We start from the raw sequence: 72,089 nt of genomic DNA, 5'->3' as shown, positions 1-72,089 counted from the left end.
GGACAAGAAACAAGCATCCTGGGACCGGTTTCGGGTTCATAACCCTCATCAGCCAGGCTATCTTGAATTCAGTGGCAAAGTGAGCAAGGGAGCCACGTCCGGGCATACCCTGCCAACTTAGGGCGAACAAGGCAAAGCCAAAGGGGATGATGGACGGAGTGTTGAACATTGCAAGCACTCACCCCCAGTCAACCGATCCGGGTTTAATCCATCATAATTCTTTAGCTCACTCCGCCACCCTAGTTCAAACATAGCCATATGCAAATCAGTCTGACCCTGTGCCTCTTGGGAGCATTCCAGGCTGAACTGCCAAGCCATGTCTTCCCTGGACAAGAAACAAGCATCCTGGGACCGGTTTCGGGTTCATAACCCTCATCAGCCAGGCTATCTTAAATTCAGTGGCAAAGTGAGCAAGGGACCCACATCTGGGCATACCCTGCCAACTTAGGGCAAATAAAGCAAAACCAAAGGGGATGATGGACGGAGTGTTGAACATCGCAAGCACTCACCCCCAGTCAGCCGATCTGGGTGTAACCCATCAACATTCTTTAGCTCACTCCACCACCCCGGTTCAGACATGGCCATATGCAGATTAGTCTGCCCTTGTGCCTCTTGGAAACAGTCCAGCGCAACTGCCAACCCATGTCTTCCCTGGACCGGAAACAAGCATCCTAAGACCGGTTTTGGGTTCATAACCCTCATCAGCCAGGCTATCTTAAATTCAGTCGCAAAGTGAACAAGGGACCCACATCTGGGTATACCCTACCAACTTAGGGCAAACAAAGAAAAACCAAAGGGGATGATGGACGGAGTTTTGAACATTGCAAGCACTCACCCCCAGTCAGCCGATCTGGGTTTAATCCATCATCATTCTCCAGTTCACTCCGCCACCCCAGTTCAAACATGGACATATACAAATCAAGCTGACCCTGTGCCTCTTGGGAACAGTTCAGCCCGAACTGCCAAGCCATGTCTTCCCTTGGCCGGAAACAAGCATCCTGGGACCGGTTTCAGGTTCATAACCCTCATCAGCCAGGCTATCTTGAATTCATTGGCAAAGTGAGCAAGGGACCCACATCTGGGCATACACTGCCAACTTAGGGCAAACAAAGCAAAACCAAAGGGGATGATGGACGGAGTGTTGAACGTTGCAAGCACTCACCCCCAGTCAACCGATCTGGGTTTAATCCATCAACATTCTTTAGCTCACTCCACCATCCCGGTTCAGACATGGCCATATGCAGATTAGTCTGACCTTGTGCCTCTTGGGAGCAGTCCAGTGCGAACTGCCAACCCATGTCTTTCCTGGACCAGAAACAAGCATCCTGGGACCGGTTTCGGGCTCATAACCCTCATCAACCAGGCTATCTTAAATTCAGTGGCAAAGTGAACAAGGGACCCACGTCTGGGCGTACCGTGCCAACTTAGGGCGAAGAAAGCAAAACCAAAGGGGATGATGGACGGAGTGTTGAACATTGCAAGCACTCACCCCCAGTCAACCGATCTGGGTTTAATCCATCATCATTCTTTAGCTCACTCCTTTACCCAAGTTCAGACATGGCCCTATGCAAGTCATTCTGACCCTGTGCCTCTTGGGAACAGTCCAGCCCGAACTGCCAAGCCATGTCTTCCCTTGACCGGAAACAAGCATCCTGGGACCGGTTTCGGGTTCATAACCCTCATCAGCCAGGCTATCTTGAATTCAGTGGCAAAGTGAGCAAGGGACCCACGTCTGGGCATACGCTGCCAACTTAGGGCAAACAAAGCAAGACCAAAGGGGATGATGGACGGAGTGTTGAACATTGCAAGCACTCACCCCCAGTCAACAGATCTGGGTTTAATCCATCATCATTCTTTAGCTCACTCCGCCACCCCAGTTCAGACATGGCCACATGCAAATTAGTCTGACACTGTGCCCCTTGGGAACAGTCCAGCCCAAACTGCCTTGCCATGTGTTCCCTGGACTGGAAACAAGCATCCTGGGACCAGTTTCAGGTTCATAACCCTCATCAGCCAGGCTATCTTGAATTCAGTGGCAAAGTGAGCAAGGGAGCCCCGTCTAGGCATACCCTGCCAAAGTAGGGCGAGCAAATCAAAACCAAAGGGGATGATGGACGGAGTGTTGAGCATTGCAAGCACTCATCCACAGTCAACCAATCTGGGTTTAATCCATCATAATTCTTTAGCTCACTCCGCCACCCCAGTTCAAACATAGCCATATGTAAATCAGTCTGACCATGTGCCTCTTGGGAACTGTCCAGCCTGAACTTCCAAGCCATGTCTTCCCTGGACCGGAAACAAGCATCCTGGGACTGGTTTCGTGTTCATAACCCTCATCAACCAGGCTATCTTGACTTCAGTGGCAAAGTGAGCAAGGGACCCACGTCTGAGCATACCCTGCCAACTTAGGGCAAACAAAGCAAAACCAAAGGGGATGATGGACGGAGTGTTGAACATTGCAAGCACTCACCCCCAGTCAACCGATCTGGGTTTAATTCATCATCATTCTTTATCTCACTCCTCCACCCCAGTTCAGAAATTGCCATATGCAAATCAGTCTGACCATGTGCCTCTTGGGAACTGTCCAGCCTGAACTGCCAAGCCATGTCTTCCCTGGACCGGAAACAAGCATCCTGGGACTGGTTTTGTGTTCATAACCCTCATCAACCAGGCTATCTTGACTTCAGTGGCAAAGTGAGCAAGGGAGCCACGTCTAGGCATACCCTGCCAAAATGGGGCAAACAAAGCAAAACCAAAGGGGATGATGGACGGAGTGTTTAACATTGTAAGCACTCACCCCCAGTCAGCCGATCTGGGTTTAATCCATCATCATTCTTTAGTTCACTCCGCCACCCCAGTTAAAACATGGACATAGGCAAATCAATCTGACCCTGTGCCTCTTGGGAGCATTCCAGACCGAGCTGCCAAGCCATGTCTTCCCTGGACCAGAAACAAGCATCCTGGGACCGGTTTTGGGTTCATAACCCTCATCAGCCAGGCTATCTTGAATTCAGTGGCAAAGTGAGCAAGGGAGCCACGTCTGGGCATACCCTGCCAAATTAGGGCGAACAAAGCAAAACCAAAGGGGATGATGGACAAAGTGTTCAGCATTGCAAGCACTCACCCACAGTTAACCAATCCGGGTTTAATCCATCATCATTCTTTAGCTCACTCCGCCACCCCAGTTCAAACATAGCCATATGCAAATCAGTCTGACCCTGTGCCTCTTGGGAGCATTCCAGGCTGAACTGCCAAGCCATGTCTTCCCTGGACAAGAAACAAGCATCCTGGGACCGGTTTCGGGTTCATGACCCTCATAAGCCAGGCTATCTTAAATTCAGTGGCAAAGTGAGCAAGGGACCCACGTCTGGGCATACCCTGCCAAATTAGGGCGAACAAAGCAAAGCCAAAGGGGATGATGGACGGAGTTTTGAACATTGCAAGCACTCACCCCCAGTCAGCCGATCTGGGTTTAATCCATCATCATTCTCCAGTTCACTCCGCCACCCCAGTTCAAACATGGACATATACAAATCAAGCTGACCCTGTGCCTCTTGGGAACAGTTCAGCCCGAACTGCCAAGCCATGTCTTCCCTTGGCCGGAAACAAGCATCCTGGGACCGGTTTCAGGTTCATAACCCTCATCAGCCAGGCTATCTTGAATTCATTGGCAAAGTGAGCAAGGGACCCACATCTGGGCATACACTGCCAACTTAGGGCAAACAAAGCAAAACCAAAGGGGATGATGGACGGAGTGTTGAACGTTGCAAGCACTCACCCCCAGTCAACCGATCTGGGTTTAATCCATCAACATTCTTTAGCTCACTCCACCATCCCGGTTCAGACATGGCCATATGCAGATTAGTCTGACCTTGTGCCTCTTGGGAGCAGTCCAGTGCGAACTGCCAACCCATGTCTTTCCTGGACCGGAAACAAGCATCCTAAGACCGGTTTCGGATTCATAACCCTCATCAGCCAGACTATCTTAAATTCAGTCGCAAAGTGAACAAGGGACCCACATCTGGGCATACCCTACCAACTTAGGGCAAACAAAGAAAAACCAAAGGGGATGATGGACGGAGTGTTGAACATTGCAAGCACTCACCCCCAGTCAACCGATCTGGGTTTAATCCATCATCATTCTTTATCTCACTCCGCCACCCCAGTTCAGAAATTGCAATATGCAAATCAGTCTGAGCATGTGCCTCTTGGGAACTGTCCAGCCCGAACTGCCAAGCCATGTCTTCCTTGGACCAGAAACAAGCATCCTGGGACCGGTTTCGGGCTCATATCCCTCATCAACCAGGCTATCTTAAATTCAGTGGCAAAGTGAGCAAGGGACCCACGTCTGGGCGTACCGTGCCAACTTAGGGCGAAGAAAGCAAAACCAAAGGGGATGATGGACGGAGTGTTGAACATTGCAAGCACTCACCCCCAGTCAACCTATCTGGGTTTAATCCATCATCATTCTTTAGCTCACTCCTTTACCCCAGTTCAGACATGGCCCTATGCAAGTCATTCTGACCCTGTGCCTCTTGGGAACAGTCCAGTCCGAACTGCCAAGCCATGTCTTCCCTTGACCGGAAACAAGCATCCTGGGACCGGTTTTGGGTTCATAACCCTCATCAGCCAAGCTATCTTGAATTCAGTGGCAAAGTAAGCAAGGGACCCACGTCTGGGCATACACTGCCAACTTAGGGCAAACAAAGCAAAACCAAAGGGGATGATGGACGGAGTGTTGAACATTGCAAGAACTCACCCCCAGTCAACCGATCTGGGTTTAATCCATCATCATTCTTTAGCTCACTCCGCCACCCCAGTTCAGACATGGCCACATGCAAATTAGTCTGACACTGTGCCCCTTGGGAACAGTCCAGTCCAAACTGCCTTGCCATGTGTTCCTGGACCGGAAACAAGCATCCTGGGACCAGTTTCAGGTTCATAACCCTCATCAGCCAGGCTATCTTGAATTCAGTTGGAAAGTGAGCAAGGGAGCCACGTCTGGGCATACCCTGCCAACTTAGGGCGAACAAAGCAAAGCCAAAGGGGATGATGGACGGAGTGTTGAACATTGCAAGCACTCACCCCCAGTCAACCGATCCGGGTTTAATCCATCATCATTCTTTAGCTCACTCTGCCACCCCAGTTCAAACATAGCCATATGCAAATCAGTCTGACCCTGTGCCTCTTGGGAGCATTCCAGGCTGAACTGCCAAGCCATGTCTTCCCTGGACAAGAAACAAGCATCCTGGGACCGGTTTCGGGTTCATAACCCTCATCAGCCAGGCTATCTTGAATTCAGTGGCAAAGTGAGCAAGGGAGCCACGTCCGGGCATACCCTGCCAACTTAGGGCGAACAAGGCAAAGCCAAAGGGGATGATGGACGGAGTGTTGAACATTGCAAGCACTCACCCCCAGTCAACCGATCCGGGTTTAATCCATCATAATTCTTTAGCTCACTCCGCCACCCTAGTTCAAACATAGCCATATGCAAATCAGTCTGACCCTGTGCCTCTTGGGAGCATTCCAGGCTGAACTGCCAAGCCATGTCTTCCCTGGACAAGAAACAAGCATCCTGGGACCGGTTTCGGGTTCATAACCCTCATCAGCCAGGCTATCTTAAATTCAGTGGCAAAGTGAGCAAGGGACCCACATCTGGGCATACCCTGCCAACTTAGGGCAAATAAAGCAAAACCAAAGGGGATGATGGACGGAGTGTTGAACATCGCAAGCACTCACCCCCAGTCAGCCGATCTGGGTGTAACCCATCAACATTCTTTAGCTCACTCCACCACCCCGGTTCAGACATGGCCATATGCAGATTAGTCTGCCCTTGTGCCTCTTGGAAACAGTCCAGCGCAACTGCCAACCCATGTCTTCCCTGGACCGGAAACAAGCATCCTAAGACCGGTTTTGGGTTCATAACCCTCATCAGCCAGGCTATCTTAAATTCAGTCGCAAAGTGAACAAGGGACCCACATCTGGGTATACCCTACCAACTTAGGGCAAACAAAGAAAAACCAAAGGGGATGATGGACGGAGTTTTGAACATTGCAAGCACTCACCCCCAGTCAGCCGATCTGGGTTTAATCCATCATCATTCTCCAGTTCACTCCGCCACCCCAGTTCAAACATGGACATATACAAATCAAGCTGACCCTGTGCCTCTTGGGAACAGTTCAGCCCGAACTGCCAAGCCATGTCTTCCCTTGGCCGGAAACAAGCATCCTGGGACCGGTTTCAGGTTCATAACCCTCATCAGCCAGGCTATCTTGAATTCATTGGCAAAGTGAGCAAGGGACCCACATCTGGGCATACACTGCCAACTTAGGGCAAACAAAGCAAAACCAAAGGGGATGATGGACGGAGTGTTGAACGTTGCAAGCACTCACCCCCAGTCAACCGATCTGGGTTTAATCCATCAACATTCTTTAGCTCACTCCACCATCCCGGTTCAGACATGGCCATATGCAGATTAGTCTGACCTTGTGCCTCTTGGGAGCAGTCCAGTGCGAACTGCCAACCCATGTCTTTCCGGGACCGGAAACAAGCATCCTAAGACCGGTTTCGGATTCATAACCCTCATCAGCCAGACTATCTTAAATTCAGTGGCAAAGTGAACAAGGGACCCACATCTGGGCATACCCTACCAACTTAGGGCAAACAAAGCAAAACCAAAGGGGATGATGGACGGAGTGTTGAACATTGCAAGCACTCACCCCCAGTCAACCGATGTGGGTTTAATCCATCATCATTCTTTATCTCACTCCGCCACCCGAGTTCAGAAATTGGCATATGCAAAACAGTCTGACCATGTGCCTCTTGGGAACTGTCCAGCCCGAACTGCCAAGCCATGTCGTCCCTGGACCGGAAACAAGCATCCTGGGACCGGTTTCGGGTTCATAACCCTCATCAGCCAGGCTATCTTAAATTCAGTGGCAAAGTGAACAAGGGAACCACATCTGGGCATACCCTACCAATTTAGGGCAAACAAAGCAAAACCAAAGGGGATGATGGACGTAGTGTTGAACATTGCAAGCACTCACCCCCAGTCAACCGATCTGGGTTTATTCCATCATCATTCTTTAGCTCACTCCTTTACCCCAGTTCAGACATAGCCCTATGCAAGTCATTCTGACCCTGTGCCTCTTGGGAACAGTCCAGCCCGAACTGCCTTGCCATGTCTTCCCTTGACCGGAAACAAGCATCCTGGGACCGGTTTCGGGTTCATAACACTCATCAGCCAGGCTATCTTGAATTCAGTGGCAAAGTGAGCAAGGGACCCACGTCTGGGCATACACTGCCAACTTAGGGCAAACAAAGAAAAACCAAAGGGGATGATGGACGGAATGTTGAACATTGCAAGCACTCACCCCCAGTCAACCGATCTGGGTTTAATCCATCATCATTCTTTAGCTCTCTCCGCCACCCCAGTTCAGACATGGCCATATGCAAATTAGTCTGTCCCTGTGCCCCTTGGGAACAGTCCAGCCCAAACTGCCTTGCCATGTGTTCCCTGGACCGGAAACAAGCATCCTGGGACCAGTTTCAGGTTCATAACCCTCATCAGCCAGGCTATCTTGAATTCAGTGGCAAAGTGAGCAAGGGAGCCACGTCTAGGCATACCCTGCCAAAGTAGGGCGAGCAAAGCAAAACCAAAGGGGATGATGGACGGAGTGTTGAGCATTGCAAGCACTCACCGACAGTCAACCAATCCGGGTTTAATCCATCATCATTCTTTAGCTCACTCCGCCACCCCAGTTCAAACATAGCCATATGCAAATCAGTCTGACCCTGTGCCTCTTGGGAGCATTCCAGCCCGAACTGCCAAGCCATGTCTTCCCTGGACAAGAAACAAGCATCCTGGGACCGGTTTCGGGTTCATAACCCTCATCAGCCAGGCTATCTTAGATTCAGTGGCAAAGTGAGCAAGGGACCCACATCTGGGCATACCCTGCCAACTTAGGGCAAACAAAGCAAAACCAAAGGGGATGATGGATGAAGTATTGAACATTGCAAGCACTCACCCCCAGTCAACCGATCTGGGTTTAATCCATCATCATTCTTTATCTCACTCCTCCACCCCAGTTCAGAAATTGCCATATGCAAATCAGTCTGACCATGTGCCTCTTGGGAACTGTCTAGCCTGAACTGCCAAGCCATGTCTTCCCTGGACCAGAAACAAGCATCCTGGGACTGGTTTCGTGTTCATAACCCTCATCAACCATGCTATCTTGACTTCAGTGGCAAAGTGAGCAAGGGAGCCACGTCTAGGCATACCCTGCCAAAGTAGGGCAAACAAAGCAAAACCAAAGGGGATGATGGACGGAGTGTTGAACGTTGCAAGCACTCACCCCCAGTCAACCGATCTGGGTTTAATCCATCAACATTCTTTAGCTCACTCCACCACCCCGGTTCAGACATGGCCATATGCAGATTAGTCTGACCTTGTGCCTCTTGGGAACAGTCCAGTGCGAACTGCCAACCCATGTCTTTCCTGGACCGGAAACAAGCATCCTAAGACCGGTTTCGGGTTCATAACCCTCATCAGCCAGGCTATCTTAAATTCAGTGGCAAAGTGAACAAGGGACCCACATCTGGGCATACCCTACCAATTTAGGGCAAACAAAGAAAAACCAAAGGGTATGATGGACGGAGTGTTGAACATTGCAAGCACTCACCCCCAGTCAACCGATCTGGGTTTAATCCATCATCATTCTTTATCTCACTCCGCCACCCCAGTTCAGAAATTGCCATATGCAATTCAGTCTGACCCTGTGCCTCTTGGGAACTGTCCAGCCCGAACTGCCAAGCCATGTCTTCCCTGGACCAGAAACAAGCATCCTGGGACCGGTTTCGGGCTCATAACCCTCATCAACCAGGCTATCTTAAATTCAGTGGCAAAGTGAACAAGGGACCCACGTCTGGGCGTACCGTGCCAACTTAGGGCGAAGAAAGCAAAACCAAAGGGGATGATGGACGGAGTGTTGAACATTGCAAGCACTCACCCCCAGTCAACCGATCTGGGTTTAATCCATCATCATTCTTTAGCTCACTCCTTTACCCCAGTTCAGACATGGCCCTATGCAAGTCATTCTGACCCTGTGCCTCTTGGGAACAGTCCAGCCCGAACTGCCAAGCCATGTCTTCCCTTGACCGGAAACAAGCATCCTGGGACCGGTTTCGGGTTCATAACCCTCATCAGCCAGGCTATCTTGAATTCAGTGGCAAAGTGAGCAAGGGACCCACGTCTGGGCATACGCTGCCAACTTAGGGCAAACAAAGCAAGACCAAAGGGGATGATGGACGGAGTGTTGAACATTGCAAGCACTCACCCCCAGTCAACAGATCTGGGTTTAATCCATCATCATTCTTTAGCTCACTCCGCCACCCCAGTTCAGACATGGCCACATGCAAATTAGTCTGACACTGTGCCCCTTGGGAACAGTCCAGCCCAAACTGCCTTGCCATGTGTTCCCTGGACTGGAAACAAGCATCCTGGGACCAGTTTCAGGTTCATAACCCTCATCAGCCAGGCTATCTTGAATTCAGTGGCAAAGTGAGCAAGGGAGCCCCGTCTAGGCATACCCTGCCAAAGTAGGGCGAGCAAATCAAAACCAAAGGGGATGATGGACGGAGTGTTGAGCATTGCAAGCACTCATCCACAGTCAACCAATCTGGGTTTAATCCATCATAATTCTTTAGCTCACTCCGCCACCCCAGTTCAAACATAGCCATATGCAAATCAGTCTGACCATGTGCCTCTTGGGAACTGTCCAGCCTGAACTTCCAAGCCATGTCTTCCCTGGACCGGAAACAAGCATCCTGGGACTGGTTTCGTGTTCATAACCCTCATCAACCAGGCTATCTTGACTTCAGTGGCAAAGTGAGCAAGGGACCCACGTCTGAGCATACCCTGCCAACTTAGGGCAAACAAAGCAAAACCAAAGGGGATGATGGACGGAGTGTTGAACATTGCAAGCACTCACCCCCAGTCAACCGATCTGGGTTTAATTCATCATCATTCTTTATCTCACTCCTCCACCCCAGTTCAGAAATTGCCATATGCAAATCAGTCTGACCATGTGCCTCTTGGGAACTGTCCAGCCTGAACTGCCAAGCCATGTCTTCCCTGGACCGGAAACAAGCATCCTGGGACTGGTTTTGTGTTCATAACCCTCATCAACCAGGCTATCTTGACTTCAGTGGCAAAGTGAGCAAGGGAGCCACGTCTAGGCATACCCTGCCAAAATGGGGCAAACAAAGCAAAACCAAAGGGGATGATGGACGGAGTGTTGAACATTGTAAGCACTCACCCCCAGTCAGCCGATCTGGGTTTAATCCATCATCATTCTTTAGTTCACTCCGCCACCCCAGTTAAAACATGGACATAGGCAAATCAATCTGACCCTGTGCCTCTTGGGAGCATTCCAGACCGAGCTGCCAAGCCATGTCTTCCCTGGACCAGAAACAAGCATCCTGGGACCGGTTTTGGGTTCATAACCCTCATCAGCCAGGCTATCTTGAATTCAGTGGCAAAGTGAGCAAGGGAGCCACGTCTGGGCATACCCTGCCAAATTAGGGCGAACAAAGCAAAACCAAAGGGGATGATGGACAAAGTGTTCAGCATTGCAAGCACTCACCCACAGTTAACCAATCCGGGTTTAATCCATCATCATTCTTTAGCTCACTCCGCCACCCCAGTTCAAACATAGCCATATGCAAATCAGTCTGACCCTGTGCCTCTTGGGAGCATTCCAGGCTGAACTGCCAAGCCATGTCTTCCCTGGACAAGAAACAAGCATCCTGGGACCGGTTTCGGGTTCATGACCCTCATAAGCCAGGCTATCTTAAATTCAGTGGCAAAGTGAGCAAGGGACCCACGTCTGGGCATACCCTGCCAAATTAGGGCGAACAAAGCAAAGCCAAAGGGGATGATGGACGGAGTGTTGAACATTGTAAGCACTCACCCCTAGTCAGCCGATCTGGGTTTAATCCATCATCATTCTTTAGTTCACTCCGCCACCCCAGTTAAAACATGGACATAGGCAAATCAATCTGACCCTGTGCCTCTTGGGAGCATTCCAGCCCGAGCTGCCAAGCCATGTCTTCCCTGGACCAAAAACAAGCATCCTGGGACCGGTTTCGGGTTCATAACCCTCATCAGCCAGGCTATCTTGAATTCAGTGGCAAAGTGAGCAAGGGACCCACGTCTGGGCATACGCTGCCAACTTAGGGCAAACAAAGCAAGACCAAAGGGGATGATGGACGGAGTGTTGAACATTGCAAGCACTCACCCCCAGTCAACAGATCTGGGTTTAATCCATCATCATTCTTTAGCACACTCCGCCATCCCAGTTCAGACATGGCCACATGCAAATTAGTCTGACACTGTGCCCCTTGGGAACAGTCCAGCCCAAGCTGCCTTGCCATGTGTTCCCTGGACTGGAAACAAGCATCCTGGGACCAGTTTCAGGTTCATAACCTTCATCAGCCAGGCTATCTTGAATTCAGTGGCAAAGTGAGCAAGGGAGCCCCGTCTAGGCATACCCTGCCAAAGTAGGGCGAGCAAAGCAAAACCAAAGGGGATGATGGACGGAGTGTTGAGCATTGCAAGCACTCATCCACAGTCAACCAATCTGGGTTTAATCCATCATAATTCTTTAGCTCACTCCGCCACCCCAGTTCAAACATAGCCATATGCAAATCAGTCTGACCATGTGCCTCTTGGGAACTGTCCAGCCTGAACTTCCAAGCCATGTCTTCCCTGGACCGGAAACAAGCATCCTGGGACTGGTTTCGTGTTCATAACCCTCATCAACCAGGCTATCTTGACTTCAGTGGCAAAGTGAGCAAGGGACCCACGTCTGAGCATACCCTGCCAACTTAGGGCAAACAAAGCAAAACCAAAGGGGATGATGGACGGAGTGTTGAACATTGCAAGCACTCACCCCCAGTCAACCGATCTGGGTTTAATTCATCATCATTCTTTATCTCACTCCTCCACCCCAGTTCAGAAATTGCCATATGCAAATCAGTCTGACCATGTGCCTCTTGGGAGCATTCCACCCCGAGCTGCCAAGCCATGTCTTCCCTGGACAGGAAACAAGCATCCTGGGACCGGTTTCGGGTTCATAACCCTCATCAGCCAGGCTATCTTGAATTCAGTGGCAAAGTGAGCAAGGGAGCCACGTCTGGGCATACCCTGCCAACTTAGGGTGAACAAAGCAAAGCCAAAGGGGATGATGGACGGAGTGTTGAACATTGCAAGCACTCACCCCCAGTCAACCGATCTGGGTTTAATCCATCATCATTCTTTAGCTCACTCCGCCACCCCAGTTCAGACATGGCCATATGCAAATCAGTCTGACCCTGTGCCCCTTGGGAACAGTCCAGCCCAAACTGCCTTGCCATGTGTTCCCTGGACCGGAAACAAGCATCCTGGGACCGGTTTCAGATTCATAACCCTCATCAGCCAGGCTATCTTGAATTCAGTGGCAAAGTGAGCAAGGGAGCAACGTCTAGGCATACCCTGCCAAAGTAGGGCGAACAAAGGAAAACCAAAGGGGATGATGGACGGAGTGTTGCGCATTGCAAGCACTCACCCCCAGTCAACCAATCTGGGTTTAATCCATCATCATTCTTTAGCTCACTCCGCCACCCCAGTTCAAACATAGCCATATGCAAATCAGTCTGACCCTGTGCCTCTTGGGAGCATTCCAGCCTGAACTGCCAAGCCATGTCTTCCCTGGACCGGAAACAAGCATCCTAAGACCGGTTTCGGGTTCATAACCCTCATCAGCCAGGCTATCTTAAATTCAGTGGCAAAGTGAACAAGGGACCCACATCTGGGCATACCCTACCAACTTAGGGCAAACAAAGCAAAACCAAAGGGGATGATGGACGGAGTGTTGAACATTGCAAGCACTCACCCCCAGTCAACCGATCTGGGTTTAATCCATCATCATTCTTTATCTCACTCCGCCACCCCAGTTCAGAAATTGCCATATGCAAATCAGTCTGACCATCTGCCTCTTGGGAACTGTCCAACCCGAACTGCCAAGCCATGTCTTCCCTGGAACGGAAACAAGCATCCTGGGACCGGTTTCGGGTTCATAACCCTCATCAACCAGGCTATATTGATTTCAGTGGCAAAGTGAGCAAGAGAGCCCCGTCTAGGCATACCCTGCCAAAGTAGGGCGAGCAAAGCAAAACCAAAGGGGATGATGGACGGAGTGTTGAGCATTGCAAGCACTCACCCACAGTCAACCAATCTGGGTTTAATCCATCATCATTCTTTAGCTCACTCCGCCACCCCAGTTCAAACATAGCCATATGCAAATCAGTCTGACCATATGCCTCTTAGGAACTGTCCAGCCTGAACTTCCAAGCCATGTCTTCCCTGGACCGGAAACAAGCATCCTGGGACTGGTTTCGTGTTCATAACCCTCATCAACCAGGCTATCTTGACTTCAGTGGCAAAGTGAGCAAGGGACCCACGTCTGGGCATACCCTGCCAACTTAGGGCAAACAAAGCAAAACCAAAGGGGATGATGGACGAAGTGTTGAACATTGCAAGCACTCACCCCCAGTCAACCGATCTGGGTTTAATTCATCATCATTCTTCATCTCACTCCTCCACCCCAGTTCAGAAATTGCCATATGCAAATCAGTCTGACCATGTGCCTCTTGGGAACTGTCCAGCCTGAACTGCCAAGCCATGTCTTCCCTGGACCGGAAACAAGCATCCTGGGACTGGTTTTGTGTTCATAACCCTCATCAACCAGGCTATCTTGACTTCAGTGGCAAAGTGAGCAAGGGATCCACGTCTAGGCATACCCTGCCAAAGTGGGGCAAAAAAAGCAAAACCAAAGGGGATGATGGACGGAGTGTTGAACATTGTAAGCACTCACCCCCAGTCAGCCGATCTGGGTTTAATCCATCATCATTCTTTAGTTCACTCTGCCACCCCAGTTAAAACATGGACATAGGCAAATCAATCTGACCCTGTGCCTCTTGGGAGCATTCCAGACCGAGCTGACAAGCAATGTCTTCCCTGGACCAGAAACAAGCATCCTGGGACCGGTTTCGGGCTCATAACCCTCATCAGCCAGGCTATCTTGAATTCAGTGGCAAAGTGAGCAAGGGAGCCACGTCTGGGCATACCCTGCCAAATTAGGGCGAACAAAGCAAAGCCAAAGGGGATGATGGACGGAGTGTTGAACATTGCAAGCACTCACCCCCAGTCAACCGATCCGGGTTTAATCCATTATCATTCTTTAGCTCACTCCGCCACCCCAGTTCAAACATAGCCATATGCAAATCAGTCTGACCCTGTGCCTCTTGGGAGCATTCCAGGCTGAACTGCCAAGCCATGTCTTCCCTGGACAAGAAACAAGCATCCTGGGACCGGTTTCGGGTTCATAACCCTCATCCGCCACGCTATCTTAAATTCAGTGGCAAAGTGAGCAAGGGAGCAACGTCTAGGCATACCCTGCCAAAGTAGGGCGAACAAAGGAAAACCAAAGGGGATGATGGACGGAGTGTTGCGCATTGCAAGCACTCACCCCCAGTCAACCAATCTGGGTTTAATCCATCATCATTCTTTAGCTCACTCCGCCACCCCAGTTCAAACATAGCCATATGCAAATCAGTCTGACCCTGTGCCTCTTGGGAGCATTCCAGCCTGAACTGCCAAGCCATGTCTTCCCTGGACCGGAAACAAGCATCCTAAGACCGGTTTCGGGTTCATAACCCTCATCAGCCAGGCTATCTTAAATTCAGTGGCAAAGTGAACAAGGGACCCACATCTGGGCATACCCTACCAACTTAGGGCAAACACAGCAAAACCAAAGGGGATGATGGACGGAGTGTTGAACATTGCAAGCACTCACCCCCAGTCAACCGATCTGGGTTTAATCCATCATCATTCTTTATCTCACTCCGCCACCCCAGTTCAGAAATTGCCATATGCAAATCAGTCTGACCATGTGCCTCTTGGGCACTGTCCAGCCCGAACTGCCAAGCCATGTCTTCCCTGGACCGGAAACAAGCATCCTGGGACCGGTTTCGGGTTCATAACCCTCATCAGCCAGGCTATCTTAAATTCAGTGGCAAAGTGAGCAAGGGACCCACGTCTGGGCATACCCTGCCAACTTAGGGCGAAGAAAGCAAAACCAAAGGGGATGATGGACGGAGTGTTGAACATTGCAAGCACTCACCCCCAGTCAACCGAACTGGTTTTAATCCATCATCATTCTTTAGCTCACTCCTTTACCCCAGTTCAGACATGGCCCTATGCAAGTCATTCTGACCCTGTGCCTCTTGGGAACAGTCCAGCCCGAACTGCCAAGCCATGTCTTCCCTTGACCGGAAAAAAGCATCCTGGGACCGATTTCGGGTTCATAACCCTCATCAGCCAGGCTATCTTGAATTCAGTGGCAAAGTGAGCAAGGGACCCACGTCTGGGCATACACTGCCAAAGTAGGGCGAGCAAAGCAAAACCAAAGGGGATGATGGACGGAGTGTTCAGCATTGCAAGCACTCACCCACAGTCAACCAATCTGGGTTTAATCCATTATCATTCTTTAGCTCACTCCGCCACCCCAGTTCAAACATAGCCATATGCAAATCAGTCTGACCCTGTGCCTCTTGGGAGCATTCCAGCCCGAACTGCCAAGCCATGTCTTCCCTGGACAAGAAACAAGCATCCTGGGACCGGTTTCGGGTTCATAACCCTCATCAGCCAGGCTATCTTAAATTCAGTTGCAAAGTGAGCAAGGGACCCACATCTGGGCATACCCTGCCAACTTAGGCAAATAAAGCAAAACCAAAGGGGATGATGGACAAGGTGTTGAACATTGCAAGCACTCACCTCCAGTCAACCGATCTGGGTTTAATCCATCATCATTCTTTATCTCACTCCTCCACCCCAGTTCAGAAATTGCCATATGCAAATCAGTCTGACCATGTGCCTCTTGGGAAATGTCCAGCCCGAACTGCCAAGCCATGTCTTCCCTGGACCGGAAACAAGCATCCTGGGACTGGTTTTGTGTTCATAACCCTCATCAACCGGGCTATCTTGACTTCAGTGGCAAAGTGAGCAAGGGAGCCACGTCTAGGCATACCCTGCCAAAGTAGGGCAAACAAAGCAAAACCAAAGGGGATGATGGACAGAGTGTTGAACATTGCAAGCACTCACCCCCAGTCAGCCGATCTGGGTTTAATCCATCATCATTATTTAGTTCACTCCGCCACCCCAGTTAAAACATGGACATAGGCAAATCAGTCTGTCCCTGTGCCTCTTGGGAGCATTCCAGCCCGAGCTGCCAAGCCATGTCTTCCCTGGACCAAAAACAAGCATCCTGGGACCGGTTTCGGGTTCATAACCCTCATCAGCCAGGCTATCTTGAATTCAGTGGCAAAGTGAGCAAGGGAGCCACGTCTGGGCATACCCTGCCAACTTAGGGCGAACAAAGCAAAGCCAAAGGGGATAAAGGACGGAGTGTTGAACATTGCAAGCACTCACCCCCAGTCAACCGATCTGGGTTTAATCCATCATCATTCTTTAGCTCACTCCGCCACCCCAGTTCAGACAAGGCCATATGCAAATCAGTCTGACCCTGTGCCCCTTGGGAACAGTCCAGCCCAAACTGCCTTGCCATGTGTTCCCTGGACCGGAAACAAGCATCCTGGGACCGGTTTTTGATTCATAACCCTCATCAGCCAGGCTATCTTGACTTCAGTGGCAAAGTGAGCAAGGGAGCAACGTCTAGGCATACCCTGCCAAAGTAGGGCGAACAAAGCAAAATCAAAGGGGATGATGGACGGAGTGTTGCGCATTGCAAGCAATCACCCCCAGTCAACCAATCTGGGTTTAATCCATCATCATTCTTTAGCTCACTCCGCCACCCCAGTTCAAACATAGCCATATGCAAATCAGTCTGACCCTGTGCCTCTTGGGAGCATTCCAGCCTGAACTGCCAAGCCATGTCTTTCCTGGACCGGAAACAAGCATCCTAAGACCGGTTTTGGGTTCATAACCCTCATCAGCCAGGCTATCTTAAATTCAGTGGCAAAGTGAACAAGGGACCCACATCTGGGCATACCCTACAAACTTAGGGCAAACAAAGCAAAACCAAAGGGGATGATGGACGGAGTGTTGAACATTGCAAGCACTCACCCCCAGTCAACCGATCTGGGTTTAATCCATCATCATTCTTTATCTCACTCCGCCACCCCAGTTCAGAAATTGCCATATGCAAATCAGTCTGACCATGTGCCTCTTGGGAACTGTCCAGCCCGATCTGCCAAGCCATGTCTTCCCTGGACCGGAAACAAGCATCCTGGGACCGGTTTCGGGTTCATAACCCTCATCAGCCAGGCTATCTTAAATTCAGTGGCAAAGTGAGCAAGGGACCCACGTGTGGGCGTACCGTGCCAACTTAGGGCAAACAAAGCAAAACCAAAGGGGATGATGGACGGAGTGTTGAACATTGCAAGCACTCACCCCCAGTCAACCGATCTGGGTTTAATCCATCATCATTTTTTAGCTCACTCCGCCACCCCAGTTCAGACATGGCCATATGCAAATTAGTCTGTCCCTGTGCCCCTTGGGAACAGTCCAGCCCAAACTGCCTTGCCATGTGTTCCCTGGACCAGAAACAAGCATCCTGGGACCAGTTTCAGGTTCATAACCCTCATCAGCCAGGCTATCTTGAATTCAGTGGCAAAGTGAGCAAGGGAGCCCCGTCTAGGCATACCCTGCCAAAGTAGGGCGAGCGAAGAAAACCAAAGGGGATGATGGACGGAGTGTTGAACATTGCAAGCACTCACCCACAGTCAACCAATCCGGGTTTAATCCATCATCATTCTTTAGCTCACTCCGCCACCCCAGTTCAAACATAGCCATATGCAAATCAGTCTGACCCTGTGCCTCTTGGGAGCATTCCAGCCCGAACTGCCAAACCATGTCTTCCCTGGACTAGAAACAAGCATCCTGGGACCGGTTTCGGGTTCATAACCCTCATCAGCCAGGCTATCTTAAATTCAGTGGCAAAGTGAGCAAGGGACCCACATCTGGGCATACCCTGCCAACTTAGGGCAAACAAAGCAAAACCAAAGGGGATGATGGACGAAGTATTGAACATTGCAAGCACTCACCCCCAGTCAACCGATATGGGTTTAATCCATCATCATTCTTTATCTCACTTCTCCACCCCAGTTCAGAAATTGCCATATGCAAATCAGTCTGACCATGTGCCTCTTGGGAGCATTCCAGCCCGAGCTGCCAAGCCATGTCTTCCCTGGACCGGAAACAAGCATCCTGGGACCGGTTTCGGGTTCATAACCCTCATCAGCCAGACTATCTTGAATTCAGTGGCAAAGTGAGCAAGGGAGCCACGTCTAGGCATACCCTGCCGAAGTAGGGCAAACAAAGCAAAACCAAAGGGGATGATGGACGGAGTGTTGAACATTGCAAGCACTCACCCCCAGTCAGCCGATCTGGGTTTAATCCATCATCATTCTCCAGTTCACTCCGCCACCCCAGTTCAAACATGGACATATGCAAATCAAGCTGACCCTGTGCCTCTTGGGAGAATTCCAGCCCGAGCTGCCAAGCCATGTCTTCCCTTGACTGGAAACAAGCATCCTGGGACCGGTTTCGGGTTCATAACCCTCATCAGCCAGGCTATCTTAAATTCAGTGGCAAAGTGAGCAAGGGACCCACGTCTGGGCATACCCTGCCAACTTAGGGCGAACAAAGCAAAACCAAAGGGGATGATGGACGGAGTGTTGAACATTGCAAGCACTCACCCCCAGTCAACCGATCTGGGTTTAATCCATCATCATTCTTTAGCTCTCTCCTTTACCCCAGTTCAGACATGGCCATATGCAAGTCATTCTGACCCTGTGCCTCTTGGGAACAGTTCAGCCCGAACTGCCAAGCCATGTCTTCCCCTGGCCGGAAACAAGCATCCTGGGACCGGTTTCAGGTTCATAACCCTCATCAGCCAGGCTATCTTGAATTCATTGGCAAAGTGAGCAAGGTACCCACATCTGGGCATACACTGCCAACTTAGAGCAAACAAAGCAAAACCAAAGGGGATGATGGACGGAGTGTTGAACGTTGCAAGCACTCACCCCCAGTCAACCGATCTGGGTTTAATCCATCAACATTCTTTAGCTCACTCCACCACCCCGGTTCAGACATGGCCATATGCAGATTAGTCTGACCTTGTGCCTCTTGGGAACAGTCCAGTGCGAACTGCCAATCCATGTCTTTCCTGGACCGGAAACAAGCATCCTAAGACCGGTTTCGGGGTCTTCACCCTCATCAGCCAGGCTATCTTAAATTCAGTGGCAAAGTGAACAAGGGACCCACATCTGGGCATACCCTACCAATTTAGGGCAAACAAAGAAAAACCAAAGGGGATGATGGACGGAGTGTTGAACATTGCAAGCACTCACCCCCAGTCAACCGATCTGGGTTTAATCCATCATCATTCTTTATCTCAATCCGCCACCCCAGTTCAGAAATTGCTATATGCAAATCAGTCTGACCATGTGCCTCTTGGGAACTGTCCAGCCCGAACTGCCAAGCCATGTCTTCCCTGGACCAGAAACAAGCATCCTGGGACCGGTTTCGGGCTCATAACCCTCATCAACCAGGATATCTTAAATTCAGTGGCAAAGTGAACAAGGGACCCACGTCTGGGCGTACCGTGCCAACTTAGGGCGAAGAAAGCAAAACCAAAGGGGATGATGGACGGAGTGTTGAACATTGCAAGCACTCACCCCAGTCAACCGATCTGGTTTTAATCCATCATCATTCTTTAGCTCACTCCTTTACCCCAGTTCAGACATGGCCCTATGCAAGTCATTCTGACCCTGTGCCTCTTGGGAACAGTCCAGCCCGAACTGCCAAGCCATGTCTTCCCTTAACCGGAAACAAGCATCCTGGGACCGGTTTCGGGTTCATAACCCTCATCAGCCAGGCTATCTTAAATTCAGTGGCAAAGTGAACAAGGGACCCACATCTGGGCATACCCTACCAACTTAGGGCAAACAAAAAAAAAACAAAGGGGATGATGGACGGAGTGTTGAACATTGCAAGCACTCACCCCCAGTCAACCGATCTGGGTTTAATCCATCATCATTCTTTAGCTCACTCCGCCACCCCAGTTCAGACATGGCCACATGCAAATTAGTCTGACACTGTGCCCCTTGGGAACACTCCAGCCCAAACTGCCTTGCCATGTGTTCCCTGGGCCGGAAACAAGCATCCTGGGACCAGTTTCAGGTTCATAACCCTCATCAGCCAGGCTATCTTGAATTCAGTGGCAAAGTGAGCAAGGGACCCACGTCTGGGCATACCCTGCCAACTTAGGGCAAACAAAGCAAAACCAAAGGGGATGATGGACGAAGTGTTGAACATTGCAAGCACTCACCCACAGTCAACCAATCTGGGTTTAATCCATCATCATTCTTTAGCTCACTCCGCCACCCCAGTTCAAACATAGCCATATGCAAATCAGTCTGACCATGTGCCTCTTGGGAACTGTCCAGCCTGAACTTCCAAGCCATGTCTTCCCTGGACCGGAAACAAGCATCCTGGGACTGGTTTCGTGTTCATAACCCTCATCAACCAGGCTATCTTGACTTCAGTGGCAAAGTGAGCAAGGGACCCACGTCTGGGCATACCCTGCCAACTTAGGGCAAACAAAGCAAAACCAAAGGGGATGATGGACGAAGTGTTGAACATTGCAAGCACTCACCGCCAGTCAACCGATCTGGGTTTAATCCATCATCATTCTTTATCTCACTCCTCCACCCCAGTTCAGAAATTGCCATATGCAAATCAGTCTGACCATGTGCCTCTTGGGAACTGTCCAGCCTGAACTGCCAAGCCATGTCTTCCCTGGACCGGAAACAAGCATCCTGGGACTGGTTTTGTGTTCATAACCCTCATCAACCAGGCTATCTTGACTTCAGTGGCAAAGTGAGCAAGGGAGCCACGTCTAGGCATACCCTGCCAAAGTAGGGCAAACAAAGCAAAACCAAAGGGGATGATGGACGGAGTGTTGAACATTGCATGCACTCACCCCCAGTCAGCCGATCTGGGTTTAATCCATCATCATTCTTTAGTTCACTCCGCCACCCCAGTTAAAACATGGACATAGGCAAATCAATCTGACCCTGTGCCTCTTGGGAGCATTCCAGCCCGAGCTGCCAAGCCATGTCTTCCCTGGACCGGAAACAAGCATCCTAAGACCGGTTTCGGGTTCATAACCCTCATCAGCCAGGCTATCTTGAATTCAGTGCCAAAGTGAGCAAGGGAGCCACGTCTAGGCATACCCTGCCAAAGTAGGGCAAACAAAGCAAAACCAAAGGGGATGATGGACGGAGTGTTGAACATTGCAAGCACTCACCCCCAGTCAGCCCATCTGGGTTTAATCCATCATCATTCTCTAGTTCACTCCGCCACCCCAGTTCAAACATGGACATATGCAAATCAGTCTGACCCTGTGCCTCTTGGGAGCATTCCAGCCCGAGCTGCCAAGCCATGTCTTCCCTTGACCGGAGACAAGCATCCTGGGACCGGTTTCGGGTTCATAACCCTCATCAGCCAGGCTATCTTAAAATCAGTGGCAAAGTGAGCAAGGGACCCACCTCTGGGCATACCCTGCCATCTTAGGGTGAACAAAGCAAAACCAAAGGGGATGATGGACGGAGTGTTGAACATTGCAAGCACTCACCCCCAGTCAACCGATCTGGGTTTAATCCATCATCATTCTTTATCTCACTCCGCCACCCCAGTTCAGACATGGCCATATGCAAATCAGTCTGACTATGTGCCTCTTGGGAACAGTCCAACCCGACCTGCCAAGCCATGTCTTCCCTGGACCGGAAACAAGCATCCTGGGACCGGTTTTGGGTTCATAACCCTCATCAGCCAGGCTATCTTAAATTCAGTGGCAAAGTGAGCAAGGGACCCACGTCTGGGCGTACCGTGCCAACTTAGTGCGAAGAAAGCAAAACCAAAGGGGATGATGGACGGAGTGTTGAACATTGCAAGCACTCACCCCCAGTCAACCGAACTGGGTTTAATCCATCATCATTCTTTAGCTCACTCCTTTACCCCAGTTCAGACATGGCCCTATGCAAGTCATTCTGACCCTGTGCCTCTTGGGAACAAACCAGCCCGAACTGCCTTGCCATGTCTTCCCTTGACCGGAAACAAGCATCCTGGGACCGGTTTCGGGTTCATAACCCTCATCAGCCAGGCTATCTTGAATTCAGTGGCAAAGTGAGCAAGGGAGCCACGTCTAGGCATACCCTGCCAAAGTAGGGCAAACAAAGCAAAACCAAAGGGGATGATGGACGGAGTGTTGAACATTGCAAGCACTCACCCCCAGTCAGCCGATCTGGGTTTAATCCATCAACATTCTTTAGCTCACTCCACCACCCCGGTTCAGACATGGCCATATGCAGATTAGTCTGACCATGTGCCTCTTGGGAACAGTCCAGCGCAAACTGCCAACCCATGTCTTTCCTGGACCGGAAACAAGCATCCTAAGGCCGGTTTCGGGTTCATAACCCTCATCAGCCAGGCTATCTTAAATTCAGTGGCAAAGTGAACAAGGGACCCACATCTGGGCATACCCTACCAACTTAGGGCAAACAAAAAAAAAACAAAGGGGATGATGGACGGAGTGTTGAACATTGCAAGCACTCACCCCCAGTCAACCAATCTGGGTTTAATCCATCATCATTCTTTATCTCACTCCGCCATCCCAGTTCAGAAATTGCCATATGCAAATCAGTCTTACCATGTGCCTCTTGGGAACTGTCCAGCCCGAACTGCCAAGCCATGTCTTCCCTGGACCAGAAACAAGCATCCTGGGACCGGTTTCGGGTTCATAACCCTCATCAGCCAGGCTATCTTAAATTCAGTGGCAAAGTGAGCAAGGGACCCACGTCTGGGCGTACCGTGCCAACTTAGGGCGAAGAAAGCAAAACCAAAGGGGATGATGGACGGAGTGTTGAACATTGCAAGCACTCACCCCCAGTCAACCGATCTGGGTTTAATCCATCATCATTCTTTAGCTCACTCCTTTACCCCAGTTCAGACATGGCCCTATGCAAGTCATTCTGACCCTGTGCCTCTTGGGAACAGTCCAGCCCGAACTGCCAAGCCATGTCTTCCCTTGACAGGAAACAAGCATCCTGGGACCGGTTTCGGGTTCATAACCCTCATCAGCCAAGCTATCTTGAATTCAGTGGCAAAGTGAGCAAGGGACCCACGTCTGGGCATACACTGCCTACTTAGGGCAAACAAAGCAAAACCAAAGGGGATGATGGACGGAGTGTTGAACATTGCAAGAACTCACCCCCAGTCAACCGATCTGGGTTTAATCCATCATCATTCTTTAGCTCACTCCGCCAACCCAGTTCAGACATGGCCACATGCAAATTAGTCTGACACTGTGCCCCTTGGGAACAGTCCAGCCCAAACTGCCTTGCCATGTGTTCCCTGGACCGGAAACAAACATCCTGGGACCAGTTTCAGGTTAATAACCCTCATCAGCCAGGCTATCTTGAATTCAGTTGCAAAGTGAGCAAGGGAGCCATGTCTAGGCATACCCTGCCAAAGTAGGGCAAACAAAGCAAAACCAAAGGGGATGATGGACGGAGTGTTGAACATTGCAAGCACTCACCCCCAGTCAGCCGATCTGGGTTTAATCCATCATCATTCTTTAGTTCACTCCGCCACCCCAGTTAAAACATGGACATAGGCAAATCAATCTGACCCTGTGCCTCTTGGGAGCATTCCAGCCCGAGCTGCCAAGCCATGTCTTCCCTGGACCGGAAACAAGCATCCTGGGACCGGTTTCGGGTTCATAACCCTCATCAGCCAGGCTATCTTGAATTCAGTGGCAAAGTGAGCAAGGGAGCCACGTCTAGGCATATCCTGCCAAAGTAGGGCAAACAAAGCAAAACCAAAGGGGATGATGGACGGAGTGTTGAACATTGCATGCACTCACCCCCAGTCAGCCGATCTGGGTTTAATCCATCATCATTCTCTAGTTCACTCCGCCACCCCAGTTCAAACATAGCCATATGCAAATCAGTCTGACCCTGTGCCTCTTGGGAGCATTCCAGCCCGAACTGCCAAGCCATGTCTTCCCTGGACCGGAAACAAGCATCCTAAGACCGGTTTCGGGTTCATAACCCTCATCAGCCAGGCTATCTTGAATTCAGTGCCAAAGTGAGCAAGGGAGCCACGTCTAGGCATACCCTGCCAAAGTAGGGCAAACAAAGCAAAACCAAAGGGGATGATGGACGGAGTGTTGAACATTGCAAGCACTCACCCCCAGTCAGCCGATCTGGGTTTAATCCATCATCATTCTCTAGTTCACTCCGCCACCCCAGTTCAAACATGGACATATGCAAATCAGTCTGACCCTGTGCCTCTTGGGAGCATTCCAGCTCGAGCTGCCAAGCCATGTCTTCCCTTGACCGGAGACAAGCATCCTGGGACCGGTTTCGGGTTCATAACCCTCATCAGCCAGGCTATCTTAAAATCAGTGGCAAAGTGAGCAAGGGACCCACCTCTGGGCATACCCTGCCAACTTAGGGTGAACAAAGCAAAACCAAAGGGGATGATGGACGGAGTGTTGAACATTGCAAGCACTCACCCCCAGTCAACCGATCTGGGTTTAATCCATCATCATTCTTTATCTCACTCCGCCACCCCAGTTCAGACATGGCCATATGCAAATCAGTCTGACTATGTGCCTCTTGGGAACAGTCCAACCCGACCTGCCAAGCCATGTCTTCCCTGGACCGGAAACAAGCATCCTGGGACCGGTTTTGGGTTCATAACCCTCATCAGCCAGGCTATCTTAAATTCAGTGGCAAAGTGAGCAAGGGACCCACGTCTGGGCGTACCGTGCCAACTTAGTGCGAAGAAAGCAAAACCAAACGGGATGATGGACGGAGTGTTGAACATTGCAAGCACTCACCCCCAGTCAACCGAACTGGGTTTAATCCATCATCATTCTTTAGCTCACTCCTTTACCCCAGTTCAGACATGGCCCTATGCAAGTCATTCTGACCCTGTGCCTCTTGGGAACGGTCCAGCCCGAACTGCCAAGCCATGTCTTCCCTTGACAGGAAACAAGCATCCTGGGACCGGTTTCGGGTTCATAACCCTCATCAGCCAAGCTATCTTGAATTCAGTGGCAAAGTGAGCAAGGGACCCACGTCTGGGCATACACTGCCTACTTAGGGCAAACAAAGCAAAACCAAAGGGGATGATGGACGGAGTGTTGAACATTGCAAGAACTCACCCCCAGTCAACCGATCTGGGTTTAATCCATCATCATTCTTTAGCTCACTCCGCCAACCCAGTTCAGACATGGAAACATGCAAATTAGTCTGACACTGTGCCCCTTGGGAACAGTCCAGCCCAAACTGCCTTGCCATGTGTTCCCTGGACCGGAAACAAACATCCTGGGACCAGTTTCAGGTTCATAACCCTCATCAGCCAGGCTATCTTGAATTCAGTTGCAAAGTGAGCAAGGGAGCCATGTCTAGGCATACCCTGCCAAAGTAGGGCAAACAAAGCAAAACCAAAGGGGATGATGGACGGAGTGTTGAACATTGCAAGCACTCACCCCCAGTCAGCCGATCTGGGTTTAATCCATCATCATTCTTTAGTTCACTCCGCCACCCCAGCTAAAACATGGACATAGGCAAATCAATCTGACCCTGTGCCTCTTGGGAGCATTCCAGCCAGAGCTGCCAAGCCATGTCTTCCCTGGACCGGAAACAAGCATCCTGGGACCGGTTTCGGGTTCATAACCCTCATCAGCCAGGCTATCTTGAATTCAGTGGCAAAGTGAGCAAGGGAGCCACGTCTAGGCATATCCTGCCAAAGTAGGGCAAACAAAGCAAAACCAAAGGGGATGATGGACGGAGTGTTGAACATTGCATGCACTCACCCCCAGTCAGCCGATCTGGGTTTAATCCATCATCATTCTCTAGTTCACTCCGCCACCCCAGTTCAAACATAGCCATATGCAAATCAGTCTGACCCTGTGCCTCTTGGGAGCATTCCAGCCCGAACTGCCAAGCCATGTCTTCCCTGGACCGGAAACAAGCATCCTAAGACCGGTTTCGGGTTCATAACCCTCATCAGCCAGGCTATCTTGAATTCAGTGCCAAAGTGAGCAAGGGAGCCACGTCTAGGCATACCCTGCCAAAGTAGGGCAAACATAGCAAAACCAAAGGGGATGATGGACGGAGTGTTGAACATTGCAAGCACTCACCCCCAGTCAGCCGATCTGGGTTTAATCCATCATCATTCTCTAGTTCACTCCGCCACCCCAGTTCAAACATGGACATATGCAAATCAGTCTGACCCTGTGCCTCTTGGGAGCATTCCAGCCCGAGCTGCCAAGCCATGTCTTCCCTTGACCGGAGACAAGCATCCTGGGACCGGTTTCGGGTTCATAACCCTCATCAGCCAGGCTATCTTAAAATCAGTGGCAAAGTGAGCAAGGGACCCACCTCTGGGCATACCCTGCCAACTTAGGGTGAACAAAGCAAAACCAAAGGGGATGATGGACGGAGTGTTGAACATTGCAAGCACTCACCCCCAGTCAACCGATCTGGGTTTAATCCATCATCATTCTTTATCTCACTCCGCCACCCCAGTTCAGACATGGCCATATGCAAATCAGTCTGACTATGTGCCTCTTGGGAACAGTCCAACCCGACCTGCCAAGCCATGTCTTCCCTGGACCGGAAACAAGCATCCTGGGACCGGATTTGGGTTCATAACCCTCATCAGCCAGGCTATCTTAAATTCAGTGGCAAAGTGAGCAAGGGACCCACGTCTGGGCGTACCGTGCCAACTTAGTGCGAAGAAAGCAAAACCAAACGGGATGATGGACGGAGTGTTGAACATTGCAAGCACTCACCCCCAGTCAACCGAACTGGGTTTAATCCATCATCATTCTTTAGCTCACTCCTTTACCCCAGTTCAGACATGGCCCTATGCAAGTCATTCTGACCCTGTGCCTCTTGGGAACGGTCCAGCCCGAACTGCCAAGCCATGTCTTCCCTTGACAGGAAACAAGCATCCTGGGACCGGTTTCGGGTTCATAACCCTCATCAGCCAAGCTATCTTGAATTCAGTGGCAAAGTGAGCAAGGGACCCACGTCTGGGCATACACTGCCTACTTAGGGCAAACAAAGCAAAACCAAAGGGGATGATGGACGGAGTGTTGAACATTGCAAGAACTCACCCCCAGTCAACCGATCTGGGTTTAATCCATCATCATTCTTTAGCTCACTCCGCCAACCCAGTTCAGACATGGCCACATGCAAATTAGTCTGACACTGTGCCCCTTGGGAACAGTCCAGCCCAAACTGCCTTGCCATGTGTTCCCTGGACCGGAAACAAACATCCTGGGACCAGTTTCAGGTTCATAACCCTCATCAGCCAGGCTATCTTGAATTCAGTTGCAAAGTGAGCAGGGGAGCCATGTCTAGGCATACCCTGCCAAAGTAGGGCAAACAAAGCAAAACCAAAGGGGATGATGGACGGAGTGTTGAACATTGCAAGCACTCACCCCCAGTCAGCCGATCTGGGTTTAATCCATCATCATTCTTTAGTTCACTCCGCCACCCCAGCTAAAACATGGACATAGGCAAATCAATCTGACCCTGTGCCTCTTGGGAGCATTCCAGCCAGAGCTGCCAAGCCATGTCTTCCCTGGACCGGAAACAAGCATCCTGGGACCGGTTTCGGGTTCATAACCCTCATCAGCCAGGCTATCTTGAATTCAGTGGTAAAGTGAGCAAGGGAGCCACGTCTAGGCATATCCTGCCAAAGTAGGGCAAACAAAGCAAAACCAAAGGGGATGATGGACGGAGTGTTGAACATTGCATGCACTCACCCCCAGTCAGCCGATCTGGGTTTAATCCATCATCATTCTCTAGTTCACTCCGCCACCCCAGTTCAAACATAGCCATATGCAAATCAGTCTGACCCTGTGCCTCTTGGAAGCATTCCAGCCCGAACTGCCAAGCCATGTCTTCCCTGGACCGGAAACAAGCATCCTAAGACCGGTTTCGGGTTCATAACCCTCATCAGCCAGGCTATCTTGAATTCAGTGCCAAAGTGAGCAAGGGAGCCACGTCTAGGCATACCCTGCCAAAGTAGGGCAAACAAAGCAAAACCAAAGGGGATGATGGACGGAGTGTTGAACATTGCAAGCACTCACCCCCAGTCAGCCGATCTGGGTTTAATCCATCATCATTCTCTAGTTCACTCCGCCACCCCAGTTCAAACATGGACATATGCAAATCAGTCTGACCCTGTGCCTCTTGGGAGCATTCCAGCCCGAGCTGCCAAGCCATGTCTTCCCTTGACCGGAGACAAGCATCCTGGGACCGGTTTCGGGTTCATAACCCTCATCAGCCAGGCTATCTTAAAATCAGTGGCAAAGTGAGCAAGGGACCCACCTCTGGGCATACCCTGCCAACTTAGGGTGAACAAAGCAAAACCAAAGGGGATGATGGACGGAGTGTTGAACATTGCAAGCACTCACCCCCAGTCAACCGATCTGGGTTTAATCCATCATCATTCTTTATCTCACTCCGCCACCCCAGTTCAGACATGGCCATATGCAAATCAGTCTGACTATGTGCCTCTTGGGAACAGTCCAACCCGACCTGCCAAGCCATGTCTTCCCTGGACCGGAAACAAGCATCCTGGGACCGGTTTTGGGTTCATAACCCTCATCAGCCAGGCTATCTTAAATTCAGTGGCAAAGTGAGCAAGGGACCCACGTCTGGGCGTACCGTGCCAACTTAGTGCGAAGAAAGCAAAACCAAAGGGGATGATGGACGGGGTGTTGAACATTGCAAGCACTCACCCCCAGTCAACCGAACTGGGTTTAATCCATCATCATTCTTTAGCTCACTCCTTTACCCCAGTTCAGACATGGCCCTATGCAAGTCATTCTGACCCTGTGCCTCTTGGGAACAAACCAGCCCGAACTGCCTTGCCATGTCTTCCCTTGACTGGAAACAAGCATCCTGGGACCGGTTTCGGGTTCATAACCCTCATCAGCCAAGCTATCTTGAATTCAGTGGCAAAGTGAGCAAGGGACCCACGTCTGGGCATACACTGCCTACTTAGGGCAAACAAAGCAAAACCAAAGGGGATGATGGACGGAGTGTTGAACATTGCAAGAACTCACCCCCAGTCAACCGATCTGGGTTTAATCCATCATCATTCTTTAGCTCACTCCGCCAACCCAGTTCAGACATGGCCACATGCAAATTAGTCTGACACTGTGCCCCTTGGGAACAGTCCAGCCCAAACTGCCTTGCCATGTGTTCCCTGGACCGGAAACAAACATCCTGGGACCAGTTTCAGGTTCATAACCCTCATCAGCCAGGCTATCTTGAATTCAGTTGCAAAGTGAGCAGGGGAGCCATGTCTAGGCATACCCTGCCAAAGTAGGGCAAACAAAGCAAAACCAAAGGGGATGATGGACGGAGTGTTGAACATTGCAAGCACTCACCCCCAGTCAGCCGATCTGGGTTTAATCCATCATCATTCTTTAGTTCACTCCGCCACCCCAGCTAAAACATGGACATAGGCAAATCAATCTGACCCTGTGCCTCTTGGGAGCATTCCAGCCAGAGCTGCCAAGCCATGTCTTCCCTGGACCGGAAACAAGCATCCTGGGACCGGTTTCGGGTTCATAACCCTCATCAGCCAGGCTATCTTGAATTCAGTGGTAAAGTGAGCAAGGGAGCCACGTCTAGGCATATCCTGCCAAAGTAGGGCAAACAAAGCAAAACCAAAGGGGATGATGGACGGAGTGTTGAACATTGCATGCACTCACCCCCAGTCAGCCGATCTGGGTTTAATCCATCATCATTCTCTAGTTCACTCCGCCACCCCAGTTCAAACATAGCCATATGCAAATCAGTCTGACCCTGTGCCTCTTGGAAGCATTCCAGCCCGAACTGCCAAGCCATGTCTTCCCTGGACCGGAAACAAGCATCCTAAGACCGGTTTCGGGTTCATAACCCTCATCAGCCAGGCTATCTTGAATTCAGTGCCAAAGTGAGCAAGGGAGCCACGTCTAGGCATACCCTGCCAAAGTAGGGCAAACAAAGCAAAACCAAAGGGGATGATGGACGGAGTGTTGAACATTGCAAGCACTCACCCCCAGTCAGCCGATCTGGGTTTAATCCATCATCATTCTCTAGTTCACTCCGCCACCCCAGTTCAAACATGGACATATGCAAATCAGTCTGACCCTGTGCCTCTTGGGAGCATTCCAGCCCGAGCTGCCAAGCCATGTCTTCCCTTGACCGGAGACAAGCATCCTGGGACCGGTTTCGGGTTCATAACCCTCATCAGCCAGGCTATCTTAAAATCAGTGGCAAAGTGAGCAAGGGACCCACCTCTGGGCATACCCTGCCAACTTAGGGTGAACAAAGCAAAACCAAAGGGGATGATGGACGGAGTGTTGAACATTGCAAGCACTCACCCCCAGTCAACCGATCTGGGTTTAATCCATCATCATTCTTTATCTCACTCCGCCACCCCAGTTCAGACATGGCCATATGCAAATCAGTCTGACTATGTGCCTCTTGGGAACAGTCCAACCCGACCTGCCAAGCCATGTCTTCCCTGGACCGGAAACAAGCATCCTGGGACCGGTTTTGGGTTCATAACCCTCATCAGCCAGGCTATCTTAAATTCAGTGGCAAAGTGAGCAAGGGACCCACGTCTGGGCGTACCGTGCCAACTTAGTGCGAAGAAAGCAAAACCAAAGGGGATGATGGACGGGGTGTTGAACATTGCAAGCACTCACCCCCAGTCAACCGAACTGGGTTTAATCCATCATCATTCTTTAGCTCACTCCTTTACCCCAGTTCAGACATGGCCCTATGCAAGTCATTCTGACCCTGTGCCTCTTGGGAACAAACCAGCCCGAACTGCCTTGCCATGTCTTCCCTTGACTGGAAACAAGCATCCTGGGACCGGTTTCGGGTTCATAACCCTCATCAGCCAAGCTATCTTGAATTCAGTGGCAAAGTGAGCAAGGGACCCACGTCTGGGCATACACTGCCTACTTAGGGCAAACAAAGCAAAACCAAAGGGGATGATGGACGGAGTGTTGAACATTGCAAGAACTCACCCCCAGTCAACCGATCTGGGTTTAATCCATCATCATTCTTTAGCTCACTCCGCCAACCCAGTTCAGACATGGCCACATGCAAATTAGTCTGACACTGTGCCCCTTGGGAACAGTCCAGCCCAAACTGCCTTGCCATGTGTTCCCTGGACCGGAAACAAACATCCTGGGACCAGTTTCAGGTTCATAACCCTCATCAGCCAGGCTATCTTGAATTCAGTTGCAAAGTGAGCAGGGGAGCCATGTCTAGGCATACCCTGCCAAAGTAGGGCAAACAAAGCAAAACCAAAGGGGATGATGGACGGAGTGTTGAACATTGCAAGCACTCACCCCCAGTCAGCCGATCTGGGTTTAATCCATCATCATTCTTTAGTTCACTCCGCCACCCCAGCTAAAACATGGACATAGGCAAATCAATCTGACCCTGTGCCTCTTGGGAGCATTCCAGCCAGAGCTGCCAAGCCATGTCTTCCCTGGACCGGAAACAAGCATCCTGGGACCGGTTTCGGGTTCATAACCCTCATCAGCCAGGCTATCTTGAATTCAGTGGCAAAGTGAGCAAGGGAGCCACGTCTAGGCATATCCTGCCAAAGTAGGGCAAACAAAGCAAAACCAAAGGGGATGATGGACGGAGTGTTGAACATTGCATGCACTCACCCCCAGTCAGCCGATCTGGGTTTAATCCATCATCATTCTCTAGTTCACTCCGCCACCCCAGTTCAAACATAGCCATATGCAAATCAGTCTGACCCTGTGCCTCTTGGAAGCATTCCAGCCCGAACTGCCAAGCCATGTCTTCCCTGGACCGGAAACAAGCATCCTAAGACCGGTTTCGGGTTCATAACCCTCATCAGCCAGGCTATCTTGAATTCAGTGCCAAAGTGAGCAAGGGAGCCACGTCTAGGCATACCCTGCCAAAGTAGGGCAAACAAAGCAAAACCAAAGGGGATGATGGACGGAGTGTTGAACATTGCAAGCACTCACCCCCAGTCAGCCGATCTGGGTTTAATCCATCATCATTCTCTAGTTCACTCCGCCACCCCAGTTCAAACATGGACATATGCAAATCAGTCTGACCCTGTGCCTCTTGGGAGCATTCCATCCCGAGCTGCCAAGCCATGTCTTCCCTTGACCGGAGACAAGCATCCTGGGACCGGTTTCGGGTTCATAACCCTCATCAGCCAGGCTATCTTAAAATCAGTGGCAAAGTGAGCAAGGGACCCACCTCTGGGCATACCCTGCCAACTTAGGGTGAACAAAGCAAAACCAAAGGGGATGATGGACGGAGTGTTGAACATTGCAAGCACTCACCCCCAGTCAACCGATCTGGGTTTAATCCATCATCATTCTTTATCTCACTCCGCCACCCCAGTTCAGACATGGCCATATGCAAATCAGTCTGACTATGTGCCTCTTGGGAACAGTCCAACCCGACCTGCCAAGCCATGTCTTCCCTGGACCGGAAACAAGCATCCTGGGACCGGTTTTGGGTTCATAACCCTCATCAGCCAGGCTATCTTAAATTCAGTGGCAAAGTGAGCAAGGGACCCACGTCTGGGCGTACCGTGCCAACTTAGTGCGAAGAAAGCAAAACCAAAGGGGATGATGGACGGGGTGTTGAACATTGCAAGCACTCACCCCCAGTCAACCGAACTGGGTTTAATCCATCATCATTCTTTAGCTCACTCCTTTACCCCAGTTCAGACATGGCCCTATGCAAGTCATTCTGACCCTGTGCCTCTTGGGAACAAACCAGCCCGAACTGCCTTGCCATGTCTTCCCTTGACTGGAAACAAGCATCCTGGGACCGGTTTCGGGTTCATAACCCTCATCAGCCAGGCTATCTTGAATTCAGTGGCAAAGTGAGCAAGGGACCCACGTCTGGGCATACACTGCCAACTTAGGGCAAACAAAGCAAAACCAAATGGGATGATGGACGGAGTGTTGAACATTGCAAGCACTCACCCCCAGTCAACCAATCTGGGTTTAATCCATCATCATTCTTTAGCTCACTCCGCCACTCCAGTTCAGACATGGCCATATGCAAATTAGTCTGTCCCTGTGCCCCTTGGGAACAGTCCAGCCCAAACTGCCTTGCCATGTGTTCCCTGGACCGGAAACAAGCATCCTGGGACCAGTTTCAGGTTCATAACCCTCATCAGCCAGGCTATCTTGAATTCAGTGGCAAAGTGAGCAAGGGAGCCCCGTCTAGGCATACCCTGCCAAAGTAGGGCGAGCAAAGCAAAACCAAAGGGGATGATGGACGGAGTGTTGAGCATTGCAAGCACTCACCCACAGTCAACCAATCCGGGTTTAATCCATCATCATTCTTCAGCTCACTCCGCCACCCCAGTTCAAACATAGCCATATGCAAATCAGTCTGACCCTGTGCCTCTTGGGAGCATTCCAGCCCGAACTGCCAAGCCATGTCTTCCCTGGACAAGAAACAAGCATCCTGGGACCGGTTTCGGGTTCATAACCCTCATCAGCCAGGCTATCTTAAATTCAGTGGCAAAGTGAGCAAGGGACCCACATCTGGGCATACCCTGCCAACTTAGGGCAAACAAAGCAAAACCAAAGAGGATGATGGACGAAGTATTGAACATTGCAAGAACTCACCCCCAGTCAACCGATATGGGTTTAATCCATCATCATTCTTTATCTCACTCCTCCACCCCAGTTCAGAAATTGCCATATGCAAATCAGTCTGACCATGTGCCTCTTGGGAACTGTCCAGCCTGAACTGCCAAGCCATGTCTTCCCTGGACCAGAAACAAGCATCCTGGGACTGGTTTCGTGTTCATAACCATGATCAACCAGGCTATCTTGACTTCAGTGGCAAAGTGAGCAAGGGAGCCACATCTAGGCATACCCTGCCAAAGTAGGGCAAACAAAGCATAACCAAAGGGGATGATGGACGGAGTGTTGAACATTGCAAGCACTCACCCCCAGTCAGCCGATCTGGGTTTAATCCATCATCATTCTTTAGTTCACTCCGCCACCCCAGTTAAAACATGGACATAGACAAATCAATCTGACCCTGTGCCTCTTGGGAGCATTCCAGCCCGAGCTGCCAAGCCATGTCTTCCCTGGACCGGAAACAAGCATCCTGGGACCGGTTTCGGGTTCATAACCCGCATCAGCCAGACTATCTTGAATTCAGTGGCAAAGTGAGCAAGGGAGCCACGTCTAGGCATACCCTGCCAAAGTCGGGCAAACAAAGCAAAACCAATGGGGATGATGGACGGAGTGTTGAACATTGCAAGCACTCACCCCCAGTCAGCCGATCTGGGTTTAATCCATCATCATTCTCCAGTTCACTCCGCCACCCCAGTTCAAACATGGACATATGCAAATCAGTCTGACCCTGTGCCTCTTGGGAGCATTCCAGCCCGAGCTGCCAAGCCATGTCTTCCCTTGACTGGAAACAAGCATCCTGGGACCGGTTTCGGGTTCATAACCCTCATCAGCCAGGCTATCTTAAATTCAGTGGCAAAGTGAGCAAGGGACCCACGTCTGGGCATACCCTGCCAACTTAGGGCGAACAAAGCAAAACCAAAGGGGATGATGGGCGGAGTGTTGAACATTGCAAGCACTCACCCCCAGTCAACCGATCTGGGTTTAATCCATCATCATTCTTTAGTTAACTCCGCCACCCCAGTTAAAACATGGACATAGACAAATCAATCTGACCCTGTGCCTCTTGGGAGCATTCCAGCCCGAGCTGCCAAGCCATGTCTTCCCTGGACCGGAAACAAGCATCCTGGGACCGGTTTCGGGTTCATAACCCTCATCAGCCAGACTATCTTGAATTCAGTGGCAAAGTGAGCAAGGGAGCCACGTCTAGGCATACCCTGCCAAAGTCGGGCAACAAAAGCAAAACCAAAGGGGATGATGGACGGAGTGTTGAATATTGCAAGCACTCACCCCCAGTCAGCCGATCTGGGTTTAATCCATCATCATTCTCTAGTTCACCCTGCCACCCCAGTTCGAACATAGCCATATGCAAATCAGTCTGACCCTGTGCCTCTCGGGAGCATTCCAGCCCGAACTGCCAAGCCATGTCTTCCCTGGACCGGAAAGAAGCATCCTAAGACCGGTTTCGGGTTCATAACCCTCATCAGCCAGGCTATCTTGAATTCAGTGGCAAAGTGAGCAAAGGAGCCACGTCTAGGCATACCCTGCCAAAGTAGGGCAAACAAAGCAAAACCAAAGGGGATGATGGACGGAGTGTTGAATATTGCAAGCACTCACCCCCAGTCAGCCGATCTGGGTTTAATCCATCATCATTCTCTAGTTCACTCCGCTACCCCAGTTCAAACATGGACATATGAAAATCAGTCTGACCCTGTGCCTCTTGGGAGCATTCCAGCCCGAGCTGCCAAGCCATGTCTTCCCTTGACCGGAAACAAGCATCCTGGGACCGGTTTCGGGTTCATAACCCTCATCAACCAGGCTATCTTAAATTCAGTGGCAAAGTGAGCAAGGGACCCACGTCTGGGCATACCCTGCCAACTTAGGGCGAAGAAAGCAAAACCAAAGGGGATGATTGACGGAGTGTTGAACATTGCAAGCACTCACCCCCAGTCAACCGATCTGGGTTTAATCCATCATCATTCTTTAACTCACTCCTTTACCCCAGTTCAGACATGGCCATATGCAAGTCATTATGACCCTGTGCCTCTTGGGAACAGTCCAGCCCGAACTGCCAAGCCATGTCTTCCCTTGGCCGGAAACAAGCATCCTGGGACCGGTTTCAGGTTCATAACCCTCATCAGCCAGGCTATCTTGAATTCAGTGGCAAAGTGAGCAAGGGAGCCACGTCTAGGCATACCCTGCCAAAGTAGGGCAAACAAAGCAAAACCAAAGGGGATGATGGATGGAGTGTTGTACATTGCATGCACTCACCCCCAGTCAGCCGATCTGAGTTTAATCCATCATCATTCTCTAGTTCACTCCGCCACCCCAGTTCAAACATAGCCATATGCAAATCAGTCTGACCCTGTGCCTCTTGGGAGCATTCCAGCCCGAACTGCCAAGCCATGTCTTCCCTGGACTGGAAAGAAGTATCCTAAGACCGGTTTCGGGTTCATAACCCACATCAGCCAGGCTATCTTGAATTCAGTGGCAAAGTGAGCAAGGGAGCCACTTCTAGGCATACCCTGCCAAAGTAGGGCAAACAAAGCAAAACCAAAGGGGATGATGGACGGAGTGTTGAACATTGCAAGCACTCACCCCCAGTCAGCCGATCTGGGTTTAATCCATCATCATTCTCTAGTTCACTCCGCCACCCCAGTTCAAACATGGACATATGCAAATCAGTCTGACCCTGTGCCTCTTTGGAGCATTCCAGCCCGAGCTGCCAAGCCATGTCTTCCCTTGACTGGAAACAAGCATCCTGGGACCGGTTTCGGGTTCATACCCTCATCAGCCAGGCTATCTTAAATTCAGTGGCAAAGTGAGCAAGGGACCCACGTCTGGGCGTACCGTGCCAACTTAGGGCGAAGAAAGAAAAACCAAAGGGGATGATGGATGGAGTGTTGAACATTGCAAGCACTCACCCCCAGTCAACCGATCTGGGTTTAATCCATCATCATTCTTCATCTCACTCCGCCACCCCAGTTCAAACATAGCCATATGCAAATCAGTCTGACCATGTGCCTCTTGGGAACTGTCCAGCCTGAACTTCCAAGCCATGTCTTCCCTGGACCAGAAACAAGCATCCTGGGACTGGTTTCGTGTTCATAACCCTCATCAACCAGGCTATCTTGACTTCAGTGGCAAAGTGAGCAAGGGACCCACATCTGGGCATACCCTGCCAACTTAGGGCAAACAGAGCAAAACCAAAGGGGATGATGGACGGAGTGTTGTACATTGCAAGCACTCACCCGCAGTCAACCGATCTGGGTTTAATCCATCATCATTCTTTAACTCACTCCGCCACCCCAGTTCAAACATGGCCATATGCAAATCAGTCTGACCCTGTGCCTCTTGGGGACATTTCAGCCCGAACTGCCAAGCCATGTCTTCCCTTGACCGGAAACAAGCATCCTGGGACCGGTTTCGGGTTCATAACCCTCATCAGCCAGGCTATCTTGAATTCAGTGGCAAAGTGAGCAAGGGAGCCACGTCTAGGCATACCCTGCCAAAGTAGGGCAGACAAAGCAAAACCAAAGGGGATGATGGACGGAGTGTTGAACATTGCAAGCACTCACCCCCAGTCAGCCGATCTGGGTTTAATCCATCATCATTCTCTAGTTCACCCTGCCACCCCAGTTCGAACATAGCCATATGCAAATCAGTCTGACCCTGTGCCTCTCGGGAGCATTCCAGCCCGAACTGCCAAGCCATGTCTTCCCTGGACCGGAAAGAAGCATCCTAAGACTGGTTTCGGGTTCATAACCCTCATCAGCCAGGCTATCTTGAATTCAGTGGCAAAGTGAGCAAAGGAGCCACGTCTAGGCATACCCTGCCAAAGTAGGGCAAACAAAGCAAAACCAAAGGGGATGATGGACGGAGTGTTGAACATTGCAAGCACTCACCCCCAGTCAGCCGATCTGGGTTTAATCCATCATCATTCTCTAGTTCACTCCGCTACCCCAGTTCAAACATGGACATATGCAAATCAGTCTGACCCTGTGCCTCTTGGGAGCATTCCAGCCCGAGCTGCCAAGCCATGTCTTCCCTTGACCGGAAACAAGCATCCTGGGACCGGTTTCGGGTTCATAACCCTCATCAACCAGGCTATCTTAAATTCAGTGGCAAAGTGAGCAAGGGACCCACGTCTGGGCATACCCTGCCAACTTATGGCGAAGAAAGCAAAACCAAAGGGGATGATTGACGGAGTGTTGAACATTGCAAGCACTCACCCCCAGTCAACCGATCTGGGTTTAATCCATCATCATTCTTTAACTCACTCCTTTACCCCAGTTCAGACATGGCCATATGCAAGTCATTATGACCCTGTGCCTCTTGGGAACAGTCCAGCCCGAACTGCCAAGCCATGTCTTCCCTTGGCCGGAAACAAGCATCCTGGGACCGGTTTCAGGTTCATAACCCTCATCAGCCAGGCTATCTTGAATTCATTGGCACAGGGAGCAAGGGACCCACATCTGGGCATACACTGCCAACTTAGGGCAAACAAAGCAAAACCAAAGGGGATGATGGACGGAGTGTTGAACATTGCAAGCACTCCCCCCCAGTCAACCAATCTGGGTTTAATCCATCAACATTCTTTAGATCACTCCACCACCCCGGTTCAGACATGGCCATATGCAGATTAGTCTGACCTTGTGCCTCTTGGGAACAGTCCAGCGCGAACTGCCAACCCATGTCTTTCCTTGGCCGGAAACAAGCATCCTGGGACCGGTTTCAGGTTCATAACCCTCATCAGCCAGGCTATCTTGAATTCATTGGCACAGGGAGCAAGGGACCCACATCTGGGCATACCCTACCAACTTAGGGCAAACAAAGAAAAACCAAAGGGGATGATGGACGGAGTGTTGAACATTGCAAGAACTCACCCCCAGTCAACCGATCTGGGTTTAATCCATCATCATTCTTTAGCTCACTCCGCCACCCCAGTTCTGACATGGCCACATGCAAATTAGTCTGACACTGTGCCCCTTGGGAACAGTCCAGCCCAAACTGCCTTGCCATGTGATCCCTGGACCGGAAACAAGCATCCTGGGACCAGTTTCAGGTTCATAACCCTCATCAGCCAGGCTATCTTGAATTCAGTGGCAAAGTGAGCAAGGGAGCCACGTCTAGGCATACCCTGCCAAAGTAGGGCAGACAAAGCAAAACCAAAGGGGATGATGGACGGAGTGTTGAACATTGCAAGCACTCACCCCCAGTCAGCCGATCTGGGTTTAATCCATCATCATTCTCTAGTTCACCCTGCCACCCCAGTTCGAACATAGCCATATGCAAATCAGTCTGACCCTGTGCCTCTCGGGAGCATTCCAGCCCGAACTGCCAAGCCATGTCTTCCCTGGACCGGAAAGAAGCATCCTAAGACCGGTTTCGGGTTCATAACCCTCATCAGCCAGGCTATCTTGAATTCAGTGGCAAAGTGAGCAAAGGAGCCACGTCTAGGCATACCCTGCCAAAGTAGGGCAAACAAAGCAAAACCAAAGGGGATGATGGACGGAGTGTTGAACATTGCAAGCACTCACCCCCAGTCAGCCGATCTGGGTTTAATCCATCATCATTCTCTAGTTCACTCCGCTACCCCAGTTCAAACATGGACATATGCAAATCAGTCTGACCCTCTGCCTCTTGGGAGCATTCCAGCCCGAGCTGCCAAGCCATGTCTTCCCTGGACTGGAAACAAGCATCCTGGGACCGGTTTCGGGTTCATAACCCTCATCAGCCAGGCTATCTTGAATTCAGTGGCAAAGTGAGCAAGGGAGCCACGTCTAGGCATACCCTGCCAAAGTACGGCAAACAAAGCAAAACCAAAGGGGATGATGGATGGAGTGTTGTACATTGCATGCACTCACCCCCAGTCAGCCGATCTGAGTTTACTCCATCATCATTCTCTAGTTCACTCCGCCACCCCAGTTCAAACATAGCCATATGCAAATCAGTCTGACCCTGTGCCTCTTGGGAGCATTCCAGCCCGAACTGCCAAGCCATGTCTTCCCTGGACTGGAAAGAAGTATCCTAAGACCGGTTTCGGGTTCATAACCCTCATCAGCCAGGCTATCTTGAATTCAGTGGCAAAGTGAGCAAGGGAGCCACTTCTAGGCATACCCTGCCAAAGTAGGGCAAACAAAGCAAAACCAAAGGGGATGATGGACGGAGTGTTGAACATTGCAAGCACTCACCCCCAGTCAGCCGATCTGGGTTTAATCCATCATCATTCTCTAGTTCACTCCGCCACCCCAGTTCAAACATGGACATATGCAAATCAGTCTGACCCTGTGCCTCTTGGGAGCATTCCAGCCCGAGCTGCCAAGCCATGTCTTCCCTTGACTGGAAACAAGCATCCTGGGACCGGTTTCGGGTTCATACCCTCATCAGCCAGGCTATCTTAAATTCAGTGGCAAAGTGAGCAAGGGACCCACGTCTGGGCGTACCGTGCCAATTTAGGGCGAAGAAAGAAAAACCAAAGGGGATGATGGATGGAGTGTTGAACATTGCAAGCACTCACCCCCAGTCAACCGATCTGGGTTTAATCCATCATCATTCTTCATCTCACTCCGCCACCCCAGTTCAAACATAGCCATATGCAAATCAGTCTGACCATGTGCCTCTTGGGAACTGTCCAGCCTGAACTTCCAAGCCATGTCTTCCCTGGACCGGAAACAAGCATCCTGGGACTGGTTTCGTGTTCATAACCCTCATCAACCAGGCTATCTTGACTTCAGTGGCAAAGTGAGCAAGGGACCCACATCTGGGCATACCCTGCCAACTTAGGGCAAACAGAGCAAAACCAAAGGGGATGATGGACGGAGTGTTGTACATTGCAAGCACTCACCCGCAGTCAACCGATCTGGGTTTAATCCATCATCATTCTTTAACTCACTCCGCCACCCCAGTTCAAACATGGCCATATGCAAATCAGTCTGACCCTGTGCCTCTTGGGGACATTCCAGCCCGAACTGCCAAGCCATGTCTTCCCTTGACCGGAAACAAGCATCCTGGGACCGGTTTCGGGTTCATAACCCTCATCAGCCAGGCTATCTTGAATTCAGTGGCAAAGTGAGCAAGGGACCCACGTCTGGGCATACCCTGCCAACTTAGGGCGAAGAAAGCAAAACCAAAGGGGATGATTGACGGAGTGTTGAACATTGCAAGCACTCACCCCCAGTCAACCGATCTGGGTTTAATCCATCATCATTCTTTAACTCACTCCTTTACCCCAGTTCAGACATGGCCATATGCAAGTCATTATGACCCTGTGCCTCTTGGGAACAGTCCAGCCCGAACTGCCAAGCCATGTCTTCCCTTGGCCGGAAACAAGCATCCTGGGACCGGTTTCAGGTTCATAACCCTCATCAGCCAGGCTATCTTGAATTCAGTGGCAAAGTGAGCAAGGGAGCCACGTCTAGGCATACCCTGCCAAAGTAGGGCAAACAAAGCAAAACCAAAGGGGATGATGGATGGAGTGTTGTACATTGCATGCACTCACCCCCAGTCAGCCGATCTGAGTTTAATCCATCATCATTCTCTAGTTCACTCCGCCACCCCAGTTCAAACATAGCCATATGCAAATCAGTCTGACCCTGTGCCTCTTGGGAGCATTCCAGCCCGAACTGCCAAGCCATGTCTTCCCTGGACTGGAAAGAAGTATCCTAAGACCGGTTTCGGGTTCATAACCCACATCAGCCAGGCTATCTTGAATTCAGTGGCAAAGTGAGCAAGGGAGCCACTTCTAGGCATACCCTGCCAAAGTAGGGCAAACAAAGCAAAACCAAAGGGGATGATGGACGGAGTGTTGAACATTGCAAGCACTCACCCCCAGTCAGCCGATCTGGGTTTAATCCATCATCATTCTCTAGTTCACTCCGCCACCCCAGTTCAAACATGGACATATGCAAATCAGTCTGACCCTGTGCCTCTTTGGAGCATTCCAGCCCGAGCTGCCAAGCCATGTCTTCCCTTGACTGGAAACAAGCATCCTGGGACCGGTTTCGGGTTCATACCCTCATCAGCCAGGCTATCTTAAATTCAGTGGCAAAGTGAGCAAGGGACCCACGTCTGGGCGTACCGTGCCAACTTAGGGCGAAGAAAGAAAAACCAAAGGGGATGATGGATGGAGTGTTGAACATTGCAAGCACTCACCCCCAGTCAACCGATCTGGGTTTAATCCATCATCATTCTTCATCTCACTCCGCCACCCCAGTTCAAACATAGCCATATGCAAATCAGTCTGACCATGTGCCTCTTGGGAACTGTCCAGCCTGAACTTCCAAGCCATGTCTTCCCTGGACCAGAAACAAGCATCCTGGGACTGGTTTCGTGTTCATAACCCTCATCAACCAGGCTATCTTGACTTCAGTGGCAAAGTGAGCAAGGGACCCACATCTGGGCATACCCTGCCAACTTAGGGCAAACAGAGCAAAACCAAAGGGGATGATGGACGGAGTGTTGTACATTGCAAGCACTCACCCGCAGTCAACCGATCTGGGTTTAATCCATCATCATTCTTTAACTCACTCCGCCACCCCAGTTCAAACATGGCCATATGCAAATCAGTCTGACCCTGTGCCTCTTGGGGACATTTCAGCCCGAACTGCCAAGCCATGTCTTCCCTTGACCGGAAACAAGCATCCTGGGACCGGTTTCGGGTTCATAACCCTCATCAGCCAGGCTATCTTGAATTCAGTGGCAAAGTGAGCAAGGGAGCCACGTCTAGGCATACCCTGCCAAAGTAGGGCAGACAAAGCAAAACCAAAGGGGATGATGGACGGAGTGTTGAACATTGCAAGCACTCACCCCCAGTCAGCCGATCTGGGTTTAATCCATCATCATTCTCTAGTTCACCCTGCCACCCCAGTTCGAACATAGCCATATGCAAATCAGTCTGACCCTGTGCCTCTCGGGAGCATTCCAGCCCGAACTGCCAAGCCATGTCTTCCCTGGACCGGAAAGAAGCATCCTAAGACTGGTTTCGGGTTCATAACCCTCATCAGCCAGGCTATCTTGAATTCAGTGGCAAAGTGAGCAAAGGAGCCACGTCTAGGCATACCCTGCCAAAGTAGGGCAAACAAAGCAAAACCAAAGGGGATGATGGACGGAGTGTTGAACATTGCAAGCACTCACCCCCAGTCAGCCGATCTGGGTTTAATCCATCATCATTCTCTAGTTCACTCCGCTACCCCAGTTCAAACATGGACATATGCAAATCAGTCTGACCCTGTGCCTCTTGGGAGCATTCCAGCCCGAGCTGCCAAGCCATGTCTTCCCTTGACCGGAAACAAGCATCCTGGGACCGGTTTCGGGTTCATAACCCTCATCAACCAGGCTATCTTAAATTCAGTGGCAAAGTGAGCAAGGGACCCACGTCTGGGCATACCCTGCCAACTTATGGCGAAGAAAGCAAAACCAAAGGGGATGATTGACGGAGTGTTGAACATTGCAAGCACTCACCCCCAGTCAACCGATCTGGGTTTAATCCATCATCATTCTTTAACTCACTCCTTTACCCCAGTTCAGACATGGCCATATGCAAGTCATTATGACCCTGTGCCTCTTGGGAACAGTCCAGCCCGAACTGCCAAGCCATGTCTTCCCTTGGCCGGAAACAAGCATCCTGGGACCGGTTTCAGGTTCATAACCCTCATCAGCCAGGCTATCTTGAATTCATTGGCACAGGGAGCAAGGGACCCACATCTGGGCATACACTGCCAACTTAGGGCAAACAAAGCAAAACCAAAGGGGATGATGGACGGAGTGTTGAACATTGCAAGCACTCCCCCCCAGTCAACCAATCTGGGTTTAATCCATCAACATTCTTTAGATCACTCCACCACCCCGGTTCAGACATGGCCATATGCAGATTAGTCTGACCTTGTGCCTCTTGGGAACAGTCCAGCGCGAACTGCCAACCCATGTCTTTCCTTGGCCGGAAACAAGCATCCTGGGACCGGTTTCAGGTTCATAACCCTCATCAGCCAGGCTATCTTGAATTCATTGGCACAGGGAGCAAGGGACCCACATCTGGGCATACCCTACCAACTTAGGGCAAACAAAGAAAAACCAAAGGGGATGATGGACGGAGTGTTGAACATTGCAAGAACTCACCCCCAGTCAACCGATCTGGGTTTAATCCATCATCATTCTTTAGCTCACTCCGCCACCCCAGTTCTGACATGGCCACATGCAAATTAGTCTGACACTGTGCCCCTTGGGAACAGTCCAGCCCAAACTGCCTTGCCATGTGATCCCTGGACCGGAAACAAGCATCCTGGGACCAGTTTCAGGTTCATAACCCTCATCAGCCAGGCTATCTTGAATTCAGTGGCAAAGTGAGCAAGGGAGCCACGTCTAGGCATACCCTGCCAAAGTAGGGCAGACAAAGCAAAACCAAAGGGGATGATGGACGGAGTGTTGAACATTGCAAGCACTCACCCCCAGTCAGCCGATCTGGGTTTAATCCATCATCATTCTCTAGTTCACCCTGCCACCCCAGTTCGAACATAGCCATATGCAAATCAGTCTGACCCTGTGCCTCTCGGGAGCATTCCAGCCCGAACTGCCAAGCCATGTCTTCCCTGGACCGGAAAGAAGCATCCTAAGACCGGTTTCGGGTTCATAACCCTCATCAGCCAGGCTATCTTGAATTCAGTGGCAAAGTGAGCAAAGGAGCCACGTCTAGGCATACCCTGCCAAAGTAGGGCAAACAAAGCAAAACCAAAGGGGATGATGGACGGAGTGTTGAACATTGCAAGCACTCACCCCCAGTCAGCCGATCTGGGTTTAATCCATCATCATTCTCTAGTTCACTCCGCTACCCCAGTTCAAACATGGACATATGCAAATCAGTCTGACCCTCTGCCTCTTGGGAGCATTCCAGCCCGAGCTGCCAAGCCATGTCTTCCCTGGACTGGAAACAAGCATCCTGGGACCGGTTTCGGGTTCATAACCCTCATCAGCCAGGCTATCTTGAATTCAGTGGCAAAGTGAGCAAGGGAGCCACGTCTAGGCATACCCTGCCAAAGTACGGCAAACAAAGCAAAACCAAAGGGGATGATGGATGGAGTGTTGTACATTGCATGCACTCACCCCCAGTCAGCCGATCTGAGTTTACTCCATCATCATTCTCTAGTTCACTCCGCCACCCCAGTTCAAACATAGCCATATGCAAATCAGTCTGACCCTGTGCCTCTTGGGAGCATTCCAGCCCGAACTGCCAAGCCATGTCTTCCCTGGACTGGAAAGAAGTATCCTAAGACCGGTTTCGGGTTCATAACCCTCATCAGCCAGGCTATCTTGAATTCAGTGGCAAAGTGAGCAAGGGAGCCACTTCTAGGCATACCCTGCCAAAGTAGGGCAAACAAAGCAAAACCAAAGGGGATGATGGACGGAGTGTTGAACATTGCAAGCACTCACCCCCAGTCAGCCGATCTGGGTTTAATCCATCATCATTCTCTAGTTCACTCCGCCACCCCAGTTCAAACATGGACATATGCAAATCAGTCTGACCCTGTGCCTCTTGGGAGCATTCCAGCCCGAGCTGCCAAGCCATGTCTTCCCTTGACTGGAAACAAGCATCCTGGGACCGGTTTCGGGTTCATACCCTCATCAGCCAGGCTATCTTAAATTCAGTGGCAAAGTGAGCAAGGGACCCACGTCTGGGCGTACCGTGCCAATTTAGGGCGAAGAAAGAAAAACCAAAGGGGATGATGGATGGAGTGTTGAACATTGCAAGCACTCACCCCCAGTCAACCGATCTGGGTTTAATCCATCATCATTCTTCATCTCACTCCGCCACCCCAGTTCAAACATAGCCATATGCAAATCAGTCTGACCATGTGCCTCTTGGGAACTGTCCAGCCTGAACTTCCAAGCCATGTCTTCCCTGGACCGGAAACAAGCATCCTGGGACTGGTTTCGTGTTCATAACCCTCATCAACCAGGCTATCTTGACTTCAGTGGCAAAGTGAGCAAGGGACCCACATCTGGGCATACCCTGCCAACTTAGGGCAAACAGAGCAAAACCAAAGGGGATGATGGACGGAGTGTTGTACATTGCAAGCACTCACCCGCAGTCAACCGATCTGGGTTTAATCCATCATCATTCTTTAACTCACTCCGCCACCCCAGTTCAAACATGGCCATATGCAAATCAGTCTGACCCTGTGCCTCTTGGGGACATTCCAGCCCGAACTGCCAAGCCATGTCTTCCCTTGACCGGAAACAAGCATCCTGGGACCGGTTTCGGGTTCATAACCCTCATCAGCCAGGCTATCTTGAATTCAGTGGCAAAGTGAGCAAGGGAGCCACGTCTAGGCATACCCTGCCAAAGTAGGGCAGACAAAGCAAAACCAAAGGGGATGATGGACGGAGTGTTGAACATTGCAAGCACTCACCCCCAGTCAGCCGATCTGGGTTTAATCCATCATCATTCTCTAGTTGACCCTGCCACCCCAGTTCGAACATAGCCATATGCAAATCAGTCTGACCCTGTGCCTCTCGGGAGCATTCCAGCCCGAACTGCCAAGCCATGTCTTCCCTGGACCGGAAAGAAGCATCCTAAGACTGGTTTCGGGTTCATAACCCTCATCAGCCAGGCTATCTTGAATTCAGTGGCAAAGTGAGCAAAGGAGCCACGTCTAGGCATACCCTGCCAAAGTAGGGCAAACAAAGCAAAACCAAAGGGGATGATGGACGGAGTGTTGAACATTGCAAGCACTCACCCCCAGTCAGCCGATCTGGGTTTAATCCATCATCATTCTCTAGTTCACTCCGCTACCCCAGTTCAAACATGGACATATGCAAATCAGTCTGACCCTGTGCCTCTTGGGAGCATTCCAGCCCGAGCTGCCAAGCCATGTCTTCCCTTGACCGGAAACAAGCATCCTGGGACCGGTTTCGGGTTCATAACCCTCATCAACCAGGCTATCTTAAATTCAGTGGCAAAGTGAGCAAGGGACCCACGTCTGGGCATACCCTGCCAACTTAGGGCGAAGAAAGCAAAACCAAAGGGGATGATTGACGGAGTGTTGAACATTGCAAGCACTCACCCCCAGTCAACCGATCTGGGTTTAATCCATGATCATTCTTTAACTCACTCCTTTACCCCAGTTCAGACATGGCCATATGCAAGTCATTATGACCCTGTGCCTCTTGGGAACAGTCCAGCCCGAACTGCCAAGCCATGTCTTCCCTTGGCCGGAAACAAGCATCCTGGGACCGGTTTCAGGTTCATAACCCTCATCAGCCAGGCTATCTTGAATTCATTGGCACAGGGAGCAAGGGACCCACATCTGGGCATACACTGCCAACTTAGGGCAAACAAAGCAAAACCAAAGGGGATGATGGACGGAGTGTTGAACATTGCAAGCACTCCCCCCCAGTCAACCAATCTGGATTTAATCCATCAACATTCTTTAGATCACTCCACCACCCCGGTTCAGACATGGCCATATGCAGATTAGTCTGACCTTGTGCCTCTTGGGAACAGTCCAGCGCGAACTGCCAACCCATGTCTTTCCTTGGCCGGAAACAAGCATCCTGGGACCGGTTTCAGGTTCATAACCCTCATCAGCCAGGCTATCTTGAATTCATTGGCACAGGGAGCAAGGGACCCACATCTGGGCATACCCTACCAACTTAGGGCAAACAAAGAAAAACCAAAGGGGATGATGGACGGAGTGTTGAACATTGCAAGAACTCACCCCCAGTCAACCGATCTGGGTTTAATCCATCATCATTCTTTAGCTCACTCCGCCACCCCAGTTCTGACATGGCCACATGCAAATTAGTCTGACACTGTGCCCCTTGGGAACAGTCCAGCCCAAACTGCCTTGCCATGTGATCCCTGGACCGGAAACAAGCATCCTGGGACCAGTTTCAGGTTCATAACCCTCATCAGCCAGGCTATCTTGAATTCAGTGGCAAAGTGAGCAAGGAAGCCACGCCTAGGCATACCCTGCCAAAGTAGGGCAAACAAAGCAAAACCAAAGGGGATGATGGACGGAGTGTTGAACATTGCAAGCACTCACCCCCAGTCAGCCAATCTGGGTTTAATCCATCATCATTCTTTAGTTCACTCCGCCACCCCAGTTAAAACATGGACATAGGCAAATCAATCTGACCCTGTGCCTCTTGGGAGCATTCCAGCCCGAGCTGCCAAGCCATGTCTTCCCTGGACTGGAAACAAGCATCCTGGGACCGGTTTCGGGTTCATAACCCTCATCAGCCAGGCTATCTTGAATTCAGTGGCAAAGTGAGCAAGGGAGCCACGTCTAGGCATACCCTGCCAAAGTAGGGCAAACAAAGCAAAACCAAAGGGGATGATGGACGGAGTGTTGTACATTGCATGCACTCACCCCCAGTCAGCCGATCTGAGTTTAATCCATCATCATTCTCTAGTTCACTCCGCCACCCCAGTTCAAACATAGCCATATGCAAATCAGTCTGACCCTGTGCCTCTTGGGAGCATTCCAGCCCGAACTGCCAAGCCATGTCTTCCCTGGACTGGAAAGAAGTATCCTAAGACCGGTTTCGGGTTCATAACCCTCATCAGCCAGGCTATCTTGAATTCAGTGGCAAAGTGAGCAAGGGAGCTACGTCTAGGCATACCCTGCCAAAGTAGGGCAGACAAAGCAAAACCAAAGGGGATGATGGACGGAGTGTTGAACATTGCAAGCACTCACCCCCAGTCAGCCGATCTGGGTTTAATCCATCATCATTCTCTAGTTCACCCTGCCACCCCAGTTCGAACATAGCCATATGCAAATCAGTCTGACCCTGTGCCTCTCGGGAGCATTCCAGCCCGAACTGCCAAGCCATGTCTTCCCTGGACCGGAAAGAAGCATCCTAAGACTGGTTTCGGGTTCATAACCCTCATCAGCCAGGCTATCTTGAATTCAGTGGCAAAGTGAGCAAAGGAGCCACGTCTAGGCATACCCTGCCAAAGTAGGGCAAACAAAGCAAAACCAAAGGGGATGATGGACGGAGTGTTGAACATTGCAAGCACTCACCCCCAGTCAGCCGATCTGGGTTTAATCCATCATCATTCTCTAGTTCACTCCGCTACCCCAGTTCAAACATGGACATATGCAAATCAGTCTGACCCTGTGCCTCTTGGGAGCATTCCAGCCCGAGCTGCCAAGCCATGTCTTCCCTTGACCGGAAACAAGCATCCTGGGACCGGTTTCGGGTTCATAACCCTCATCAACCAGGCTATCTTAAATTCAGTGGCAAAGTGAGCAAGGGACCCACGTCTGGGCATACCCTGCCAACTTAGGGCGAAGAAAGCAAAACCAAAGGGGATGATTGACGGAGTGTTGAACATTGCAAGCACTCACCCCCAGTCAACCGATCTGGGTTTAATCCATGATCATTCTTTAACTCACTCCTTTAACCCAGTTCAGACATGGCCATATGCAAGTCATTATGACCCTGTGCCTCTTGGGAACAGTCCAGCCCGAACTGCCAAGCCATGTCTTCCCTTGGCCGGAAACAAGCATCCTGGGACCGGTTTCAGGTTCATAACCCTCATCAGCCAGGCTATCTTGAATTCATTGGCACAGGGAGCAAGGGACCCACATCTGGGCATACACTGCCAACTTAGGGCAAACAAAGCAAAACCAAAGGGGATGATGGACGGAGTGTTGAACATTGCAAGCACTCCCCCCCAGTCAACCAATCTGGGTTTAATCCATCAACATTCTTTAGATCACTCCACCACCCCGGTTCAGACATGGCCATATGCAGATTAGTCTGACCTTGTGCCTCTTGGGAACAGTCCAGCGCGAACTGCCAACCCATGTCTTTCCTTGGCCGGAAACAAGCATCCTGGGACCGGTTTCAGGTTCATAACCCTCATCAGCCAGGCTATCTTGAATTCATTGGCACAGGGAGCAAGGGACCCACATCTGGGCATACCCTACCAACTTAGGGCAAACAAAGAAAAACCAAAGGGGATGATGGACGGAGTGTTGAACATTGCAAGAACTCACCCCCAGTCAACCGATCTGGGTTTAATCCATCATCATTCTTTAGCTCACTCCGCCACCCCAGTTCTGACATGGCCACATGCAAATTAGTCTGACACTGTGCCCCTTGGGAACAGTCCAGCCCAAACTGCCTTGCCATGTGATCCCTGGACCGGAAACAAGCATCCTGGGACCAGTTTCAGGTTCATAACCCTCATCAGCCAGGCTATCTTGAATTCAGTGGCAAAGTGAGCAAGGGAGCCACGTCTAGGCATACCCTGCCAAAGTAGGGCAGACAAAGCAAAACCAAAGGGGATGATGGACGGAGTGTTGAACATTGCAAGCACTCACCCCCAGTCAGCCGATCTGGGTTTAATCCATCATCATTCTCTAGTTCACCCTGCCACCCCAGTTCGAACATAGCCATATGCAAATCAGTCTGACCCTGTGCCTCTCGGGAGCATTCCAGCCCGAACTGCCAAGCCATGTCTTCCCTGGACCGGAAAGAAGCATCCTAAGACCGGTTTCGGGTTCATAACCCTCATCAGCCAGGCTATCTTGAATTCAGTGGCAAAGTGAGCAAAGGAGCCACGTCTAGGCATACCCTGCCAAAGTAGGGCAAACAAAGCAAAACCAAAGGGGATGATGGACGGAGTGTTGAACATTGCAAGCACTCACCCCCAGTCAGCCGATCTGGGTTTAATCCATCATCATTCTCTAGTTCACTCCGCTACCCCAGTTCAAACATGGACATATGCAAATCAGTCTGACCCTCTGCCTCTTGGGAGCATTCCAGCCCGAGCTGCCAAGCCATGTCTTCCCTGGACTGGAAACAAGCATCCTGGGACCGGTTTCGGGTTCATAACCCTCATCAGCCAGGCTATCTTGAATTCAGTGGCAAAGTGAGCAAGGGAGCCACGTCTAGGCATACCCTGCCAAAGTAGGGCAAACAAAGCAAAACCAAAGGGGATGATGGACGGAGTGTTGTACATTGCATGCACTCACCCCCAGTCAGCCGATCTGAGTTTAATCCATCATCATTCTCTAGTTCACTCCGCCACCCCAGTTCAAACATAGCCATATGCAAATCAGTCTGACCCTGTGCCTCTTGGGAGCATTCCAGCCCGAACTGCCAAGCCATGTCTTCCCTGGACTGGAAAGAAGTATCCTAAGACCGGTTTCGGGTTCATAACCCTCATCAGCCAGGCTATCTTGAATTCAGTGGCAAAGTGAGCAAGGGAGCCACGTCTAGGCATACCCTGCCAAAGTAGGGCAGACAAAGCAAAACCAAAGGGGATGATGGACGGAGTGTTGAACATTGCAAGCACTCACCCCCAGTCAGCCGATCTGGGTTTAATCCATCATCATTCTCTAGTTCACCCTGCCACCCCAGTTCGAACATAGCCATATGCAAATCAGTCTGACCCTGTGCCTCTCGGGAGCATTCCAGCCCGAACTGCCAAGCCATGTCTTCCCTGGACCGGAAAGAAGCATCCTAAGACTGGTTTCGGGTTCATAACCCTCATCAGCCAGGCTATCTTGAATTCAGTGGCAAAGTGAGCAAAGGAGCCACGTCTAGGCATACCCTGCCGAAGTAGGGCAAACAAAGCAAAACCAAAGGGGATGATGGACGGAGTGTTGAACATTGCAAGCACTCACCCCCAGTCAGCCGATCTGGGTTTAATCCATCATCATTCTCTAGTTCACTCCGCTACCCCAGTTCAAACATGGACATATGCAAATCAGTCTGACCCTGTGCCTCTTGGGAGCATTCCAGCCCGAGCTGCCAAGCCATGTCTTCCCTTGACCGGAAACAAGCATCCTGGGATCGGTTTCGGGTTCATAACCCTCATCAACCAGGCTATCTTAAATTCAGTGGCAAAGTGAGCAAGGGACCCACGTCTGGGCATACCCTGCCAACTTAGGGCGAAGAAAGCAAAACCAAAGGGGATGATTGACGGAGTGTTGAACATTGCAAGCACTCACCCCCAGTCAACCGATCTGGGTTTAATCCATGATCATTCTTTAACTCACTCCTTTACCCCAGTTCAGACATGGCCATATGCAAGTCATTATGACCCTGTGCCTCTTGGGAACAGTCCAGCCCGAACTGCCAAGCCATGTCTTCCCTTGGCCGGAAACAAGCATCCTGGGACCGGTTTCAGGTTCATAACCCTCATCAGCCAGGCTATCTTGAATTCATTGGCACAGGGAGCAAGGGACCCACATCTGGGCATACACTGCCAACTTAGGGCAAACAAAGCAAAACCAAAGGGGATGATGGACGGAGTGTTGAACATTGCAAGCACTCCCCCCCAGTCAACCAATCTGGGTTTAATCCATCAACATTCTTTAGATCACTCCACCACCCCGGTTCAGACATGGCCATATGCAGATTAGTCTGACCTTGTGCCTCTTGGGAACAGTCCAGCGCGAACTGCCAACCCATGTCTTTCCTTGGCCGGAAACAAGCATCCTGGGACCGGTTTCAGGTTCATAACCCTCATCAGCCAGGCTATCTTGAATTCATTGGCACAGGGAGCAAGGGACCCACATCTGGGCATACCCTACCAACTTAGGGCAAACAAAGAAAAACCAAAGGGGATGATGGACGGAGTGTTGAACATTGCAAGAACTCACCCCCAGTCAACCGATCTGGGTTTAATCCATCATCATTCTTTAGCTCACTCCGCCACCCCAGTTCTGACATGGCCACATGCAAATTAGTCTGACACTGTGCCCCTTGGGAACAGTCCAGCCCAAACTGCCTTGCCATGTGATCCCTGGACCGGAAACAAGCATCCTGGGACCAGTTTCAGGTTCATAACCCTCATCAGCCAGGCTATCTTGAATTCAGTGGCAAAGTGAGCAAGGGAGCCACGCCTAGGCATACCCTGCCAAAGTAGGGCAAACAAAGCAAAACCAAAGGGGATGATGGACGGAGTGTTGAACATTGCAAGCACTCACCCCCAGTCAGCCAATCTGGGTTTAATCCATCATCATTCTTTAGTTCACTCCGCCACCCCAGTTAAAACATGGACATAGGCAAATCAATCTGACCCTGTGCCTCTTTGGAGCATTCCAGCCCGAGCTGCCAAGCCATGTCTTCCCTGGACTGGAAACAAGCATCCTGGGACCGGTTTCGGGTTCATAACCCTCATCAGCCAGGCTATCTTGAATTCAGTGGCAAAGTGAGCAAGGGAGCCACGTCTAGCATACCCTGCCAAAGTAGGGCAAACAAAGCAAAACCAAAGGGGATGATGGACGGAGTGTTGTACATTGCATGCACTCACCCCCAGTCAGCCGATCTGAGTTTAATCCATCATCATTCTCTAGTTCACTCCGCCACCCCAGTTCAAACATAGCCATATGCAAATCAGTCTGACCCTGTGCCTCTTGGGAGCATTCCAGCCCGAACTGCCAAGCCATGTCTTCCCTGGACTGGAAAGAAGTATCCTAAGACCGGTTTCGGGTTCATAACCCTCATCAGCCAGGCTATCTTGAATTCAGTGGCAAAGTGAGCAAGGGAGCCACTTCTAGGCATACCCTGCCAAAGTAGGGCAAACAAAGCAAAACCAAAGGGGATGATGGACGGAGTGTTGAACATTGCAAGCACTCACCCCCAGTCAGCCGATCTGGGTTTAATCCATCATCATTCTCTAGTTCACTCCGCCACCCCAGTTCAAACATGGACAGATGCAAATCAGTCTGACCCTGTGCCTCTTGGGAGCATTCCAGCCCGAGCTGCCAAGCCATGTCTTCCCTTGACTGGAAACAAGCATCCTGGGACCGGTTTCGGGTTCATACCCTCATCAGCCAGGCTATCTTAAATTCAGTGGCAAAGTGAGCAAGGGACCCACGTCTGGGCGTACCGTGCCAACTTAGGGCGAAGAAAGAAAAACCAAAGGGGATGATGGACGGAGTGTTGAACATTGCAAGCACTCACCCCCAGTCAACCGATCTGGGTTTAATCCATCATCATTCTTCATCTCACTCCGCCACCCCAGTTCAAACATAGCCATATGCAAATCAGTCTGACCATGTGCCTCTTGGGAACTGTCCAGCCTGAACTTCCAAGTTATGTCTTCCCTGGACCGGAAACAAGCATCCTGGGACTGGTTTCGTGTTCATAACCCTCATCAACCAGGCTATCTTGACTTCAGTGGCAAAGTGAGCAAGGGACCCACATCTGGGCATACCCTGCCAACTTAGGGCAAACAGAGCAAAACCAAAGGGGATGATGGACGGAGTGTTGTACATTGCAAGCACTCACCCGCAGTCAACCGATCTGGGTTTAATCCATCATCATTCTTTAACTCACTCCGCCACCCCAGTTCAAACATGGCCATATGCAAATCAGTCTGACCCTGTGCCTCTTGGGGACATTCCAGCCCGAACTGCCAAGCCATGTCTTCCCTTGACCGGAAACAAGCATCCTGGGACCGGTTTCGGGTTCATAACCCTCATCAGCCAGGCTATCTTGAATTCAGTGGCAAAGTGAGCAAGGGAGCCACGTCTAGGCATACCCTGCCAAAGTAGGGCAGACAAAGCAAAACCAAAGGGGATGATGGACGGAGTGTTGAACATTGCAAGCACTCACCCCCAGTCAGCCGATCTGGGTTTAATCCATCATCATTCTCTAGTTCACCCTGCCACCCCAGTTCGAACATAGCCATATGCAAATCAGTCTGACCCTGTGCCTCTCGGGAGCATTTCAGCCTGAACTGCCAAGCCATGTCTTCCCTGGACCGGAAACAAGCATCCTAAGACCGGTTTCGGGTTCATAACCCTCATCAGCCAGGCTATCTTGAATTCAGTGGCAAAGTGAGCAAAGGAGCCACGTCTAGGCATACCCTGCCAAAGTAGGGCAAACAAAGCAAAACCAAAGGGGATGATGGACGGAGTGTTGAACATTGCAAGCACTCACCCCCAGTCAGCCGATCTGGGTTTAATCCATCATCATTCTCTAGTTCACTCCGCTACCCCAGTTCAAACATGGACATATGCAAATCAGTCTGACCCTGTGCCTCTTGGGAGCATTCCAGCCCGAGCTGCCAAGCCATGTCTTCCCTGGACTGGAAACAAGCATCCTGGGACCTGTTTCGGGTTCATAACCCTCATCAGCCAGGCTATCTTGAATTCAGTGGCAAAGTGAGCAAGGGAGCCACGTCTAGGCATACCCTGCCAAAGTAGGGCAAACAAAGCAAAACCAAAGGGGATGATGGATGGAGTGTTGTACATTGCATGCACTCACCCCCAGTCAGCCGATCTGAGTTTAATCCATCATCATTCTCTAGTTCACTCCGCCACCCCAGTTCAAACATAGCCATATGCAAATCAGTCTGACCCTGTGCCTCTTGGGATCATTCCAGCCCGAACTGCCAAGCCATGTCTTCCCTGGACTGGAAAGAAGTATCCTAAGACCGGTTTCGGGTTCATAACCCTCATCAGCCAGGCTATCTTGAATTCAGTGGCAAAGTGAGCAAGGGAGCCACTTCTAGGCATACCCTGCCAAAGTAGGGCAAACAAAGCAAAACCAAAGGGGATGATGGACGGAGTGTTGAACATTGCAAGCACTCACCCCCAGTCAGCCGATCTGGGTTTAATCCATCATCATTCTCTAGTTCACTCCGCCACCCCAGTTCAAACATGGACATATGCAAATCAGTCTGACCCTGTGCCTCTTGGGAGCATTCCAGCCCGAGCTGCCAAGCCATGTCTTCCCTTGACTGGAAACAAGCATCCTGGGACCGGTTTCGGGTTCATACCCTCATCAGCTAGGCTATCTTAAATTCAGTGGCAAAGTGAGCAAGGGACCCACGTCTGGGCGTACCGTGCCAACTTAGGGCGAAGAAAGAAAAACCAAAGGGGATGATGGATGGAGTGTTGAACATTGCAAGCACTCACCCCCAGTCAACCGATCTGGGTTTAATCCATCATCATTCTTCATCTCACTCCGCCACCCCAGTTCAAACATAGCCATATGCAAATCAGTCTGACTATGTGCCTCTTGGGAACTGTCCAGCCTGAACTTCCAAGCCATGTCTTCCCTGGACCGGAAACAAGCATCCTGGGACTGGTTTCGTGTTCATAACCCTCATCAACCAGGCTATCTTGACTTCAGTGGCAAAGTGAGCAAGGGACCCACATCTGGGCATACCCTGCCAACTTAGGGCAAACAGAGCAAAACCAAAGGGGATGATGGACGGAGTGTTGTACATTGCAAGCACTCACCCGCAGTCAACCGATCTGGGTTTAATCCATCATCATTCTTTAACTCACTCCGCCACCCCAGTTCAAACATGGCCATATGCAAATCAGTCTGACCCTGTGCCTCTTGGGGACATTCCAGCCCGAACTGCCAAGCCATGTCTTCCCTTGACCGGAAACAAGCATCCTGGGACCGGTTTCGGGTTCATAACCCTCATCAGCCAGGCTATCTTGAATTCAGTGGCAAAGTGAGCAAGGGAGCCATGTCCAGGCATACCCTGCCAAAGTAGGGCAGACAAAGCAAAACCAAAGGGGATGATGGACGGAGTGTTGAACATTGCAAGCACTCACCCCCAGTCAGCCGATCTGGGTTTAATCCATCATCATTCTCTAGTTCACCCTGCCACCCCAGTTCGAACATAGCCATATGCAAATCAGTCTGACCCTGTGCCTCTCGGGAGCATTCCAGCCTGAACTGCCAAGCCATGTCTTCCCTGGACCGGAAAGAAGCATCCTAAGACTGGTTTCGGGTTCATAACCCTCATCAGCCAGGCTATCTTGAATTCAGTGGCAAAGTGAGCAAAGGAGCCACGTCTAGGCATACCCTGCCAAAGTAGGGCAAACAAAGCAAAACCAAAGGGGATGATGGACGGAGTGTTGAACATTGCAAGCACTCACCCCCAGTCAGCCGATCTGGGTTTAATCCATCATCATTCTCTAGTTCACTCCGCTACCCCAGTTCAAACATGGACATATGCAAATCAGTCTGACCCTGTGCCTCTTGGGAGCATTCCAGCCCGAGCTGCCAAGCCATGTCTTCCCTTGACCGGAAACAAGCATCCTGGGACCGGTTTCGGGTTCATAACCCTCATCAACCAGGCTATCTTAAATTCAGTGGCAAAGTGAGCAAGGGACCCACGTCTGGGCATACCCTGCCAACTTAGGGCGAAGAAAGCAAAACCAAAGGGGATGATTGACGGAGTGTTGAACATTGCAAGCACTCACCCCCAGTCAACCGATCTGGGTTTAATCCATCATCATTCTTTAACTCACTCCTTTACCCCAGTTCAGACATGGCCATATGCAAGTCATTATGACCCTGTGCCTCTTGGGAACAGTCCAGCCCGAACTGCCAAGCCATGTCTTCCCTTGGCCGGAAACAAGCATCCTGGGACCGGTTTCAGGTTCATAACCCTCATCAGCCAGGCTATCTTGAATTCATTGGCACAGGGAGCAAGGGACCCACATCTGGGCATACACTGCCAACTTAGGGCAAACAAAGCAAAACCAAAGGGGATGATGGACGGAGTGTTGAACATTGCAAGCACTCCCCCCCAGTCAACCAATCTGGGTTTAATCCATCAACATTCTTTAGATCACTCCACCACCCCGGTTCAGACATGGCCATATGCAGATTAGTCTGACCTTGTGCCTCTTGGGAACAGTCCAGCGCGAACTGCCAACCCATGTCTTTCCTTGGCCGGAAACAAGCATCCTGGGACCGGTTTCAGGTTCATAACCCTCATCAGCCAGGCTATCTTGAATTCATTGGCACAGGGAGCAAGGGACCCACATCTGGGCATACCCTACCAACTTAGGGCAAACAAAGAAAAACCAAAGGGGATGATGGACGGAGTGTTGAACATTGCAAGAACTCACCCCCAGTCAACCGATCTGGGTTTAATCCATCATCATTCTTTAGCTCACTCCTCCACCCCAGTTCTGACATGGCCACATGCAAATTAGTCTGACACTGTGCCCCTTGGGAACAGTCCAGCCCAAACTGCCTTGCCATGTGATCCCTGGACCGGAAACAAGCATCCTGGGACCAGTTTCAGGTTCATAACCCTCATCAGCCAGGCTATCTTGAATTCAGTGGCAAAGTGAGCAAGGGAGCCACGCCTAGGCATACCCTGCCAAAGTAGGGCAAACAAAGCAAAACCAAAGGGGATGATGGACGGAGTGTTGAACATTGCAAGCACTCACCCCCAGTCAGCCAATCTGGGTTTAATCCATCATCATTCTTTAGTTCACTCCGCCACCCCAGTTAAAACATGGACATAGGCAAATCAATCTGACCCTGTGCCTCTTGGGAGCATTCCAGCCCGAGCTGCCAAGCCATGTCTTCCCTGGACTGGAAACAAGCATCCTGGGACCGGTTTCGGGTTCATAACCCTCATCAGCCAGGCTATCTTGAATTCAGTGGCAAAGTGAGCAAGGGAGCCACGTCTAGGCATACCCTGCCAAAGTAGGGCAAACAAAGCAAAACCAAAGGGGATGATGGACGGAGTGTTGTACATTGCATGCACTCACCCCCAGTCAGCCGATCTGAGTTTAATCCATCATCATTCTCTAGTTCACTCCGCCACCCCAGTTCAAACATAGCCATATGCAAATCAGTCTGACCCTGTGCCTCTTGGGAGCATTCTAGCCCGAACTGCCAAGCCATGTCTTCCCTGGACTGGAAAGAAGTATCCTAAGACCGGTTTCGGGTTCATAACCCTCATCAGCCAGGCTATCTTGAATTCAGTGGCAAAGTGAGCAAGGGAGCCACTTCTAGGCATACCCTGCCAAAGTAGGGCAAACAAAGCAAAACCAAAGGGGATGATGGACGGAGTGTTGAACATTGCAAGCACTCACCCCCAGTCAGCCGATCTGGGTTTAATCCATCATCATTCTCTAGTTCACTCCGCCACCCCAGTTCAAACATGGACATATGCAAATCAGTCTGACCCTGTGCCTCTCGGGAGCATTCCAGCCCGAGCTGCCAAGCCATGTCTTCCCTTGACTGGAAACAAGCATCCTGGGACCGGTTTCGGGTTCATACCCTCATCAGCCAGGCTATCTTAAATTCAGTGGCAAAGTGAGCAAGGGACCCACGTCTGGGCGTACCGTGCCAACTTAGGGCGAAGAAAGAAAAACCAAAGGGGATGATGGACGGAGTGTTGAACATTGCAAGCACTCACCCCCAGTCAACCGATCTGGGTTTAATCCATCTTAATTCTTCATCTCACTCCGCCACCCCAGTTCAAACATAGCCATATGCAAATCAGTCTGACCTTGTGCCTCTTGGGAACTGTCCAGCCTGAACTTCCAAGCCATGTCTTCCCTGGACCGGAAACAAGCATCCTGGGACTGGTTTCGTGTTCATAACCCTCATCAACCAGGCTATCTTGACTTCAGTGGCAAAGTGAGCAAGGGACCCACATCTGGGCATACCCTGCCAACTTAGGGCAAACAGAGCAAAACTAAAGGGGATGATGGACGGAGTGTTGTACATTGCAAGCACTCACCCGCAGTCAACCGATCTGGGTTTAATCCATCATCATTCTTTAACTCACTGCGCCACCCCAGTTCAAACATGGCCATATGCAAATCAGTCTGACCCTGTGCCTCTTGGGGACATTCCAGCCCGAACTGCCAAGCCATGTCTTCCCTTGACCGGAAACAAGCATCCTGGGACCGGTTTCGGGTTCATAACCCTCATCAGCCAGGCTATCTTGAATTCAGTGGCAAAGTGAGCAAGGGAGCCACGTCTAGGCATACCCTGCCAAAGTAGGGCAGACAAAGCAAAACCAAAGGGGATGATGGACGGAGTGTTGAACATTGCAAGCACTCACCCCCAGTCAGCCGATCTGGGTTTAATCCATCATCATTCTCTAGTTCACCCTGCCTCCCCAGTTCGAACATAGCCATATGCAAATCAGTCTGACCCTGTGCCTCTCGGGAGCATTCCAGCCCGAACTGCCAAGCCATGTCTTCCCTGGACCGGAAAGAAGCATCCTAAGACCGGTTTCGGGTTCATAACCCTCATCAGCCAGGCTATCTTGAATTCAGTGGCAAAGTGAGCAAAGGAGCCACGTCTAGGCATACCCTGCCAAAGTAGGGCAAACAAAGCAAAACCAAAGGGGATGATGGACGGAGTGTTGAACATTGCAAGCACTCACCCCCAGTCAGCCGATCTGGGTTTAATCCATCATCATTCTCTAGTTCACTCCGCTACCCCAGTTCAAACATGGACATATGCAAATCAGTCTGACCCTGTGCCTCTTGGGAGCATTCCAGCCCGAGCTGCCAAGCCATGTCTTCCCTGGACTGGAAACAAGCATCCTGGGACCGGTTTCGGGTTCATAACCCTCATCAGCCAGGCTATCTTGAATTCAGTGGCAAAGTGAGCAAGGGAGCCACGTCTAGGCATACCCTGCCAAAGTAGGGCAAACAAAGCAAAACCAAAGGGGATGATGGATGGAGTGTTGTACATTGCATGCACTCACCCCCAGTCAGCCGATCTGAGTTTAATCCATCATCATTCTCTAGTTCACTCCGCCACCCCAGTTCAAACATAGCCATATGCAAATCAGTCTGACCCTGTGCCTCTTGGGAGCATTCCAGCCCGAACTGCCAAGCCATGTCTTCCCTGGACTGGAAAGAAGTATCCTAAGACTGGTTTCGGGTTCATAACCCTCATCAGCCAGGCTATATTGAATTCAGTGGCAAAGTGAGCAAGGGAGCCACTTCTAGGCATACCCTGCCAAAGTAGGGCAAACAAAGCAAAACCAAAGGGGATGATGGACGGAGTGTTGAACATTGCAAGCACTCACCCCCAGTCAGCCGATCTGGGTTTAATCCATCATCATTCTCTAGTTCACTCCGCCACCCCAGTTCAAACATGGACATATGCAAATCAGTCTGACCCTGTGCCTCTTGGGAGCATTCCAGCCCGAGCTGCCAAGCCATGTCTTCCCTTGACTGGAAACAAGCATCCTGGGACCGGTTTCGGGTTCATACCCTCATCAGCCAGGCTATCTTAAATTCAGTGGCAAAGTGAGCAAGGGATCCACGTCTGGGCGTACCGTGCCAACTTAGGGCGAAGAAAGAAAAACCAAAGGGGATGATGGATGGAGTGTTGAACATTGCAAGCACTCACCCCCAGTCAACCGATCTGGGTTTAATCCATCATCATTCTTCATCTCACTCCGCCACCCCAGTTCAAACATAGCCATATGCAAATCAGTCTGACCATGTGCCTCTTGGGAACTGTCCAGCCTGAACTTCCAAGCCATGTCTTCCCTGGACCGGAAACAAGCATCCTGGGACTGGTTTCGTGTTCATAACCCTCATCAACCAGGCTATCTTGACTTCAGTGGCAAAGTGAGCAAGGGACCCACATCTGGGCATACCCTGCCAACTTAGGGCAAACAGAGCAAAACCAAAGGGGATGATGGACGGAGTGTTGTACATTGCAAGCACTCACCCGCAGTCAACCAATCTGGGTTTAATCCATCATCATTCTTTAACTCACTCCGCCACCCCAGTTCAAACATGGCCATATGCAAATCAGTCTGACCCTGTGCCTCTTGGGGACATTCCAGCCCGAACTGCCAAGCCATGTCTTCCCTTGACCGGAAACAAGCATCCTGGGACCGGTTTCGGGTTCATAACCCTCATCAGCCAGGCTATCTTGAATTCAGTGGCAAAGTGAGCAAGGGAGCCACGTCCAGGCATACCCTGCCAAAGTAGGTGTGAGAAGTTGGCCTGGTATATGATGCTCACTAGTTAAAGTGATCACCTTGTACCATGCCAAGCAACCCTTATGGTGTGGTTGTAAGTCAACCTTTTCGGACTAGCTGCCCTAGTGGTAGCGTAGGCTAAGCAGTCTTTGAGGCTAAACTCGTGAAGCGTGTTAAGCCAGCTGTTTTACCAAATGCAACCCCCTTTTATACCAATGAAAGGACACCACACAGATATATATTCAAAATATATATGTATTTATTTCTCAAAGTAACCCCTAGTCTCTTTATGAGCACAGGAGCACAAATCGTCAAACAAGATTATCACAGAATACACAGAAGTTGCACTTTATATGGATAGGCCCTGGTGGCCACTCAAACCATATACTAAAATAGTGGTATAAGTACCACGAACAGAAAAGGGAAAAGGCCTAGGGCCTCTAGAATCGCTGGGCCTACAAGGAGCTAACGTCAGTTAGTGACCAGGAGGTCCACGGGTGGCGTGTGCAGAGCAAATAGTCACACGCGTGCTCCCATAGGTTTCAATGGGTGCGTAAAAAGTACAAAGTTACTGCAAAAGGAATCTTCCGGATGACCTAGGAACTTAAGATTTGGAACACAGGCACTAGAGATGTATTACTACACTTGGGCACAGGTGTGCCAGCTTTACCTCACCCACAGGAAGCGGGTGCATAGGCCTCGAAGTGCGTCGGGTTTCTTCTATCTGTTCCGTGGAGCTTGAAGACAAAGATGCTGCAGGCGGTCGGTCCGGGAGAGATGCAGTGGATCCAAGAGTGGATCGGAGATGTTGAAGACCTGTAAGCAGAGGGGACAGTGTTCACAGTCACTAGCCAGTGACCAGCGTGGCACCAGGTGGGTACCAGGCGATGTCGGGTGCAAACAGGTGATGAGGGGTAGCTTGTCTCCGCAGCCACGTGGTCCCTGAAGGTCGACGACGTCCAGGAGTCGGCTCACGAGCTGTCCCACGCAGGCTCTCGCTGTCGGCGGTGTCGGCGACTTGATCGAAGCAAACAAGCCTTGGCAAAAGCAATTGCAGGAGGATTCGGAAATCAGCTGTTGGTTCTGACCAGCAAGGTCAGAGGGATTGCTCCTTTGGAGGGGAGCAAGGGCCAGTCTGGAGCAACCAGACCAGCGGTGTTTGTCGTAGATTTCGTCGCCAAGATGGCCACTAGCCAGCGGGCCAGCAACCGGTTAGGCGCGTCGAGTGGCAAAATGCAGAAGGGCCCCACGCAGATCGTGGAGATGCTGGAGGGCTCACCTTTGGTGCAGATGCTGCTCGAGGGTTGGGCTTCTCAGGACCCAAAGCACAACTTGGAGGGAGCCTCGGTTGTTGCACTGGTCAGCTTGTCGTAGTCGTTCCAAGATGGCTGGCTCCACGTGTCTCGGTGCCTCCACGGGTCTCCTCTTTTCAGGGACTGTGGATCGGGCGGTGAGAGGTCTGGAGGTCCAGGTCTTGTCAGTCTCTGGGCTCGGGCTCCGGCGGGAGGCGGCGGCAAAGCAGACGGTGATTCGCTGGATGGTGCTTGCGTTAGCAAGGTGGTCACTCCCTGACCACAGGGGAGATTTTCTTCAGTCTTCTGTGCAGCAGAATGTCGAAGTTCCCGTCTTCTTCTTAGTTTCAAGTTGATTCCAGGATGTCTCAAGTCTTAGGACACAGCTCCTACCTTTATTCGGATTCTAGGGGCCGGACTACCTGCTAGGTCCCTCCCTATGGGTGGGACCAGGAAGGGGGGTGGTTACACCCCCAATCCTTTGTCCAGCTCGCCCCAGGCCCGGGACTGGTGTGCCCCAGGACCGGTTTGAACTGGCATATGCCCCGAGGCTCCTTGTGAGCCACAGGCATGTCTGGTTTCTTTCAAGCCCTACCTGACCAATACACAAAATCCTGTCTGGGGTGGTGCATGCACCTCCCCTGGCAGGAAACCCTTTGTCCACACCTCCCAAGCTGGAAGGACTCCCAGCAGCAGGAGGGCAGACTTGTGTCTGTGGTGGCAGCATCCATTTTGTGGAGCTGAGGCTATGTCTGATTTTACCCGGGTTTCAGGCACTGTACATGTCGTGTCCCTCTAGAAGGGTGGAATGCTAACCCCGTCGCCAGAATTGGCGAGGGGTTAGTATTCCAATTCGTATGACACCTTACTCGACATGTTTTGATAAAGCCAAACCAAAGTTAGCATTTAACCGCGAGGTTCATAATGCACTTAAGAGTATATGGTATGACGATATCTGGAAACAGTAGAAGGAAGTTGTTCCGACCACGGCAGACAGGCTCAGCTCATGCCAGAGCACCATCTCACAGGGAACCAAGCACTCTGCCTTCAGGATTGTTAAGGCCTGCCATAGGAGTGACTTATAGGTTACCAGGTGTCCCATTTAAGGTTAGGTATAGGTATACTACACCTAAGTAAGAGGTGATTACACCAACTTACCCCAGCTGAGTGATCAGCCAGTTGTGTCAAATTGTTAGGCCAAGCCTGGGGTGGCATAATACATGCTGCAGCCCTTGGCAGGCCTTGGGTACACCAATGCCCTGGGTACCTAGTGTACACTGGTACAGGGGCTGACAGGGTGATCCAACCAATTGGGTATGTACCTAGGGTACATGGAGTCCATTTTACAGAGAGAGCAGATAGCCTGAGAGCCTGAATGGCAGGATCTCAGGCCAACTAAGTCGAAAAACCAGCTAGACACTAGGCAAAAATTTGGGGGTAACCATAGTCAGATATCCACCTTCCTACACAACCCCCCCCCAAACGAAGGGAGATAAGGCTGACCTTGACCAGGTAAGCCTATATTGCCCAAGTGGCCATATAAGGAGGAACCAGCACTGGCATGGTTACCCCCTGTCTCATGGTCCACTAAGCAATCCCTCACCCTAAGGGTATCAGAGGGTCTCCACCATAGGGAATCTCTACCTGTGGTGTGTCTTGGCAAAGTAAAAGGCTGGTGTTGAGATGGAGTACTGAAGTGAGTGTCCTCAAAGTGAGGCCTCAGCTTCCTCCAATCATCCTCCACCATGGATGCCTTTCTTTCTTTAACTGAGTTGCACTGTGCTCTCAGGGTCAGCCTCTGGCTACCTAAAGCTGGAGGCTGGGTCCCTTTTGTGGGCTTACTGGAGGGACAGGTCAGGTTTGGGGCCCTAAGGTCCCATGTTTGCCTGTGCCCAACAGAATCCCCCTGGGGGAGGTCCCTAACTACCTGTAAAGGAGATCCCTCAGGAATGTTTTTACCCATCACCTGACTAGGGCTACTAGCCAGGCAATCCTCATTCTTTTGATGGGGGGGTTCTTGTGGACAGGGGCCCTCTGGGGGTCCACTGGCCTCCCTGACCTCTGCAGCCCTGGGCTGACTGAGGCAGGGTAGAGAGAGGCAGGCTACCTGCACCAGACTGGATCCCACCTTGGAAGGGGCCACTGACATCAGAGGCTCTGCCAGGCCAGGCCTGGCTACCTCTGGGGCAGTTCCTTCACAAGGGGTGAGGTCAGATCCCTGAGGAGGCTGACCTTTTCCTAATGTCTGGGGAGAGGGAGACTTTTCTTCCTCCCCACTACTCTCAGTTTGTGTGGAGTGATCCATTGTTTCAGGCTTCACTACACCTATGTCAGTCTGAGTATAGGCTGAGACCATTACAGCCTTGCCAACCTTTTCAGGGGGGCACTCAGTTTGTGTTTGAGCTGTGACTGTCACAGCTCTGCCAGTCCCTACAGGGAAGTCTGTCTGTGCCTGGGCTGTGGCTACCACTGCCCTTCCAACCTTTTCAGGGAGGAAATCTATTTGGACAGGGGTTGTGAATGGCACAACCCCCCTACCCTTTTGTGAAAGGCCTACCATTTTAGAATGGGTGTCTTGTTCAACTCCAGCCCAAGCTGAGAGTTCTAAGTCATTCCCCAGTAAGCAGTCTACAGGCAAGGTTGGGGACACTGCTACCCTTTTAGGGCCAGTGACCCCTCCCCAGCTGAGACATACCTCTGCCATGGGATGACTGTTCTGTTTGCCATCAATGTTAGTCACCTGGTAGGAGAAACCGGGCAAAAGCTGCTCAGAGGGAACTAGCCAATGGGCCACCATTGTGATGCTAGCCCCAGTGTCTCTGTAGGCCTCAGCTTTTGTACCATTGATGTAGGGCTCCTGTCTGTACCTACCCAAAGTGTTGGGACAGGCAGTGAAGTTGGCAAACCCCATGCCACCATCACAGACAAGAGTGGTTGCTGTAGGGGAATTGGCTAAGCCAGGGTCCCCCTGTGTTCCCCAAGTAAACCCACCCAGATTTCTGGGGGCACTCCCACCACCTGGGGGATTACTGCTGACAGTAATAGGTGGCGTGACAGGAGTAATTGGAGGAACAGTTTTGTTTTTAGCCCTTGGGCAACCGCTGTCAGTTTTCCAATGCCCAGGAGTTTTACACTCATGGCAGTAGGGCTTTTTAGCTGTGGTAGAGGAGGGAGCTTGGGACCCACCACCCTGTGTGGAGTTTTGGGGCCCTGAGGAAGGTTTCTCTTTTTCTTTATCCCCACCCTTCTCTTGAGGCTTGGTGGTATCTTTCTTTTGGTCACCACCCTGGTTTTTAGGCCTGATCCTGGTCCTGACCCATTTATCTGCCCTCTTTCCCAATTCTTGGGGAGAGGTCAAATCTGAGTCTACCAGGTGTTGATGGAGAAGCTGGTTTTGACAATTACTTAAAATCTGCTCTCTCATCATCAAATTGTACAATCCTGTATAATCAGACACCTTACTTCCCAGCAACCAACCCTCCAAAGCCTTAGTGGCACATTCCACATATTCAGACCAGTCCTGAGTCTGTGTCTTCTGGGTGTCTCTGAACATTAACCTGTACTGTTCAGTGGTTAAGCCTAACCCATCAACTAGGACACTCTTCAGGACTCTGTAATTTCTGACATCCTCTTCTCTAACAGTGAGGAGTCTATCTCTGCCTCTCCCCTCAAAGGAGAGCCATAAGATTGCTGCCCACTGGTCTTCAGGAACCTGCTGCACTTTGCAGGCTCTCTCAAGAGCAGTCATCCATTTGTGGATGTCATCCCCACTTTTGTAGGGGGGCACAATCTTGGACAGGTTCCTATTGTCAAAGACCCTATCTTTGTCCCTAGGGACATTGCTGCCACCAGTGGGTATAGACCCACTCTCTCTATGCTGCCTAGCCTTGCTCAGTTTTTCTTCCATCAGGGCTACTTCTAGCTCCTGCTTCCTGATCCTCAGCTGGGCTTCCTGCATTCTGGCCTCATGTTCCCTCCTCTGAGGGGTGGTCAGTCTCCTTCTGGAGTGACCTTGAGAGCCTCTAGAGCCATGGGAAGCATTGGAGTCACCTGAGCGATTCCTTTGCCTTCCAAGCCCTGTGTTAAGTCCACTGGGGAGATCCAATGGGGTGAACCCACTGTCAGTCCCCAATAGCCTTAGTTTAGCTGGGCCAAGTATAACACTTGGCACTGGGCTAGTTCTCCCTTCATCCCCACTCACATCTGTATCCCCATCACTTTCTTCCTCTGTGGTAGGCATCCCATCTAAGGGGTGACTATTGGGAAGGGGTACTTCAGTGGCATCTTCAGAAGGGGGGCCTCCTGTTCCTGTCCCTAAGGGGGCTAACTGGGAAGCTTTCTTGAGTGCTCTCTGATTCTCATCATTCTGTAAGAGCTCTCTGAGCTCAGCAGAGTTTGGGTTCTTGGGCTGTTTAAGGCCTCTAAGAGTTGCCAAATGCCTGAGCTCATTCTGATTAAGGGTAGCAAAGCTGGATGGTGCCCTCTGGGGGTCACTCTCAACAGAGATGGGTACAGTGGACCCCTCTGCCCCGGCCATTGCTCTTAAGTGTGGGTGGATGTGTTGCAATCTACCTACACTTGGGTTTACCTACTAAACCTATCTAGTAGTTGTAGTCAGGGTGTGCTACTCCCTTTGCTCTACAACAACTAAGTTCAGTAGAACTTAAGTATATCTAATCTTGTTTTATATGTACCTACAGGTACCTATGTGATCTTTCAATTGGTAACCAAGAGATTACAATGGTAAAACACAGCAAGCTCAAATCCAACCGCTGCTCACCAATGTGAGAAGTTGGCCTGGTATATGATGCTCACTAGTTAAAGTGATCACCTTGTACCATGCCAAGCAACCCTTATGGTGTGGTTGTAAGTCAACCTTTTCGGACTAGCTGCCCTAGTGGTAGCGTAGGCTAAGCAGTCTTTGAGGCTAAACTCGTGAAGCGTGTTAAGCCAGCTGTTTTACCAAATGCAACCCCCTTTTATACCAATGAAAGGACACCACACAGATATATATTCAAAATATATATGTATTTATTTCTCAAAGTAACCCCTAGTCTCTTTATGAGCACAGGAGCACAAATCGTCAAACAAGATTATCACAGAATACACAGAAGTTGCACTTTATATGGATAGGCCCTGGTGGCCACTCAAACCATATACTAAAATAGTGGTATAAGTACCACGAACAGAAAAGGGAAAAGGCCTAGGGCCTCTAGAATCGCTGGGCCTACAAGGAGCTAACGTCAGTTAGTGACCAGGAGGTCCACGGGTGGCGTGTGCAGAGCAAATAGTCACACGCGTGCTCCCATAGGTTTCAATGGGTGCGTAAAAAGTACAAAGTTACTGCAAAAGGAATCTTCCGGATGACCTAGGAACTTAAGATTTGGAACACAGGCACTAGAGATGTATTACTACACTTGGGCACAGGTGTGCCAGCTTTACCTCACCCACAGGAAGCGGGTGCATAGGCCTCGAAGTGCGTCGGGTTTCTTCTATCTGTTCCGTGGAGCTTGAAGACAAAGATGCTGCAGGCGGTCGGTCCGGGAGAGATGCAGTGGATCCAAGAGTGGATCGGAGATGTTGAAGACCTGTAAGCAGAGGGGACAGTGTTCACAGTCACTAGCCAGTGACCAGCGTGGCACCAGGTGGGTACCAGGCGATGTCGGGTGCAAACAGGTGATGAGGGGTAGCTTGTCTCCGCAGCCACGTGGTCCCTGAAGGTCGACGACGTCCAGGAGTCGGCTCACGAGCTGTCCCACGCAGGCTCTCGCTGTCGGCGGTGTCGGCGACTTGATCGAAGCAAACAAGCCTTGGCAAAAGCAATTGCAGGAGGATTCGGAAATCAGCTGTTGGTTCTGACCAGCAAGGTCAGAGGGATTGCTCCTTTGGAGGGGAGCAAGGGCCAGTCTGGAGCAACCAGACCAGCGGTGTTTGTCGTAGATTTCGTCGCCAAGATGGCCACTAGCCAGCGGGCCAGCAACCGGTTAGGCGCGTCGAGTGGCAAAATGCAGAAGGGCCCCACGCAGATCGTGGAGATGCTGGAGGGCTCACCTTTGGTGCAGATGCTGCTCGACGGTTGGGCTTCTCAGGACCCAAAGCACAACTTGGAGGGAGCCTCGGTTGTTGCACTGGTCAGCTTGTCGTAGTCGTTCCAAGATGGCTGGCTCCACGTGTCTCGGTGCCTCCACGGGTCTCCTCTTTTCAGGGACTGTGGATCGGGCGGTGAGAGGTCTGGAGGTCCAGGTCTTGTCAGTCTCTGGGCTCGGGCTCCGGCGGGAGGCGGCGGCAAAGCAGACGGTGATTCGCTGGATGGTGCTTGCGTTAGCAAGGTGGTCACTCCCTGACCACAGGGGAGATTTTCTTCAGTCTTCTGTGCAGCAGAATGTCGAAGTTCCCGTCTTCTTCTTAGTTTCAAGTTGATTCCAGGATGTCTCAAGTCTTAGGACACAGCTCCTACCTTTATTCGGATTCTAGGGGCCGGACTACCTGCTAGGTCCCTCCCTATGGGTGGGACCAGGAAGGGGGGTGGTTACACCCCCAATCCTTTGTCCAGCTCGCCCCAGGCCCGGGACTGGTGTGCCCCAGGACCGGTTTGAACTGGCATATGCCCCGAGGCTCCTTGTGAGCCACAGGCATGTCTGGTTTCTTTCAAGCCCTACCTGACCAATACACAAAATCCTGTCTGGGGTGGTGCATGCACCTCCCCTGGCAGGAAACCCTTTGTCCACACCTCCCAAGCTGGAAGGACTCCCAGCAGCAGGAGGGCAGACTTGTGTCTGTGGTGGCAGCATCCATTTTGTGGAGCTGAGGCTATGTCTGATTTTACCCGGGTTTCAGGCACTGTACATGTCGTGTCCCTCTAGAAGGGTGGAATGCTAACCCCGTCGCCAGAATTGGCGAGGGGTTAGTATTCCAATTCGTATGACACCTTACTCGACATGTTTTGATAAAGCCAAACCAAAGTTAGCATTTAACCGCGAGGTTCATAATGCACTTAAGAGTATATGGTATGACGATATCTGGAAACAGTAGAAGGAAGTTGTTCCGACCACGGCAGACAGGCTCAGCTCATGCCAGAGCACCATCTCACAGGGAACCAAGCACTCTGCCTTCAGGATTGTTAAGGCCTGCCATAGGAGTGACTTATAGGTTACCAGGTGTCCCATTTAAGGTTAGGTATAGGTATACTACACCTAAGTAAGAGGTGATTACACCAACTTACCCCAGCTGAGTGATCAGCCAGTTGTGTCAAATTGTTAGGCCAAGCCTGGGGTGGCATAATACATGCTGCAGCCCTTGGCAGGCCTTGGGTACACCAATGCCCTGGGTACCTAGTGTACACTGGTACAGGGGCTGACAGGGTGATCCAACCAATTGGGTATGTACCTAGGGTACATGGAGTCCATTTTACAGAGAGAGCAGATAGCCTGAGAGCCTGAATGGCAGGATCTCAGGCCAACTAAGTCGAAAAACCAGCTAGACACTAGGCAAAAATTTGGGGGTAACCATAGTCAGATATCCACCTTCCTACAGTAGGGCAGACAAAGCAAAACCAAAGGGGATGATGGACGGAGTGTTGAAAATTGCAAGCACTCACCCCCAGTCAGCCGATCTGGGTTTAATCCATCATCATTCTCTAGTTCACCCTGCCACCCCAGTTCGAACATAGCCATATGCAAATCAGTCTGACCCTGTGCCTCTCGGGAGCATTCCAGCCCGAACTGCCAAGCCATGTCTTCCCTGGACCGGAAAGAAGCATCCTAAGACTGGTTTCGGGTTCATAACCCTCATCAGCCAGGCTATCTTGAATTCAGTGGCAAAGTGAGCAAAGGAGCCACGTCTAGGCATACCCTGCCAAAGTAGGGCAAACAAAGCAAAACCAAAGGGGATGATGGACGGAGTGTTGAACATTGCAAGCACTCACCCCCAGTCAGCCGATCTGGGTTTAATCCATCATCATTCTCTAGTTCACTCCGCTACCCCAGTTCAAACATGGACATATGCAAATCAGTCTGACCCTGTGCCTCTTGGGAGCATTCCAGCCCGAGCTGCCAAGCCATGTCTTCCCTTGACCGGAAACAAGCATCCTGGGACCGGTTTCGGGTTCATAACCCTCATCAACCAGGCTATCTTAAATTCAGTGGCAAAGTGAGCAAGGGACCCACGTCTGGGCATACCCTGCCAACTGAGGGCGAAGAAAGCAAAACCAAAGGGGATGATTGACGGAGTGTTGAACATTGCAAGCACTCACCCCCAGTCAACCGATCTGGGTTTAATCCATCATCATTCTTTAACTCACTCCTTTACCCCAGTTCAGACATGGCCATATGCAAGTCATTATGACCCTGTGCCTCTTGGGAACAGTCCAGCCCGAACTGCCAAGCCATGTCTTCCCTTGGCCGGAAACAAGCATCCTGGGACCGGTTTCAGGTTCATAACCCTCATCAGCCAGGCTATCTTGAATTCATTGGCACAGGGAGCAAGGGACCCACATCTGGGCATACACTGCCGACTTAGGGCAAACAAAGCAAAACCAAAGGGGATGATGGACGGAGTGTTGAACATTGCAAGCACTCCCCCCCCAGTCAACCAATCTGGGTTTAATCCATCAACATTCTTTAGATCACTCCACCACCCCGGTTCAGACATGGCCATATGCAGATTAGTCTGACCTTGTGCCTCTTGGGAACAGTCCAGCGCGAACTGCCAACCCATGTCTTTCCTTGGCCGGAAACAAGCATCCTGGGACCGGTTTCAGGTTCATAACCCTCATCAGCCAGGCTATCTTGAATTCATTGGCACAGGGAGCAAGGGACCCACATCTGGGCATACCCTACCAACTTAGGGCAAACAAAGAAAAACCAAAGGGGATGATGGACGGAGTGTTGAACATTGCAAGAACTCACCCCCAGTCAACCGATCTGGGTTTAATCCATCATCATTCTTTAGCTCACTCCGCCACCCCAGTTCAGACATGGCCACATGCAAATTAGTCTGACACTGTGCCCCTTGGGAACAGTCCATTCCAAACTGCCTTGCCATGTGATCCCTGGACCGGAAACAAGCATCCTGGGACCAGTTTCAGGTTCATAACCCTCATCAGCCAGGCTATCTTGAATTCAGTGGCAAAGTGAGCAAGGGAGCCACGCCTAGGCATACCCTGCCAAAGTAGGGCAAACAAAGCAAAACCAAAGGGGATGATGGACGGAGTGTTGAACATTGCAA

The sequence above is a fragment of the Triturus cristatus genome, chromosome 1_1 (assembly GCF_964204655.1).
Source record: "Triturus cristatus chromosome 1_1, aTriCri1.1, whole genome shotgun sequence".
In the NCBI taxonomy this organism is placed as follows: Eukaryota; Metazoa; Chordata; class Amphibia; order Caudata; family Salamandridae; genus Triturus; species Triturus cristatus.
Note: the sequence above shows the minus strand (reverse complement) of the source record.